Consider the following 72,089-nt stretch of genomic DNA (forward strand, 5'->3'; position numbering starts at 1 on the left):
ACACTATATAAAGGTGGAAATTTACATTGGAAACATTTAGTTTAGCTGTTAATGAAGTTTCGTTTTTTTAGTGCTGAAAATTCATTGTCTGCTGGCGCTGTACACTTTTTCTAAGTGTTGCAATATCTCATGAAGGAAATACTGGACAATCAAATTAATGACTTTCCAGGCTTCAGGATGCCTTTCTACACTATATAAAGGTGGAAATTTACATTGGAAACGTTTGGTTTAGCTGTTATAAAAGTTTGTTTTTTTAGTGCTGTAAATGCATTTTCAGCTCGCGCTGTACACATTTGCTATGAGAGGCATTATCTCATAAGGGAAATATTGGACAATCAAATTAATGACTGCCCAGGCTTCAGGATGTCTTTTTACACTATATAAAGGTGGAAATTTACATTGGAAACGTTTGGTTTAGCTGTTATAAAAGTTTGGTTTTTTAGTGCTGTAAATGCATTTTCAGCTCGCGCTGTACACATTTGCTATGAGAGGCATTATCTCATAAGGGAAATATTGGACAATCAAATTAATGGCTGCCCGGGCTTCAGGATGTCTTTTTACACTATATAAAGGTGGAAATTTACATTGGAAACGTTTAGTTTAGCTGTTAATGAAGTTTCGTTTTTTTAGTGCTGAAAATTCATTGTCTGCTGGCGCTGTACACTTTTTCTAAATGTTGCAATATCTCATGAAGGAAATACTGGACAATCAAATTAATGACTTTCCAGGCTTCAGGATGCCTTTCTACACTATATAAAGGTGGAAATTTACATTGGAAACGTTTGGTTTAGCTGTTATAAAAGTTTGGTTTTTTAGTGCTGTAAATGCATTTTCAGCTCGCGCTGTACACATTTGCTATGAGAGGCATTATCTCATAAGGGAAATATTGGACAATCAAATTAATGACTGCCCAGGCTTCAGGATGTCTTTTTACACTATATAAAGGAGGAAATTTACATTGGAAACGTTTGGTTTAGGTGTTATAAAAGTTTGGTTTTTTAGTGCTGAAAATGCATTTTCAGCTCGCGCTGTACACATTTGCAATGAGAGGCATTATCTCATAAGGGAAATATTGGACAATCAAATTAATGACTGCCCAGGCTTCAGGATGTCTTTTAGCACTATATAAAGGTGGAAATTTACATTGGAAACGTTTGGTTTAGCTGTTATAAAAGTTTGTTTTTTTAGTGCTGTAAATGCATTTTCAGCTCGCACTGTACACATTTGCTATGAGAGGCATTATCTCATAAGGGAAATATTGGACAATCAAATTAATGACTGCCCAGGCTTCAGGATGTCTTTTTACACTATATAAAGGTGGAAATTTACATTGGAAACGTTTACTTTAGCTGTTAATGAAGTTTCGTTTATTTAGTGCTGAAAATTCATTGTCTGCTGGCGCTGTACACTTTTTCTAAGTGTTGCAATATCTCATGAAGGAAATACTGGACAATCAAATTAATGACTTTCCAGGCTTCAGGATGCCTTTCTACACTATATAAAGGTGGAAATTTACATTGGAAACGTTTGGTTTAGCTGTTATAAAAGTTTGTTTTTTTAGTGCTGTAAATGCATTTTCAGCTCGCACTGTACACATTTGCTATGTGAGGCATTATCTCATAAGGGAAATACTGGACAATCAAATTAATGACTTCCCAGGCTTCAGGATGCCTTTTTACACTCTATAAATGTGGAAATTTACATTGGAAACGTTTGGTTTAGCTGTTAATGAAGTTTCGTTTTTTTTAGTGCTGAAAATTCATTGTCTGCTGGCGCTGTACACTTTTTCTAAGTGTTGCAATATCTCATGAAGGAAATACTGGACAATCAAATTAATGACTTTCCAGGCTTCAGGATGCCTTTCTACACTATATAAAGGTGGAAATTTACATTGGAAACGTTTGGTTTAGCTGTTATAAAAGTTTGGTTTTTTAGTGCTGTAAATGCATTTTCAGCTCGCGCTGTACACATTTGCTATGAGAGGCATTATCTCATAAGGGAAATATTGGACAATCAAATTAATGACTGCCCAGGCTTCAGGATGTCTTTTTACACTATATAAAGGTGGAAATTTACATTGGAAACGTTTGGTTTAGCTGTTATAAAAGTTTGTTTTTTTAGTGCTGTAAATGCATTTTCAGCTCGCACTGTACACATTTGCTATGAGAGGCATTATCTCATAAGGGAAATATTGGACAATCAAATTAATGACTGCCCAGGCTTCAGGATGTCTTTTTACACTATATAAAGGTGGAAATTTACATTGGAAACGTTTACTTTAGCTGTTAATGAAGTTTCGTTTATTTAGTGCTGAAAATTCATTGTCTGCTGGCGCTGTACACTTTTTCTAAGTGTTGCAATATCTCATGAAGGAAATACTGGACAATCAAATTAATGACTTTCCAGGCTTCAGGATGCCTTTCTACACTATATAAAGGTGGAAATTTACATTGGAAACGTTTGGTTTAGCTGTTATAAAAGTTTGTTTTTTTAGTGCTGTAAATGCATTTTCAGCTCGCACTGTACACATTTGCTATGTGAGGCATTATCTCATAAGGGAAATACTGGACAATCAAATTAATGACTTCCCAGGCTTCAGGATGCCTTTTTACACTCTATAAATGTGGAAATTTACATTGGAAACGTTTGGTTTAGCTGTTAATGAAGTTTCGTTTTTTTAGTGCTGAAAATTCATTGTCTGCTGGCGCTGTACACTTTTTCTAAGTGTTGCAATATCTCATGAAGGAAATACTGGACAATCAAATTAATGACTTTCCAGGCTTCAGGATGCCTTTCTACACTATATAAAGGTGGAAATTTACATTGGAAACGTTTGGTTTAGCTGTTATAAAAGTTTGGTTTTTTAGTGCTGTAAATGCATTTTCAGCTCGCGCTGTACACATTTGCTATGAGAGGCATTATCTCATAAGGGAAATATTGGACAATCAAATTAATGACTGCCCAGGCTTCAGGATGTCTTTTTACACTATATAAAGGTGGAAATTTACATTGGAAACGTTTGGTTTAGCTGTTATAAAAGTTTGTTTTTTTAGTGCTGTAAATGCATTTTCAGCTCGCACTGTACACATTTGCTATGAGAGGCATTATCTCATAAGGGAAATATTGGACAATCAAATTAATGACTGCCCAGGCTTCAGGATGTCTTTTTACACTATATAAAGGTGGAAATTTACATTGGAAACGTTTGGTTTAGCTGTTATAAAAGTTTGTTTTTTTAGTGCTGTAAATGCATTTTCAGCTCGCACTGTACACATTTGCTATGAGAGGCATTATCTCATAAGGGAAATATTGGACAATCAAATTAATGACTGCCCAGGCTTCAGGATGTCTTTTTACACTATATAAAGGTGGAAATTTACATTTGAAACGTTTGGTTTAGCTGTTATAAAAGTTTGGTTTTTTAGTGCTGAAAATGCATTTTCAGCTCGCGCTGTACACATTTGCTATGAGAGGCATTATCTCATAAGGGAAATATTGGACAATCAAATTAATGACTGCCCAGGCTTCAGGATGTCTTTTTACACTATATAAAGGTGGAAATTTACATTGGAAACGTTTGGTTTAGCTGTTATAAAAGTTTGGTTTTTTAGTGCTGTAAATGCATTTTCAGCTCGCGCTGTACACATTTGCTATGAGAGGCATTATCTCATAAGGGAAATACTGGACAATCAAATTAATGACTTCCCAGGCTTCAGGATGCCTTTTTACACTATATAAAGGTGGAAATTTACATTGGAAACGTTTGGTTTAGCTGTTATAAAAGTTTGGTTTTTTTAGTGCTGAAAATTCATTGTCTGCTGGCGCTGTACACTTTTTCTAAGTGTTGCAATATCTCATGAAGGAAATACTGGACAATCAAATTAGTGACTTTCCAGGCTCCAGGATGCCTTTCTACACTATATAAAGGTGGAAATTTACATTGGAAACGTTTGGTTTAGCTGTTATAAAAGTTTGGTTTTTTAGTGCTGTAAATGCATTTTCAGCTCGCGCTGTACACATTTGCTATGTGAGGCATTATCTCATAAGGGAAATACTGGACAATCATATTAATGACTGCCCAGGCTTCAGGATGTCTTTTTACACTATATAAAGGTGGAAATTTACATTGGAAACGTTTAGTTTAGCTGTTAATGAAGTATCGTTTTTTTAGTGCTGAAAATTCATTGTCTACTGGCGCTGTACACTTTTTCTAAGTGTTGCAATATCTCATGAAGGAAATACTGGACAATCAAATTAATGACTTTCCAGGCTTCAGGATGCCTTTCTACACTATATAAAGGTGGAAATTTACATTGGAAACGTTTGGTTTAGCTGTTATAAAAGTTTGGTTTTTTAGTGCTGTAAATGCATTTTCAGCTCGCGCTGTACACATTTGCTATGAGAGGCATTATCTCATAAGGGAAATATTGGACAATCAAATTAATGACTGCCCAGGCTTCAGGATGTCTTTTTACACTATATAAAGGTGGAAATTTACATTGGAAACGTTTGGTTTAGCTGTTATAAAAGTTTGGTTTTTTAGTGCTGAAAATGCATTTTCAGCTCGCACTGTACACATTTGCTATGTGAGGCATTATCTCATAAGGGAAATACTGGACAATCAAATTAATGACTTCCCAGGCTTCAGGATGCATTTTTACACTCTATAAATGTGGAAATTTACATTGGAAACGTTTGGTTTAGCTGTTATAAAAGTTTGTTTTTTTAGTGCTGTAAATGCATTTTCAGCTCGCGCTGTACACATTTGCTATGTGAGGCATTATCTCATAAGGGAAATACTGGACAATCAAATTAATGACTGCCCAGGCTTCAGGATGTCTTTTTACACTATATAAAGGTGGAAATTTACATTGGAAACGTTTGGTTTAGCTGTTATAAAAGTTTGGTTTTTTAGTGCTGAAAATGCATTTTCAGCTCGCACTGTACACATTTGCTATGTGAGGCATTATCTCATAAGGGAAATACTGGACAATCAAATTAATGACTTCCCAGGCTTCAGGATGCCTTTTTACACTCTATAAATGTGGAAATTTACATTGGAAACGTTTGGTTTAGCTGTTAATGAAGTTTCGTTTTTTTAGTGCTGAAAATTCATTGTCTGCTGGCGCTGTACACTTTTTCTAAGTGTTGCAATATCTCATGAAGGAAATACTGGACAATCAAATTAATGACTTTCCAGGCTTCATGATGCCTTTCTACACTATATAAAGGTGGAAATTTACATTGGAAACGTTTGGTTTAGCTGTTATAAAAGTTTGTTTTTTTAGTGCTGTAAATGCATTTTCAGCTCGCGCTGTACACATTTGCTATGAGAGGCATTATCTCATAAGGGAAATATTGGACAATCAAATTAATGACTGCCCAGGCTTCAGGATGTCTTTTTACACTATATAAAGGTGGAAATTTACATTGGAAACGTTTAGTTTAGCTGTTAATGAAGTTTCGTTTTTTTAGTGCTGGAAATTCATTGTCTGCTGGCGCTGTACACTTTTTCTAAGTGTTGCAATATCTCATGAAGGAAATACTGGACAATCAAATTAATGACTTTCCAGGCTTCAGGATGCCTTTCTACACTATATAAAGGTGGAAATTTACATTGGAAACGTTTGGTTTAGCTGTTATAAAAGTTTGGTTTTTTAGTGCTGTAAATGCATTTTCAGCTCGCGCTGTACACATTTGCTATGAGAGGCATTATCTCATAAGGGAAATATTGGACAATCAAATTAATGACTGCCCAGGCTTCAGGATGTCTTTTTACACTATATAAAGGTGGAAATTTACATTGGAAACGTTTAGTTTAGCTGTTAATGAAGTTTCGGTTTTTTAGTGCTGAAAATTCATTGTCTGCTGGCGCTGTACACTTTTTCTAAGTGTTGCAATATCTCATGAAGGAAATACTGGACAATCAAATTAATCACTTTCCAGGCTTCAGGATGCCTTTCTACACTATATAAAGGTGGAAATTTACATTGGAAACGTTTGGTTTAGCTGTTATAAAAGTTTGGTTTTTTAGTGCTGTAAATGCATTTTCAGCTCGCGCTGTACACATTTGCTATGTGAGGCATTATATCATAAGGGAAATACTGGACAATCAAATTAATGACTTCCCAGGCTTCAGGATGCCTTTTTACACTCTATAAATGTGGAAATTTACATTGGAAACGTTTGGTTTAGCTGTTAATGAAGTTTCGTTTTTTTAGTGCTGAAAAAACATTGTCTGCTGGCGCTGTACACTTTTTCTAAGTGTTGCAATATCTCATGAAGGAAATACTGGACAATCAAATTAATGACTTTCCAGGCTTCAGGATGCCTTTCTACACTATATAAAGGTAGAAATTTACATTGGAAACGTTTGGTTTAGCTGTTAAAAAAAAGTTTGGTTTTTTAGTGCTGTAAATGCATTTTCAGCTCGCGCTGTACACATTTGCTATGAGAGGCATTATCTCATAAGGGAAATATTGGACAATCAAATTAATGACTGCCCAGGCTTCAGGATGTCTTTTTACACTCTATAAAGGTGGAAATTTACATTGGAAACGTTTGGTTTAGCTGTTATAAAAGTTTGGTTTTTTAGTGCTGTAAATGCATTTTCAGCTCGCGCTGTACACATTTGCTATGAGAGGCATTATCTCATAAGGGAAATATTGGACAATCAAATTAATGGCTGCCCAGGCTTCAGGATGTCTTTTTACACTATATAAAGGTGGAAATTTACATTGGAAACGTTTAGTTTAGCTGTTAATGAAGTTTCGGTTTTTTAGTGCTGAAAATTCATTGTCTGCTGGCGCTGTACACTTTTTCTAAGTGTTGCAATATCTCATGAAGGAAATACTGGACAATCAAATTAAAGACTTTCCAGGCTTCAGGATGCCTTTTTACACTATATAAAGGTGGAAATTTACATTGGAAACGTTTGGTTTAGCTGTTATAAAAGTTTGGTTTTTTAGTGCTGTAAATGCATTTTCAGCTCGCGCTGTACACATTTGCTATGAGAGGCATTATCTCATAAGGGAAATATTGGACAATCAAATTAATGACTGCCCAGGCTTCAGGATGTCTTTTTACACTATATAAAGGTGGAAATTTACATTGGAAACATTTAGTTTAGCTGTTAATGAAGTTTCGTTTTTTTAGTGCTGAAAATTCATTGTCTGCTGGCGCTGTACACTTTTTCTAAGTGTTGCAATATCTCATGAAGGAAATACTGGACAATCAAATTAATGACTTTCCAGGCTTCAGGATGCCTTTCTACACTATATAAAGGTGGAAATTTACATTGGAAACGTTTGGTTTAGCTGTTATAAAAGTTTGGTTTTTTAGTGCTGTAAATGCATTTTCAGCTCGCGCTGTACACATTTGCTATGAGAGGCATTATCTCATAAGGGAAATATTGGACAATCAAATTAATGACTGCCCAGGCTTCAGGATGTCTTTTTACACTATATAAAGGTGGAAATTTACATTGGAAACGTTTGGTTTAGCTGTTATAAAAGTTTGGTTTTTTAGTGCTGTAAATGCATTTTCAGCTCGCGCTGTACACATTTGCTATGAGAGGCATTATCTCATAAGGGAAATATTGGACAATCAAATTAATGGCTGCCCGGGCTTCAGGATGTCTTTTTACACTATATAAAGGTGGAAATTTACATTGGAAACGTTTAGTTTAGCTGTTAATGAAGTTTCGTTTTTTTAGTGCTGAAAATTCATTGTCTGCTGGCGCTGTACACTTTTTCTAAATGTTGCAATATCTCATGAAGGAAATACTGGACAATCAAATTAATGACTTTCCAGGCTTCAGGATGCCTTTCTACACTATATAAAGGTGGAAATTTACATTGGAAACGTTTGGTTTAGCTGTTATAAAAGTTTGGTTTTTTAGTGCTGTAAATGCATTTTCAGCTCGCGCTGTACACATTTGCTATGAGAGGCATTATCTCATAAGGGAAATATTGGACAATCAAATTAATGACTGCCCAGGCTTCAGGATGTCTTTTTACACTATATAAAGGTGGAAATTTACATTGGAAACGTTTGGTTTAGCTGTTATAAAAGTTTGTTTTTTTAGTGCTGTAAATGCATTTTCAGCTCGCACTGTACACATTTGCTATGAGAGGCATTATCTCATAAGGGAAATATTGGACAATCAAATTAATGACTGCCCAGGCTTCAGGATGTCTTTTTACACTATATAAAGGTGGAAATTTACATTGGAAACGTTTACTTTAGCTGTTAATGAAGTTTCGTTTATTTAGTGCTGAAAATTCATTGTCTGCTGGCGCTGTACACTTTTTCTAAGTGTTGCAATATCTCATGAAGGAAATACTGGACAATCAAATTAATGACTTTCCAGGCTTCAGGATGCCTTTCTACACTATATAAAGGTGGAAATTTACATTGGAAACGTTTGGTTTAGCTGTTATAAAAGTTTGTTTTTTTAGTGCTGTAAATGCATTTTCAGCTCGCACTGTACACATTTGCTATGTGAGGCATTATCTCATAAGGGAAATACTGGACAATCAAATTAATGACTTCCCAGGCTTCAGGATGCCTTTTTACACTCTATAAATGTGGAAATTTACATTGGAAACGTTTGGTTTAGCTGTTAATGAAGTTTCGTTTTTTTAGTGCTGAAAATTCATTGTCTGCTGGCGCTGTACACTTTTTCTAAGTGTTGCAATATCTCATGAAGGAAATACTGGACAATCAAATTAATGACTTTCCAGGCTTCAGGATGCCTTTCTACACTATATAAAGGTGGAAATTTATATTGGAAACGTTTGGTTTAGCTGTTATAAAAGTTTGGTTTTTTAGTGCTGTAAATGCATTTTCAGCTCGCGCTGTACACATTTGCTATGAGAGGCATTATCTCATAAGGGAAATATTGGACAATCAAATTAATGACTGCCCAGGCTTCAGGATGTCTTTTTACACTATATAAAGGTGGAAATTTACATTGGAAACGTTTGGTTTAGCTGTTATAAAAGTTTGTTTTTTTAGTGCTGTAAATGCATTTTCAGCTCGCACTGTACACATTTGCTATGAGAGGCATTATCTCATAAGGGAAATATTGGACAATCAAATTAATGACTGCCCAGGCTTCAGGATGTCTTTTTACACTATATAAAGGTGGAAATTTACATTGGAAACGTTTACTTTAGCTGTTAATGAAGTTTCGTTTATTTAGTGCTGAAAATTCATTGTCTGCTGGCGCTGTACACTTTTTCTAAGTGTTGCAATATCTCATGAAGGAAATACTGGACAATCAAATTAATGACTTTCCAGGCTTCAGGATGCCTTTCTACACTATATAAAGGTGGAAATTTACATTGGAAACGTTTTGTTTAGCTGTTATAAAAGTTTGTTTTTTTAGTGCTGTAAATGCATTTTCAGCTCGCACTGTACACATTTGCTATGTGAGGCATTATCTCATAAGGGAAATACTGGACAATCAAATTAATGACTTCCCAGGCTTCAGGATGCCTTTTTACACTCTATAAATGTGGAAATTTACATTGGAAACGTTTGGTTTAGCTGTTAATGAAGTTTCGTTTTTTTAGTGCTGAAAATTCATTGTCTGCTGGCGCTGTACACTTTTTCTAAGTGTTGCAATATCTCATGAAGGAAATACTGGACAATCAAATTAATGACTTTCCAGGCTTCAGGATGCCTTTCTACACTATATAAAGGTGGAAATTTACATTGGAAACGTTTGGTTTAGCTGTTATAAAAGTTTGGTTTTTTAGTGCTGTAAATGCATTTTCAGCTCGCGCTGTACACATTTGCTATGAGAGGCATTATCTCATAAGGGAAATATTGGACAATCAAATTAATGACTGCCCAGGCTTCAGGATGTCTTTTTACACTATATAAAGGTGGAAATTTACATTGGAAACGTTTGGTTTAGCTGTTATAAAAGTTTGTTTTTTTAGTGCTGTAAATGCATTTTCAGCTCGCACTGTACACATTTGCTATGAGAGGCATTATCTCATAAGGGAAATATTGGACAATCAAATTAATGACTGCCCAGGCTTCAGGATGTCTTTTTACACTATATAAGGGTGGAAATTTACATTGGAAACGTTTAGTTTAGCTGTTAATGAAGTTTCGTTTTTTTAGTGCTGAAAATTCATTGTCTGCTGGCGCTGTACACATTTGCTATGTGAGGCATTATCTCATAAGGGAAATACTGGACAATCAAATTAATGACTGCCCAGGCTTCAGGATGTCTTTTTACACTATATAAAGGTGGAAATTTACATTGGAAACGTTTGGTTTAGCTGTTATAAAAGTTTGGTTTTTTAGTGCTGAAAATGCATTTTCAGCTCGCACTGTACACATTTGCTATGTGAGGCATTATCTCATAAGGGAAATACTGGACAATCAAATTAATGACTGCCCAGGCTTCAGGATGCCTTTTTACACTCTATAAATGTGGAAATTTACATTGGAAACGTTTGGTTTAGCTGTTAATGAAGTTTCGTTTTTTTAGTGCTGAAAATTCATTGTCTGCTGGCGCTGTACACTTTTTCTAAGTGTTGCAATATCTCATGAAGGAAATACTGGACAATCAAATTAATGACTTTCCAGGCTTCAGGATGCCTTTCTACACTATATAAAGGTGGAAATTTACAATTGAAACGTTTGGTTTAGCTGTTATAAAAGTTTGGTTTTTTAGTGCTGTAAATGCATTTTCAGCTCGCGCTGTACACATTTGCTATGAGAGGCATTATCTCATAAGGGAAATATTGGACAATCAAATTAATGACTGCCCAGGCTTCAGGATGTCTTTTTACACTATATAAAGGTGGAAATTTACATTGGAAACGTTTGGTTTAGCTGTTATAAAAGTTTGTTTTTTTAGTGCTGTAAATGCATTTTCAGCTCGCACTGTACACATTTGCTATGAGAGGCATTATCTCATAAGGGAAATATTGGACAATCAAATTAATGACTGCCCAGGCTTCAGGATGTCTTTTTACACTATATAAGGGTGGAAATTTACATTGGAAACGTTTAGTTTAGCTGTTAATGAAGTTTCGTTTTTTTAGTGCTGAAAATTCATTGTCTGCTGGCGCTGTACACATTTGCTATGTGAGGCATTATCTCATAAGGGAAATACTGGACAATCAAATTAATGACTGCCCAGGCTTCAGGATGTCTTTTTACACTATATAAAGGTGGAAATTTACATTGGAAACGTTTGGTTTAGCTGTTATAAAAGTTTGGTTTTTTAGTGCTGAAAATGCATTTTCAGCTCGCACTGTACACATTTGCTATGTGAGGCATTATCTCATAAGGGAAATACTGGACAATCAAATTAATGACTGCCCAGGCTTCAGGATGCCTTTTTACACTCTATAAATGTGGAAATTTACATTGGAAACGTTTGGTTTAGCTGTTAATGAAGTTTCGTTTTTTTAGTGCTGAAAATTCATTGTCTGCTGGCGCTGTACACTTTTTCTAAGTGTTGCAATATCTCATGAAGGAAATACTGGACAATCAAATTAATGACTTTCCAGGCTTCAGGATGCCTTTCTACACTATATAAAGGTGGAAATTTACAATTGAAACGTTTGGTTTAGCTGTTATAAAAGTTTGGTTTTTTAGTGCTGTAAATGCATTTTCAGCTCGCGCTGTACACATTTGCTATGAGAGGCATTATCTCATAAGGGAAATATTGGACAATCAAATTAATGACTGCCCAGGCTTCAGGATGTCTTTTTACACTATATAAAGGTGGAAATTTACATTGGAAACGTTTGGTTTAGCTGTTATAAAAGTTTGGTTTTTTAGTGCTGAAAATGCATTTTCAGCTCGCACTGTACACATTTGCTATGTGAGGCATTATCTCATAAGGGAAATACTGGACAATCAAATTAATGACTTCCCAGGCTTCAGGATGCCTTTTTACACTCTATAAATGTGGAAATTTACATTGGAAACGTTTGGTTTAGCTGTTAATGAAGTTTCGTTTTTTTAGTGCTGAAAATTCATTGTCTGCTGGCGCTGTACACTTTTTCTAAGTGTTGCAATATCTCATGAAGGAAATACTGGACAATCAAATTAATGACTTTCCAGGCTTCAGGATGCCTTTCTACACTATATAAAGGTGGAAATTTACATTGGAAACGTTTGGTTTAGCTGTTAATGAAGTTTCGTTTTTTTTAGTGCTGAAAATTCATTGTCTGCTGGCGCTGTACACTTTTTCTAAGTGTTGCAATATCTCATGAAGGAAATACTGGACAATCAAATTAATGACTTTCCAGGCTTCAGGATGCCTTTCTACACTATATAAAGGTGGAAATTTACATTGGAAACGTTTGGTTTAGCTGTTATAAAAGTTTGGTTTTTTAGTGCTGTAAATGCATTTTCAGCTCGCGCTGTACACATTTGCTATGAGAGGCATTATCTCATAAGGGAAATATTGGACAATCAAATTAATGACTGCCCAGGCTTCAGGATGTCTTTTTACACTATATAAAGGTGGACATTTACATTGGAAACGTTTAGTTCAGCTGTTAATGAAGTTTCGTTTTTTTAGTGCTGAAAATTCATTGTCTGCTGGCGCTGTACACTTTTTCTAAGTGTTGCAATATCTCATGAAGGAAATACTGGACAATCAAATTAATGACTTTCCAGGCTTCAGGATGCCTTTCTACACTATATAAAGGTGGAAATTTACATTGGAAACGTTTGGTTTAGCTGTTATAAAAGTTTGGGTTTTTAGTGCTGTAAATGCATTTTCAGCTCGCGCTGTACACATTTGCTATGAGAGGCATTATCTCATAAGGGAAATATTGGACAATCAAATTAATGACTGCCCAGGCTTCAGGATGTCTTTTTACACTATATAAAGGTTGAAATTTACATTGGAAACGTTTGGTTTAGCTGTTATAAAAGTTTGGTTTTTTAGTGCTGTAAATGCATTTTCAGCTCGCGCTGTACACATTTGCTATGAGAGGCATTATCTCATAAGGGAAATATTGGACAATCAAATTAATGACTGCCCAGGCTTCAGGATGTCTTTTTACACTATATAAAGGTGGAAATTTACATTGGAAACGTTTAGTTTAGCTGTTAATGAAGTTTCGTTTTTTTAGTGCTGGAAATTCATTGTCTGCTGGCGCTGTACACTTTTTCTAAGTGTTGCAATATCTCATGAAGGAAATACTGGACAATCAAATTAAAGACTTTCCAGGCTTCAGGATGCCTTTTTACACTATATAAAGGTGGAAATTTACATTGGAAACGTTTGGTTTAGCTGTTATAAAAGTTTGGTTTTTTAGTGCTGTAAATGCATTTTCAGCTCGCGCTGTACACATTTGCTATGAGAGGCATTATCTCATAAGGGAAATATTGGACAATCAAATTAATGACTGCCCAGGCTTCAGGATGTCTTTTTACACTATATAAAGGTGGGAATTTACATTGGAAACATTTAGTTTAGCTGTTAATGAAGTTTCGTTTTTTTAGTGCTGAAAATTCATTGTCTGCTGGCGCTGTACACTTTTTCTAAGTGTTGCAATATCTCATGAAGGAAATACTGGACAATCAAATTAATGACTTTCCAGGCTTCAGGATGCCTTTCTACACTATATAAAGGTGGAAATTTACATTGGAAACGTTTGGTTTAGCTGTTATAAAAGTTTGTTTTTTTAGTGCTGTAAATGCATTTTCAGCTCGCGCTGTACACATTTGCTATGAGAGGCATTATCTCATAAGGGAAATATTGGACAATCAAATTAATGACTGCCCAGGCTTCAGGATGTCTTTTTACACTATATAAAGGTGGAAATTTACATTGGAAACGTTTGGTTTAGCTGTTATAAAAGTTTGGTTTTTTAGTGCTGTAAATGCATTTTCAGCTCGCGCTGTACACATTTGCTATGAGAGGCATTATCTCATAAGGGAAATATTGGACAATCAAATTAATGACTGCCCAGGCTTCAGGATGTCTTTTTACACTATATAAAGGTGGAAATTTACATTGGAAACGTTTGGTTTAGCTGTTATAAAAGTTTGGTTTTTTAGTGCTGAAAATGCATTTTCAGCTCGCACTGTACACATTTGCTATGTGAGGCATTATCTCATAAGGGAAATACTGGACAATCAAATTAATGACTTCCCAGGCTTCAGGATGCATTTTTACACTCTATAAATGTGGAAATTTACATTGGAAACGTTTGGTTTAGCTGTTATAAAAGTTTGTTTTTTTTAGTGCTGTAAATGCATTTTCAGCTCGCGCTGTACACATTTGCTATGTGAGGCATTATCTCATAAGGGAAATACTGGACAATCAAATTAATGACTGCCCAGGCTTCAGGATGTCTTTTTACACTATATAAAGGTGGAAATTTACATTGGAAACGTTTGGTTTAGCTGTTATAAAAGTTTGGTTTTTTAGTGCTGAAAATGCATTTTCAGCTCGCACTGTACACATTTGCTATGTGAGGCATTATCTCATAAGGGAAATACTGGACAATCAAATTAATGACTTCCCAGGCTTCAGGATGCCTTTTTACACTCTATAAATGTGGAAATTTACATTGGAAACGTTTGGTTTAGCTGTTAATGAAGTTTCGTTTTTTTAGTGCTGAAAATTCATTGTCTGCTGGCGCTGTACACTTTTTCTAAGTGTTGCAATATCTCATGAAGGAAATACTGGACAATCAAATTAATGACTTTCCAGGCTTCAGGATGCCTTTCTACACTATATAAAGGTGGAAATTTACATTGGAAACGTTTGGTTTAGCTGTTATAAAAGTTTGGTTTTTTAGTGCTGTAAATGCATTTTCAGCTCGCGCTGTACACATTTGCTATGAGAGGCATTATCTCATAAGGGAAATATTGGACAATCAAATTAATGACTGCCCAGGCTTCAGGATGTCTTTTTACACTATATAAAGGTGGAAATTTACATTGGAAACGTTTAGTTTAGCTGTTAATGAAGTTTCGTTTTTTTAGTGCTGGAAATTCATTGTCTGCTGGCGCTGTACACTTTTTCTAAGTGTTGCAATATCTCATGAAGGAAATACTGGACAATCAAATTAAAGACTTTCCAGGCTTCAGGATGCCTTTTTACACTATATAAAGGTGGAAATTTACATTGGAAACGTTTGGTTTAGCTGTTATAAAAGTTTGGTTTTTTAGTGCTGTAAATGCATTTTCAGCTCGCGCTGTACACATTTGCTATGAGAGGCATTATCTCATAAGGGAAATATTGGACAATCAAATTAATGACTGCCCAGGCTTCAGGATGTCTTTTTACACTATATAAAGGTGGAAATTTACATTGGAAACATTTAGTTTAGCTGTTAATGAAGTTTCGTTTTTTTAGTGCTGAAAATTCATTGTCTGCTGGCGCTGTACACTTTTTCTAAGTGTTGCAATATCTCATGAAGGAAATACTGGACAATCAAATTAATGACTTTCCAGGCTTCAGGATGCCTTTCTACACTATATAAAGGTGGAAATTTACATTGGAAACGTTTGGTTTAGCTGTTATAAAAGTTTGTTTTTTTAGTGCTGTAAATGCATTTTCAGCTCGCGCTGTACACATTTGCTATGAGAGGCATTATCTCATAAGGGAAATATTGGACAATCAAATTAATGACTGCCCAGGCTTCAGGATGTCTTTTTACACTATATAAAGGTGGAAATTTACATTGGAAACGTTTGGTTTAGCTGTTATAAAAGTTTGGTTTTTTAGTGCTGTAAATGCATTTTCAGCTCGCGCTGTACACATTTGCTATGAGAGGCATTATCTCATAAGGGAAATATTGGACAATCAAATTAATGGCTGCCCGGGCTTCAGGATGTCTTTTTACACTATATAAAGGTGGAAATTTACATTGGAAACGTTTAGTTTAGCTGTTAATGAAGTTTCGTTTTTTTAGTGCTGAAAATTCATTGTCTGCTGGCGCTGTACACTTTTTCTAAATGTTGCAATATCTCATGAAGGAAATACTGGACAATCAAATTAATGACTTTCCAGGCTTCAGGATGCCTTTCTACACTATATAAAGGTGGAAATTTACATTGGAAACGTTTGGTTTAGCTGTTATAAAAGTTTGGTTTTTTAGTGCTGTAAATGCATTTTCAGCTCGCGCTGTACACATTTGCTATGAGAGGCATTATCTCATAAGGGAAATATTGGACAATCAAATTAATGACTGCCCAGGCTTCAGGATGTCTTTTTACACTATATAAAGGAGGACATTTACATTGGAAACGTTTGGTTTAGGTGTTATAAAAGTTTGGTTTTTTAGTGCTGAAAATGCATTTTCAGCTCGCGCTGTACACATTTGCAATGAGAGGCATTATCTCATAAGGGAAATACTGGACAATCAAATTAATGACTTCCCAGGCTTCAGGATGCCTTTTTACACTCTATAAATGTGGAAATTTACATTGGAAACGTTTGGTTTAGCTGTTAATGAAGTTTCGTTTTTTTTAGTGCTGAAAATTCATTGTCTGCTGGCGCTGTACACTTTTTCTCAGTGTTGCAATATCTCATGAAGGAAATACTGGACAATCAAATTAATGACTTTCCAGGCTTCAGGATGCCTTTCTACACTATATAAAGGTGGAAATTTACATTGGAAACGTTTGGTTTAGCTGTTATAAAAGTTTGTTTTTTTAGTGCTGTAAATGCATTTTCAGCTCGCGCTGTACACATTTGCTATGAGAGGCATTATCTCATAAGGGAAATATTGGACAATCAAATTAATGACTGCCCAGGCTTCAGGATGTCTTTTTACACTATATAAAGGTGGAAATTTACATTGGAAACGTTTGGTTTAGCTGTTATAAAAGTTTGTTTTTTTAGTGCTGTAAATGCATTTTCAGCTCGCACTGTACACATTTGCTATGAGAGGCATTATCTCATAAGGGAAATATTGGACAATCAAATTAATGACTGCCCAGGCTTCAGGATGTCTTTTTACACTATATAAAGGTGGAAATTTACATTGGAAACGTTTACTTTAGCTGTTAATGAAGTTTCGTTTATTTAGTGCTGAAAATTCATTGTCTGCTGGCGCTGTACACTTTTTCTAAGTGTTGCAATATCTCATGAAGGAAATACTGGACAATCAAATTAATGACTTTCCAGGCTTCAGGATGCCTTTCTACACTATATAAAGGTGGAAATTTACATTGGAAACGTTTGGTTTAGCTGTTATAAAAGTTTGTTTTTTTAGTGCTGTAAATGCATTTTCAGCTCGCACTGTACACATTTGCTATGTGAGGCATTATCTCATAAGGGAAATATTGGACAATCAAATTAATGACTGCCCAGGCTTCAGGATGTCTTTTTACACTATATAAAGGTGGAAATTTACATTGGAAACGTTTGGTTTAGCTGTTATAAAAGTTTGGTTTTTTAGTGCTGTAAATGCATTTTCAGCTCGCGCTGTACACATTTGCTATGAGAGGCATTATCTCATAAGGGAAATATTGGACAATCAAATTAATGGCTGCCCGGGCTTCAGGATGTCTTTTTACACTATATAAAGGTGGAAATTTACATTGGAAACGTTTAGTTTAGCTGTTAATGAAGTTTCGTTTTTTTAGTGCTGAAAATTCATTGTCTGCTGGCGCTGTACACTTTTTCTAAATGTTGCAATATCTCATGAAGGAAATACTGGACAATCAAATTAATGACTTTCCAGGCTTCAGGATGCCTTTCTACACTATATAAAGGTGGAAATTTACATTGGAAACGTTTGGTTTAGCTGTTATAAAAGTTTGGTTTTTTAGTGCTGTAAATGCATTTTCAGCTCGCGCTGTACACATTTGCTATGAGAGGCATTATCTCATAAGGGAAATATTGGACAATCAAATTAATGACTGCCCAGGCTTCAGGATGTCTTTTTACACTATATAAAGGAGGAAATTTACATTGGAAACGTTTGGTTTAGGTGTTATAAAAGTTTGGTTTTTTAGTGCTGAAAATGCATTTTCAGCTCGCGCTGTACACATTTGCAATGAGAGGCATTATCTCATAAGGGAAATACTGGACAATCAAATTAATGACTTCCCAGGCTTCAGGATGCCTTTTTACACTCTATAAATGTGGAAATTTACATTGGAAACGTTTGGTTTAGCTGTTAATGAAGTTTCGTTTTTTTTAGTGCTGAAAATTCATTGTCTGCTGGCGCTGTACACTTTTTCTCAGTGTTGCAATATCTCATGAAGGAAATACTGGACAATCAAATTAATGACTTTCCAGGCTTCAGGATGCCTTTCTACACTATATAAAGGTGGAAATTTACATTGGAAACGTTTGGTTTAGCTGTTATAAAAGTTTGTTTTTTTAGTGCTGTAAATGCATTTTCAGCTCGCGCTGTACACATTTGCTATGAGAGGCATTATCTCATAAGGGAAATATTGGACAATCAAATTAATGACTGCCCAGGCTTCAGGATGTCTTTTTACACTATATAAAGGTGGAAATTTACATTGGAAACGTTTGGTTTAGCTGTTATAAAAGTTTGTTTTTTTAGTGCTGTAAATGCATTTTCAGCTCGCACTGTACACATTTGCTATGAGAGGCATTATCTCATAAGGGAAATATTGGACAATCAAATTAATGACTGCCCAGGCTTCAGGATGTCTTTTTACACTATATAAAGGTGGAAATTTACATTGGAAACGTTTACTTTAGCTGTTAATGAAGTTTCGTTTATTTAGTGCTGAAAATTCATTGTCTGCTGGCGCTGTACACTTTTTCTAAGTGTTGCAATATCTCATGAAGGAAATACTGGACAATCAAATTAATGACTTTCCAGGCTTCAGGATGCCTTTCTACACTATATAAAGGTGGAAATTTACATTGGAAACGTTTGGTTTAGCTGTTATAAAAGTTTGTTTTTTTAGTGCTGTAAATGCATTTTCAGCTCGCACTGTACACATTTGCTATGTGAGGCATTATCTCATAAGGGAAATACTGGACAATCAAATTAATGACTTCCCAGGCTTCAGGATGCCTTTTTACACTCTATAAATGTGGAAATTTACATTGGAAACGTTTGGTTTAGCTGTTAATGAAGTTTCGTTTTTTTTAGTGCTGAAAATTCATTGTCTGCTGGCGCTGTACACTTTTTCTAAGTGTTGCAATATCTCATGAAGGAAATACTGGACAATCAAATTAATGACTTTCCAGGCTTCAGGATGCCTTTCTACACTATATAAAGGTGGAAATTTACATTGGAAACGTTTGGTTTAGCTGTTATAAAAGTTTGGTTTTTTAGTGCTGTAAATGCATTTTCAGCTCGCGCTGTACACATTTGCTATGAGAGGCATTATCTCATAAGGGAAATATTGGACAATCAAATTAATGACTGCCCAGGCTTCAGGATGTCTTTTTACACTATATAAAGGTGGAAATTTACATTGGAAACGTTTGGTTTAGCTGTTATAAAAGTTTGTTTTTTTAGTGCTGTAAATGCATTTTCAGCTCGCACTGTACACATTTGCTATGAGAGGCATTATCTCATAAGGGAAATATTGGACAATCAAATTAATGACTGCCCAGGCTTCAGGATGTCTTTTTACACTATATAAAGGTGGAAATTTACATTGGAAACGTTTACTTTAGCTGTTAATGAAGTTTCGTTTATTTAGTGCTGAAAATTCATTGTCTGCTGGCGCTGTACACTTTTTCTAAGTGTTGCAATATCTCATGAAGGAAATACTGGACAATCAAATTAATGACTTTCCAGGTTTCAGGATGCCTTTCTACACTATATAAAGGTGGAAATTTACATTGGAAACGTTTGGTTTAGCTGTTATAAAAGTTTGTTTTTTTAGTGCTGTAAATGCATTTTCAGCTCGCACTGTACACATTTGCTATGTGAGGCATTATCTCATAAGGGAAATACTGGACAATCAAATTAATGACTTCCCAGGCTTCAGGATGCCTTTTTACACTCTATAAATGTGGAAATTTACATTGGAAACGTTTGGTTTAGCTGTTAATGAAGTTTCGTTTTTTTAGTGCTGAAAATTCATTGTCTGCTGGCGCTGTACACTTTTTCTAAGTGTTGCAATATCTCATGAAGGAAGTACTGGACAATCAAATTAATGACTTTCCAGGCTTCAGGATGCCTTTCTACACTATATAAAGGTGGAAATTTACATTGGAAACGTTTGGTTTAGCTGTTATAAAAGTTTGGTTTTTTAGTGCTGTAAATGCATTTTCAGCTCGCGCTGTACACATTTGCTATGAGAGGCATTATCTCATAAGGGAAATATTGGACAATCAAATTAATGACTGCCCAGGCTTCAGGATGTCTTTTTACACTATATAAAGGTGGAAATTTACATTGGAAACGTTTGGTTTAGCTGTTATAAAAGTTTGTTTTTTTAGTGCTGTAAATGCATTTTCAGCTCGCACTGTACACATTTGCTATGAGAGGCATTATCTCATAAGGGAAATATTGGACAATCAAATTAATGACTGCCCAGGCTTCAGGATGTCTTTTTACACTATATAAAGGTGGAAATTTACATTGGAAACGTTTGGTTTAGCTGTTATAAAAGTTTGTTTTTTTAGTGCTGTAAATGCATTTTCAGCTCGCACTGTACACATTTGCTATGAGAGGCATTATCTCATAAGGGAAATATTGGACAATCAAATTAATGACTGCCCAGGCTTCAGGATGTCTTTTTACACTATATAAAGGTGGAAATTTACATTTGAAACGTTTGGTTTAGCTGTTATAAAAGTTTGGTTTTTTAGTGCTGAAAATGCATTTTCAGCTCGCGCTGTACACATTTGCTATGAGAGGCATTATCTCATAAGGGAAATATTGGACAATCAAATTAATGACTGCCCAGGCTTCAGGATGTCTTTTTACACTATATAAAGGTGGAAATTTACATTGGAAACGTTTGGTTTAGCTGTTATAAAAGTTTGGTTTTTTAGTGCTGTAAATGCATTTTCAGCTCGCGCTGTACACATTTGCTATGAGAGGCATTATCTCATAAGGGAAATATTGGACAATCAAATTAATGACTGCCCAGGCTTCAGGATGTCTTTTTACACTATATAAAGGTGGAAATTTACATTGGAAACGTTTGGTTTAGGTGTTATATAAGTTTGTTTTTTTAGTGCTGAAAATGCATTTTCAGCTCGCACTGTACACATTTGCTATGTGAGGCATTATCTCATAAGGGAAATACTGGACAATCAAATTAATGACTTCCCAGGCTTCAGGATGCCTTTTTACACTATATAAAGGTGGAAATTTACATTGGAAACGTTTGGTTTAGCTGTTATAAAAGTTTGGTTTTTTTAGTGCTGAAAATTCATTGTCTGCTGGCGCTGTACACTTTTTCTAAGTGTTGCAATATCTCATGAAGGAAATACTGGACAATCAAATTAATGACTTTCCAGGCTCCAGGATGCCTTTCTACACTATATAAAGGTGGAAATTTACATTGGAAACGTTTGGTTTAGCTGTTATAAAAGTTTGGTTTTTTAGTGCTGTAAATGCATTTTCAGCTCGCGCTGTACACATTTGCTATGAGAGGCATTATCTCATAAGGGAAATATTGGACAATCATATTAATGACTGCCCAGGCTTCAGGATGTCTTTTTACACTATTTAAAGGTGGAAATTTACATTGGAAACGTTTAGTTGAGCTGTTAATGAAGTATCGTTTTTTTAGTGCTGAAAATTCATTGTCTACTGGCGCTGTACACTTTTTCTAAGTGTTGCAATATCTCATGAAGGAAATACTGGACAATCAAATTAATGACTTTCCAGGCTTCAGGATGCCTTTCTACACTATATAAAGGTGGAAATTTACATTGGAAACGTTTGGTTTAGCTGTTATAAAAGTTTGGTTTTTTAGTGCTGTAAATGCATTTTCAGCTCGCGCTGTACACATTTGCTATGAGAGGCATTATCTCATAAGGGAAATATTGGACAATCAAATTAATGACTGCCCAGGCTTCAGGATGTCTTTTTACACTATATAAAGGTGGAAATTTACATTGGAAACGTTTGGTTTAGCTGTTATAAAAGTTTGGTTTTTTAGTGCTGAAAATGTATTTTCAGCTCGCACTGTACACATTTGCTATGTGAGGCATTATCTCATAAGGGAAATACTGGACAATCAAATTAATGACTTCCCAGGCTTCAGGATGCATTTTTACACTCTATAAATGTGGAAATTTACATTGGAAACGTTTGGTTTAGCTGTTATAAAAGTTTGTTTTTTTAGTGCTGTAAATGCATTTTCAGCTCGCGCTGTACACATTTGCTATGTGAGGCATTATCTCATAAGGGAAATACTGGACAATCAAATTAATGACTGCCCAGGCTTCAGGATGTCTTTTTACACTATATAAAGGTGGAAATTTACATTGGAAACGTTTGGTTTAGCTGTTATAAAAGTTTGGTTTTTTAGTGCTGAAAATGCATTTTCAGCTCGCACTGTACACATTTGCTATGTGAGGCATTATCTCATAAGGGAAATACTGGACAATCAAATTAATGACTTCCCAGGCTTCAGGATGCCTTTTTACACTCTATAAATGTGGAAATTTACATTGGAAACGTTTGGTTTAGCTGTTAATGAAGTTTCGTTTTTTTAGTGCTGAAAATTCATTGTCTGCTGGCGCTGTACACTTTTTCTAAGTGTTGCAATATCTCATGAAGGAAATACTGGACAATCAAATTAATGACTTTCCAGGCTTCAGGATGCCTTTCTACACTATATAAAGGTGGAAATTTACAATGGAAACGTTTGGTTTAGCTGTTATAAAAGTTTGGTTTTTTAGTGCTGTAAATGCATTTTCAGCTCGCGCTGTACACATTTGCTATGAGAGGCATTATCTCATAAGGGAAATATTGGACAATCAAATTAATGACTGCCCAGGCTTCAGGATGTCTTTTTACACTATATAAAGGTGGAAATTTACATTGGAAACGTTTAGTTTAGCTGTTAATGAAGTTTCGTTTTTTTAGTGCTGGAAATTCATTGTCTGCTGGCGCTGTACACTTTTTCTAAGTGTTGCAATATCTCATGAAGGAAATACTGGACAATCAAATTAATGACTTTCCAGGCTTCAGGATGCCTTTCTACACTATATAAAGGTGGAAATTTACATTGGAAACGTTTGGTTTAGCTGTTATAAAAGTTTGGTTTTTTAGTGCTGTAAATGCATTTTCAGCTCGCGCTGTACACATTTGCTATGTAAGGCATTATCTCATAAGGGAAATATTGGACAATCAAATTAATGACTGCCCAGGCTTCAGGATGTCTTTTTACACTATATAAAGGTGGAAATTTACATTGGAAACGTTTAGTTTAGCTGTTAATGAAGTTTCGGTTTTTTAGTGCTGAAAATTCATTGTCTGCTGGCGCTGTACACTTTTTCTAAGTGTTGCAATATCTCATGAAGGAAATACTGGACAATCAAATTAATCACTTTCCAGGCTTCAGGATGCCTTTCTACACTATATAAAGGTGGAAATTTACATTGGAAACGTTTGGTTTAGCTGTTATAAAAGTTTGGTTTTTTAGTGCTGTAAATGCATTTTCAGCTCGCGCTGTACACATTTGCTATGTGAGGCATTATATCATAAGGGAAATACTGGACAATCAAATTAATGACTTCCCAGGCTTCAGGATGCCTTTTTACACTCTATAAATGTGGAAATTTACATTGGAAACGTTTGGTTTTGCTGTTAATGAAGTTTCGTTTTTTTAGTGCTGAAAAAACATTGTCTGCTGGCGCTGTACACTTTTTCTAAGTGTTGCAATATCTCATGAAGGAAATACTGGACAATCAAATTAATGACTTTCCAGGCTTCAGGATGCCTTTCTACACTATATAAAGGTAGAAATTTACATTGGAAACGTTTGGTTTAGCTGTTATAAAAGTTTGGTTTTTTAGTGCTGTAAATGCATTTTCAGCTCGCGCTGTACACATTTGCTATGAGAGGCATTATCTCATAAGGGAAATATTGGACAATCAAATTAATGACTGCCCAGGCTTCAGGATGTCTTTTTACACTCTATAAAGGTGGAAATTTACATTGGAAACGTTTGGTTTAGCTGTTATAAAAGTTTGGTTTTTTAGTGCTGTAAATGCATTTTCAGCTCGCGCTGTACACATTTGCTATGAGAGGCATTATCTCATAAGGGAAATATTGGACAATCAAATTAATGGCTGCCCAGGCTTCAGGATGTCTTTTTACACTATATAAAGGTGGAAATTTACATTGGAAACGTTTAGTTTAGCTGTTAATGAAGTTTCGGTTTTTTAGTGCTGAAAATTCATTGTCTGCTGGCGCTGTACACTTTTTCTAAGTGTTGCAATATCTCATGAAGGAAATACTGGACAATCAAATTAAAGACTTTCCAGGCTTCAGGATGCCTTTTTACACTATATAAAGGTGGAAATTTACATTGGAAACGTTTGGTTTAGCTGTTATAAAAGTTTGGTTTTTTAGTGCTGTAAATGCATTTTCAGCTCGCGCTGTACACATTTGCTATGAGAGGCATTATCTCATAAGGGAAATATTGGACAATCAAATTAATGACTGCCCAGGCTTCAGGATGTCTTTTTACACTATATAAAGGTGGAAATTTACATTGGAAACATTTAGTTTAGCTGTTAATGAAGTTTCGTTTTTTTAGTGCTGAAAATTCATTGTCTGCTGGCGCTGTACACTTTTTCTAAGTGTTGCAATATCTCATGAAGGAAATACTGGACAATCAAATTAATGACTTTCCAGGCTTCAGGATGCCTTTCTACACTATATAAAGGTGGAAATTTACATTGGAAACGTTTGGTTTAGCTGTTATAAAAGTTTGGTTTTTTAGTGCTGTAAATGCATTTTCAGCTCGCGCTGTACACATTTGCTATGAGAGGCATTATCTCATAAGGGAAATATTGGACAATCAAATTAATGACTGCCCAGGCTTCAGGATGTCTTTTTACACTATATAAAGGTGGAAATTTACATTGGAAACGTTTGGTTTAGCTGTTATAAAAGTTTGGTTTTTTAGTGCTGTAAATGCATTTTCAGCTCGCGCTGTACACATTTGCTATGAGAGGCATTATCTCATAAGGGAAATATTGGACAATCAAATTAATGGCTGCCCGGGCTTCAGGATGTCTTTTTACACTATATAAAGGTGGAAATTTACATTGGAAACGTTTAGTTGAGCTGTTAATGAAGTATCGTTTTTTTAGTGCTGAAAATTCATTGTCTACTGGCGCTGTACACTTTTTCTAAGTGTTGCAATATCTCATGAAGGAAATACTGGACAATCAAATTAATGACTTTCCAGGCTTCAGGATGCCTTTCTACACTATATAAAGGTGGAAATTTACATTGGAAACGTTTGGTTTAGCTGTTATAAAAGTTTGGTTTTTTAGTGCTGTAAATGCATTTTCAGCTCGCGCTGTACACATTTGCTATGAGAGGCATTATCTCATAAGGGAAATATTGGACAATCAAATTAATGACTGCCCAGGCTTCAGGATGTCTTTTTACACTATATAAAGGTGGAAATTTACATTGGAAACGTTTGGTTTAGCTGTTATAAAAGTTTGGTTTTTTAGTGCTGAAAATGTATTTTCAGCTCGCACTGTACACATTTGCTATGTGAGGCATTATCTCATAAGGGAAATACTGGACAATCAAATTAATGACTTCCCAGGCTTCAGGATGCATTTTTACACTCTATAAATGTGGAAATTTACATTGGAAACGTTTGGTTTAGCTGTTATAAAAGTTTGTTTTTTTAGTGCTGTAAATGCATTTTCAGCTCGCGCTGTACACATTTGCTATGTGAGGCATTATCTCATAAGGGAAATACTGGACAATCAAATTAATGACTGCCCAGGCTTCAGGATGTCTTTTTACACTATATAAAGGTGGAAATTTACATTGGAAACGTTTGGTTTAGCTGTTATAAAAGTTTGGTTTTTTAGTGCTGAAAATGCATTTTCAGCTCGCACTGTACACATTTGCTATGTGAGGCATTATCTCATAAGGGAAATACTGGACAATCAAATTAATGACTTCCCAGGCTTCAGGATGCCTTTTTACACTCTATAAATGTGGAAATTTACATTGGAAACGTTTGGTTTAGCTGTTAATGAAGTTTCGTTTTTTTAGTGCTGAAAATTCATTGTCTGCTGGCGCTGTACACTTTTTCTAAGTGTTGCAATATCTCATGAAGGAAATACTGGACAATCAAATTAATGACTTTCCAGGCTTCAGGATGCCTTTCTACACTATATAAAGGTGGAAATTTACAATGGAAACGTTTGGTTTAGCTGTTATAAAAGTTTGGTTTTTTAGTGCTGTAAATGCATTTTCAGCTCGCGCTGTACACATTTGCTATGAGAGGCATTATCTCATAAGGGAAATATTGGACAATCAAATTAATGACTGCCCAGGCTTCAGGATGTCTTTTTACACTATATAAAGGTGGAAATTTACATTGGAAACGTTTAGTTTAGCTGTTAATGAAGTTTCGTTTTTTTAGTGCTGGAAATTCATTGTCTGCTGGCGCTGTACACTTTTTCTAAGTGTTGCAATATCTCATGAAGGAAATACTGGACAATCAAATTAATGACTTTCCAGGCTTCAGGATGCCTTTCTACACTATATAAAGGTGGAAATTTACATTGGAAACGTTTGGTTTAGCTGTTATAAAAGTTTGGTTTTTTAGTGCTGTAAATGCATTTTCAGCTCGCGCTGTACACATTTGCTATGTAAGGCATTATCTCATAAGGGAAATATTGGACAATCAAATTAATGACTGCCCAGGCTTCAGGATGTCTTTTTACACTATATAAAGGTGGAAATTTACATTGGAAACGTTTAGTTTAGCTGTTAATGAAGTTTCGGTTTTTTAGTGCTGAAAATTCATTGTCTGCTGGCGCTGTACACTTTTTCTAAGTGTTGCAATATCTCATGAAGGAAATACTGGACAATCAAATTAATCACTTTCCAGGCTTCAGGATGCCTTTCTACACTATATAAAGGTGGAAATTTACATTGGAAACGTTTGGTTTAGCTGTTATAAAAGTTTGGTTTTTTAGTGCTGTAAATGCATTTTCAGCTCGCGCTGTACACATTTGCTATGTGAGGCATTATATCATAAGGGAAATACTGGACAATCAAATTAATGACTTCCCAGGCTTCAGGATGCCTTTTTACACTCTATAAATGTGGAAATTTACATTGGAAACGTTTGGTTTTGCTGTTAATGAAGTTTCGTTTTTTTAGTGCTGAAAAAACATTGTCTGCTGGCGCTGTACACTTTTTCTAAGTGTTGCAATATCTCATGAAGGAAATACTGGACAATCAAATTAATGACTTTCCAGGCTTCAGGATGCCTTTCTACACTATATAAAGGTAGAAATTTACATTGGAAACGTTTGGTTTAGCTGTTATAAAAGTTTGGTTTTTTAGTGCTGTAAATGCATTTTCAGCTCGCGCTGTACACATTTGCTATGAGAGGCATTATCTCATAAGGGAAATATTGGACAATCAAATTAATGACTGCCCAGGCTTCAGGATGTCTTTTTACACTCTATAAAGGTGGAAATTTACATTGGAAACGTTTGGTTTAGCTGTTATAAAAGTTTGGTTTTTTAGTGCTGTAAATGCATTTTCAGCTCGCGCTGTACACATTTGCTATGAGAGGCATTATCTCATAAGGGAAATATTGGACAATCAAATTAATGGCTGCCCAGGCTTCAGGATGTCTTTTTACACTATATAAAGGTGGAAATTTACATTGGAAACGTTTAGTTTAGCTGTTAATGAAGTTTCGGTTTTTTAGTGCTGAAAATTCATTGTCTGCTGGCGCTGTACACTTTTTCTAAGTGTTGCAATATCTCATGAAGGAAATACTGGACAATCAAATTAAAGACTTTCCAGGCTTCAGGATGCCTTTTTACACTATATAAAGGTGGAAATTTACATTGGAAACGTTTGGTTTAGCTGTTATAAAAGTTTGGTTTTTTAGTGCTGTAAATGCATTTTCAGCTCGCGCTGTACACATTTGCTATGAGAGGCATTATCTCATAAGGGAAATATTGGACAATCAAATTAATGACTGCCCAGGCTTCAGGATGTCTTTTTACACTATATAAAGGTGGAAATTTACATTGGAAACATTTAGTTTAGCTGTTAATGAAGTTTCGTTTTTTTAGTGCTGAAAATTCATTGTCTGCTGGCGCTGTACACTTTTTCTAAGTGTTGCAATATCTCATGAAGGAAATACTGGACAATCAAATTAATGACTTTCCAGGCTTCAGGATGCCTTTCTACACTATATAAAGGTGGAAATTTACATTGGAAACGTTTGGTTTAGCTGTTATAAAAGTTTGGTTTTTTAGTGCTGTAAATGCATTTTCAGCTCTCGCTGTACACATTTGCTATGAGAGGCATTATCTCATAAGGGAAATATTGGACAATCAAATTAATGACTGCCCAGGCTTCAGGATGTCTTTTTACACTATATAAAGGTGGAAATTTACATTGGAAACGTTTGGTTTAGCTGTTATAAAAGTTTGGTTTTTTAGTGCTGTAAATGCATTTTCAGCTCGCGCTGTACACATTTGCTATGAGAGGCATTATCTCATAAGGGAAATATTGGACAATCAAATTAATGGCTGCCCGGGCTTCAGGATGTCTTTTTACACTATATAAAGGTGGAAATTTACATTGGAAAAGTTTAGTTTAGCTGTTAATGAAGTTTCGTTTTTTTAGTGCTGAAAATTCATTGTCTGCTGGCGCTGTACACTTTTTCTAAATGTTGCAATATCTCATGAAGGAAATACTGGACAATCAAATTAATGACTTTCCAGGCTTCAGGATGCCTTTCTACACTATATAAAGGTGGAAATTTACATTGGAAACGTTTGGTTTAGCTGTTATAAAAGTTTGGTTTTTTAGTGCTGTAAATGCATTTTCAGCTCGCGCTGTACACATTTGCTATGAGAGGCATTATCTCATAAGGGAAATATTGGGCAATCAAATTAATGACTGCCCAGGCTTCAGGATGTCTTTTTACACTATATAAAGGAGGAAATTTACATTGGAAACGTTTGGTTTAGGTGTTATAAAAGTTTGGTTTTTTAGTGCTGAAAATGCATTTTCAGCTCGCGCTGTACACATTTGCAATGAGAGGCATTATCTCATAAGGGAAATACTGGACAATCAAATTAATGACTTCCCAGGCTTCAGGATGCCTTTTTACACTCTATAAATGTGGAAATTTACATTGGAAACGTTTGGTTTAGCTGTTAATGAAGTTTCGTTTTTTTTAGTGTTGAAAATTCGTTGTCTGCTGGCGCTGTACACTTTTTCTAAGTGTTGCAATATCTCATGAAGGAAATACTGGACAATCAAATTAATGACTTTCCAGGCTTCAGGATGCCTTTCTACACTATATAAAGGTGGAAATTTACATTGGAAACGTTTGGTTTAGCTGTTATAAAAGTTTGGTTTTTTAGTGCTGTAAATGCATTTTCAGCTCGCGCTGTACACATTTGCTATGAGAGGCATTATCTCATAAGGGAAATATTGGACAATCAAATTAATGACTGCCCAGGCTTCAGGATGTCTTTTTACACTATATAAAGGTGGAAATTTACATTGGAAACGTTTGGTTTAGCTGTTATAAAAGTTTGTTTTTTTAGTGCTGTAAATGCATTTTCAGCTCGCACTGTACACATTTGCTATGAGAGGCATTATCTCATAAGGGAAATATTGGACAATCAAATTAATGACTGCCCAGGCTTCAGGATGTCTTTTTACACTATATAAAGGTGGAAATTTACATTGGAAACGTTTACTTTAGCTGTTAATGAAGTTTCGTTTATTTAGTGCTGAAAATTCATTGTCTGCTGGCGCTGTACACTTTTTCTAAGTGTTGCAATATCTCATGAAGGAAATACTGGACAATCAAATTAATGACTTTCCAGGCTTCAGGATGCCTTTCTACACTATATAAAGGTGGAAATTTACATTGGAAACGTTTGGTTTAGCTGTTATAAAAGTTTGTTTTTTTAGTGCTGTAAATGCATTTTCAGCTCGCACTGTACACATTTGCTATGTGAGGCATTATCTCATAAGGGAAATACTGGACAATCAAATTAATGACTTCCCAGGCTTCAGGATGCCTTTTTACACTCTATAAATGTGGAAATTTACATTGGAAACGTTTGGTTTAGCTGTTAATGAAGTTTCGTTTTTTTAGTGCTGAAAATTCATTGTCTGCTGGCGCTGTACACTTTTTCTAAGTGTTGCAATATCTCATGAAGGAAATACTGGACAATCAAATTAATGACTTTCCAGGCTTCAGGATGCCTTTCTACACTATATAAAGGTGGAAATTTACATTGGAAACGTTTGGTTTAGCTGTTATAAAAGTTTGTTTTTTTAGTGCTGTAAATGCATTTTCAGCTCGCGCTGTACACATTTGCAATGAGAGGCATTATCTCATAAGGGAAATACTGGACAATCAAATTAATGACTTCCCAGGCTTCAGGATGCCTTTTTACACTCTATAAATGTGGAAATTTACATTGGAAACGTTTGGTTTAGCTGTTAATGAAGTTTCGTTTTTTTTAGTGTTGAAAATTCGTTGTCTGCTGGCGCTGTACACTTTTTCTAAGTGTTGCAATATCTCATGAAGGAAATACTGGACAATCAAATTAATGACTTTCCAGGCTTCAGGATGCCTTTCTACACTATATAAAGGTGGAAATTTACATTGGAAACGTTTGGTTTAGCTGTTATAAAAGTTTGGTTTTTTAGTGCTGTAAATGCATTTTCAGCTCGCGCTGTACACATTTGCTATGAGAGGCATTATCTCATAAGGGAAATATTGGACAATCAAATTAATGACTGCCCAGGCTTCAGGATGTCTTTTTACACTATATAAAGGTGGAAATTTACATTGGAAACGTTTGGTTTAGCTGTTATAAAAGTTTGTTTTTTTAGTGCTGTAAATGCATTTTCAGCTCGCACTGTACACATTTGCTATGAGAGGCATTATCTCATAAGGGAAATATTGGACAATCAAATTAATGACTGCCCAGGCTTCAGGATGTCTTTTTACACTATATAAAGGTGGAAATTTACATTGGAAACGTTTACTTTAGCTGTTAATGAAGTTTCGTTTATTTAGTGCTGAAAATTCATTGTCTGCTGGCGCTGTACACTTTTTCTAAGTGTTGCAATATCTCATGAAGGAAATACTGGACAATCAAATTAATGACTTTCCAGGCTTCAGGATGCCTTTCTACACTATATAAAGGTGGAAATTTACATTGGAAACGTTTGGTTTAGCTGTTATAAAAGTTTGTTTTTTTAGTGCTGTAAATGCATTTTCAGCTCGCACTGTACACATTTGCTATGTGAGGCATTATCTCATAAGGGAAATACTGGACAATCAAATTAATGACTTCCCAGGCTTCAGGATGCCTTTTTACACTCTATAAATGTGGAAATTTACATTGGAAACGTTTGGTTTAGCTGTTAATGAAGTTTCGTTTTTTTAGTGCTGAAAATTCATTGTCTGCTGGCGCTGTACACTTTTTCTAAGTGTTGCAATATCTCATGAAGGAAATACTGGACAATCAAATTAATGACTTTCCAGGCTTCAGGATGCCTTTCTACACTATATAAAGGTGGAAATTTATATTGGAAACGTTTGGTTTAGCTGTTATAAAAGTTTGGTTTTTTAGTGCTGTAAATGCATTTTCAGCTCGCGCTGTACACATTTGCTATGAGAGGCATTATCTCATAAGGGAAATATTGGACAATCAAATTAATGACTGCCCAGGCTTCAGGATGTCTTTTTACACTATATAAAGGTGGAAATTTACATTGGAAACGTTTGGTTTAGCTGTTATAAAAGTTTGTTTTTTTAGTGCTGTAAATGCATTTTCAGCTCGCACTGTACACATTTGCTATGAGAGGCATTATCTCATAAGGGAAATATTGGACAATCAAATTAATGACTGCCCAGGCTTCAGGATGTCTTTTTACACTATATAAAGGTGGAAATTTACATTGGAAACGTTTACTTTAGCTGTTAATGAAGTTTCGTTTATTTAGTGCTGAAAATTCATTGTCTGCTGGCGCTGTACACTTTTTCTAAGTGTTGCAATATCTCATGAAGGAAATACTGGACAATCAAATTAATGACTTTCCAGGCTTCAGGATGCCTTTCTACACTATATAAAGGTGGAAATTTACATTGGAAACGTTTGGTTTAGGTGTTATAAAAGTTTGTTTTTTTAGTGCTGTAAATGCATTTTCAGCTCGCGCTGTACACATTTGCTATGAGAGGCATTATCTCATAAGGGAAATATTGGACAATCAAATTAATGACTGCCCAGGCTTCAGGATGTCTTTTTACACTATATAAAGGTGGAAATTTACATTGGAAACGTTTGGTTTAGCTGTTATAAAAGTTTGTTTTTTTAGTGCTGTAAATGCATTTTCAGCTCGCACTGTACACATTTGCTATGAGAGGCATTATCTCATAAGGGAAATATTGGACAATCAAATTAATGACTGCCCAGGCTTCAGGATGTCTTTTTACACTATATAAAGGTGGAAATTTACATTGGAAACGTTTACTTTAGCTGTTAATGAAGTTTCGTTTATTTAGTGCTGAAAATTCATTGTCTGCTGGCGCTGTACACTTTTTCTAAGTGTTGCAATATCTCATGAAGGAAATACTGGACAATCAAATTAATGACTTTCCAGGCTTCAGGATGCCTTTCTACACTATATAAAGGTGGAAATTTACATTGGAAACGTTTGGTTTAGCTGTTATAAAAGTTTGTTTTTTTAGTGCTGTAAATGCATTTTCAGCTCGCACTGTACACATTTGCTATGTGAGGCATTATCTCATAAGGGAAATACTGGACAATCAAATTAATGACTTCCCAGGCTTCAGGATGCCTTTTTACACTCTATAAATGTGGAAATTTACATTGGAAACGTTTGGTTTAGCTGTTAATGAAGTTTCGTTTTTTTTAGTGCTGAAAATTCATTGTCTGCTGGCGCTGTACACTTTTTCTAAGTGTTGCAATATCTCATGAAGGAAATACTGGACAATCAAATTAATGACTTTCCAGGCTTCAGGATGCCTTTCTACACTATATAAAGGTGGAAATTTACATTGGAAACGTTTGGTTTAGCTGTTATAAAAGTTTGTTTTTTTAGTGCTGTAAATGCATTTTCAGCTCGCGCTGTACACATTTGCTATGAGAGGCATTATCTCATAAGGGAAATATTGGACAATCAAATTAATGACTGCCCAGGCTTCAGGATGTCTTTTTACACTATATAAAGGTGGAAATTTACATTGGAAACGTTTGGTTTAGCTGTTATAAAAGTTTGTTTTTTTAGTGCTGTAAATGCATTTTCAGCTCGCACTGTACACATTTGCTATGAGAGGCATTATCTCATAAGGGAAATATTGGACAATCAAATTAATGACTGCCCAGGCTTCAGGATGTCTTTTTACACTATATAAAGGTGGAAATTTACATTGGAAACGTTTACTTTAGCTGTTAATGAAGTTTCGTTTATTTAGTGCTGAAAATTCATTGTCTGCTGGCGCTGTACACTTTTTCTAAGTGTTGCAATATCTCATGAAGGAAATACTGGACAATCAAATTAATGACTTTCCAGGCTTCAGGATGCCTTTCTACACTATATAAAGGTGGAAATTTACATTGGAAACGTTTGGTTTAGCTGTTATAAAAGTTTGTTTTTTTAGTGCTGTAAATGCATTTTCAGCTCGCACTGTACACATTTGCTATGTGAGGCATTATCTCATAAGGGAAATACTGGACAATCAAATTAATGACTTCCCAGGCTTCAGGATGCCTTTTTACACTCTATAAATGTGGAAATTTACATTGGAAACGTTTGGTTTAGCTGTTAATGAAGTTTCGTTTTTTTTAGTGCTGAAAATTCATTGTCTGCTGGCGCTGTACACTTTTTCTAAGTGTTGCAATATCTCATGAAGGAAATACTGGACAATCAAATTAATGACTTTCCAGGCTTCAGGATGCCTTTCTACACTATATAAAGGTGGAAATTTACATTGGAAACGTTTGGTTTAGCTGTTATAAAAGTTTGGTTTTTTAGTGCTGTAAATGCATTTTCAGCTCGCGCTGTACACATTTGCTATGAGAGGCATTATCTCATAAGGGAAATATTGGACAATCAAATTAATGACTGCCCAGGCTTCAGGATGTCTTTTTACACTATATAAAGGTGGAAATTTACATTGGAAACGTTTGGTTTAGCTGTTATAAAAGTTTGTTTTTTTAGTGCTGTAAATGCATTTTCAGCTCGCACTGTACACATTTGCTATGAGAGGCATTATCTCATAAGGGAAATATTGGACAATCAAATTAATGACTGCCCAGGCTTCAGGATGTCTTTTTACACTATATAAAGGTGGAAATTTACATTGGAAACGTTTACTTTAGCTGTTAATGAAGTTTCGTTTATTTAGTGCTGAAAATTCATTGTCTGCTGGCGCTGTACACTTTTTCTAAGTGTTGCAATATCTCATGAAGGAAATACTGGACAATCAAATTAATGACTTTCCAGGCTTCAGGATGCCTTTCTACACTATATAAAGGTGGAAATTTACATTGGAAACGTTTGGTTTAGCTGTTATAAAAGTTTGTTTTTTTAGTGCTGTAAATGCATTTTCAGCTCGCACTGTACACATTTGCTATGTGAGGCATTATCTCATAAGGGAAATACTGGACAATCAAATTAATGACTTCCCAGGCTTCAGGATGCCTTTTTACACTATATAAAGGTGGAAATTTACATTGGAAACGTTTGGTTTAGCTGTTAATGAAGTTTCGTTTTTTTAGTGCTGAAAATTCATTGTCTGCTGGCGCTGTACACTTTTTCTAAGTGTTGCAATATCTCATGAAGGAAATACTGGACAATCAAATTAATGACTTTCCAGGCTTCAGGATGCCTTTCTACACTATATAAAGGTGGAAATTTACATTGGAAACGTTTGGTTTAGCTGTTATAAAAGTTTGGTTTTTTAGTGCTGTAAATGCATTTTCAGCTCGCGCTGTACACATTTGCTATGAGAGGCATTATCTCATAAGGGAAATATTGGACAATCAAATTAATGACTGCCCAGGCTTCAGGATGTCTTTTTACACTATATAAAGGTGGAAATTTACATTGGAAACGTTTGGTTTAGCTGTTATAAAAGTTTGTTTTTTTAGTGCTGTAAATGCATTTTCAGCTCGCACTGTACACATTTGCTATGAGAGGCATTATCTCATAAGGGAAATATTGGACAATCAAATTAATGACTGCCCAGGCTTCAGGATGTCTTTTTACACTATATAAAGGTGGAAATTTACATTGGAAACGTTTGGTTTAGCTGTTATAAAAGTTTGTTTTTTTAGTGCTGTAAATGCATTTTCAGCTCGCACTGTACACATTTGCTATGAGAGGCATTATCTCATAAGGGAAATATTGGACAATCAAATTAATGACTGCCCAGGCTTCAGGATGTCTTTTTACACTATATAAAGGTGGAAATTTACATTTGAAACGTTTGGTTTAGCTGTTATAAAAGTTTGGTTTTTTAGTGCTGAAAATGCATTTTCAGCTCGCGCTGTACACATTTGCTATGAGAGGCATTATCTCATAAGGGAAATATTGGACAATCAAATTAAAGACTGCCCAGGCTTCAGGATGTCTTTTTACACTATATAAAGGTGGAAATTTACATTGGAAACGTTTGGTTTAGCTGTTATAAAAGTTTGGTTTTTTAGTGCTGTAAATGCATTTTCAGCTCGCGCTGTACACATTTGCTATGAGAGGCATTATCTCATAAGGGAAATATTGGACAGTCAAATTAATGACTGCCCAGGCTTCAGGATGTCTTTTTACACTATATAAAGGTGGAAATTTACATTGGAAACGTTTGGTTTAGGTGTTATATAAGTTTGTTTTTTTAGTGCTGAAAATGCATTTTCAGCTCGCACTGTACACATTTGCTATGTGAGGCATTATCTCATAAGGGAAATACTGGACAATCAAATTAATGACTTCCCAGGCTTCAGGATGCCTTTTTACACTATATAAAGGTGGAAATTTACATTGGAAACGTTTGGTTTAGCTGTTATAAAAGTTTGGTTTTTTTAGTGCTGAAAATTCATTGTCTGCTGGCGCTGTACACTTTTTCTAAGTGTTGCAATATCTCATGAAGGAAATACTGGACAATCAAATTAATGACTTTCCAGGCTCCAGGATGCCTTTCTACACTATATAAAGGTGGAAATTTACATTGGAAACGTTTGGTTTAGCTGTTATAAAAGTTTGGTTTTTTAGTGCTGTAAATGCATTTTCAGCTCGCGCTGTACACATTTGCTATGAGAGGCATTATCTCATAAGGGAAATATTGGACAATCATATTAATGACTGCCCAGGCTTCAGGATGTCTTTTTACACTATATAAAGGTGGAAATTTACATTGGAAACGTTTAGTTGAGCTGTTAATGAAGTATCGTTTTTTTAGTGCTGAAAATTCATTGTCTACTGGCGCTGTACACTTTTTCTAAGTGTTGCAATATCTCATGAAGGAAATACTGGACAATCAAATTAATGACTTTCCAGGCTTCAGGATGCCTTTCTACACTAGATAAAGGTGGAAATTTACATTGGAAACGTTTGGTTTAGCTGTTATAAAAGTTTGTTTTTTTAGTGCTGTAAATGCATTTTCAGCTCGCACTGTACACATTTGCTATGAGAGGCATTATCTCATAAGGGAAATATTGGACAATCAAATTAATGACTGCCCAGGCTTCAGGATGTCTTTTTACACTATATAAAGGTGGAAATTTACATTGGAAACGTTTGGTTTAGCTGTTATAAAAGTTTGTTTTTTTAGTGCTGTAAATGCATTTTCAGCTCGCACTGTACACATTTGCTATGAGAGGCATTATCTCATAAGGGAAATATTGGACAATCAAATTAATGACTGCCCAGGCTTCAGGATGTCTTTTTACACTATATAAAGGTGGAAATTTACATTGGAAACGTTTGGTTTAGCTGTTATAAAAGTTTGTTTTTTTAGTGCTGTAAATGCATTTTCAGCTCGCACTGTACACATTTGCTATGAGAGGCATTATCTCATAAGGGAAATATTGGACAATCAAATTAATGACTGCCCAGGCTTCAGGATGTCTTTTTACACTATATAAAGGTGGAAATTTACATTTGAAACGTTTGGTTTAGCTGTTATAAAAGTTTGGTTTTTTAGTGCTGAAAATGCATTTTCAGCTCGCGCTGTACACATTTGCTATGAGAGGCATTATCTCATAAGGGAAATATTGGACAATCAAATTAATGACTGCCCAGGCTTCAGGATGTCTTTTTACACTATATAAAGGTGGAAATTTACATTGGAAACGTTTGGTTTAGCTGTTATAAAAGTTTGGTTTTTTAGTGCTGTAAATGCATTTTCAGCTCGCGCTGTACACATTTGCTATGAGAGGCATTATCTCATAAGGGAAATATTGGACAATCAAATTAATGACTGCCCAGGCTTCAGGATGTCTTTTTACACTATATAAAGGTGGAAATTTACATTGGAAACGTTTGGTTTAGGTGTTATATAAGTTTGTTTTTTTAGTGCTGAAAATGCATTTTCAGCTCGCACTGTACACATTTGCTATGTGAGGCATTATCTCATAAGGGAAATACTGGACAATCAAATTAATGACTTCCCAGGCTTCAGGATGCCTTTTTACACTATATAAAGGTGGAAATTTACATTGGAAACGTTTGGTTTAGCTGTTATAAAAGTTTGGTTTTTTTAGTGCTGAAAATTCATTGTCTGCTGGCGCTGTACACTTTTTCTAAGTGTTGCAATATCTCATGAAGGAAATACTGGACAATCAAATTAATGACTTTCCAGGCTCCAGGATGCCTTTCTACACTATATAAAGGTGGAAATTTACATTGGAAACGTTTGGTTTAGCTGTTATAAAAGTTTGTTTTTTTAGTGCTGTAAATGCATTTTCAGCTCGCGCTGTACACATTTGCTATGAGAGGCATTATCTCATAAGGGAAATATTGGACAATCATATTAATGACTGCCCAGGCTTCAGGATGTCTTTTTACACTATTTAAAGGTGGAAATTTACATTGGAAACGTTTAGTTGAGCTGTTAATGAAGTATCGTTTTTTTAGTGCTGAAAATTCATTGTCTACTGGCGCTGTACACTTTTTCTAAGTGTTGCAATATCTCATGAAGGAAATACTGGACAATCAAATTAATGACTTTCCAGGCTTCAGGATGCCTTTCTACACTATATAAAGGTGGAAATTTACATTGGAAACGTTTGGTTTAGCTGTTATAAAAGTTTGGTTTTTTAGTGCTGTAAATGCATTTTCAGCTCGCGCTGTACACATTTGCTATGAGAGGCATTATCTCATAAGGGAAATATTGGACAATCAAATTAATGACTGCCCAGGCTTCAGGATGTCTTTTTACACTATATAAAGGTGGAAATTTACATTGGAAACGTTTGGTTTAGCTGTTATAAAAGTTTGGTTTTTTAGTGCTGAAAATGCATTTTCAGCTCGCACTGTACACATTTGCTATGTGAGGCATTATCTCATAAGGGAAATACTGGACAATCAAATTAATGACTTCCCAGGCTTCAGGATGCATTTTTACACTCTATAAATGTGGAAATTTACATTGGAAACGTTTGGTTTAGCTGTTATAAAAGTTTGTTTTTTTAGTGCTGTAAATGCATTTTCAGCTCGCGCTGTACACATTTGCTATGTGAGGCATTATCTCATAAGGGAAATACTGGACAATCAAATTAATGACTGCCCAGGCTTCAGGATGTCTTTTTACACTATATAAAGGTGGAAATTTACATTGGAAACGTTTGGTTTAGCTGTTATAAAAGTTTGGTTTTTTAGTGCTGAAAATGCATTTTCAGCTCGCACTGTACACATTTGCTATGTGAGGCATTATCTCATAAGGGAAATACTGGACAATCAAATTAATGACTTCCCAGGCTTCAGGATGCCTTTTTACACTCTATAAATGTGGAAATTTACATTGGAAACGTTTGGTTTAGCTGTTAATGAAGTTTCGTTTTTTTAGTGCTGAAAATTCATTGTCTGCTGGCGCTGTACACTTTTTCTAAGTGTTGCAATATCTCATGAAGGAAATACTGGACAATCAAATTAATGACTTTCCAGGCTTCAGGATGCCTTTCTACACTATATAAAGGTGGAAATTTACAATGGAAACGTTTGGTTTAGCTGTTATAAAAGTTTGGTTTTTTAGTGCTGTAAATGCATTTTCAGCTCGCGCTGTACACATTTGCTATGAGAGGCATTATCTCATAAGGGAAATATTGGACAATCAAATTAATGACTGCCCAGGCTTCAGGATGTCTTTTTACACTATATAAAGGTGGAAATTTACATTGGAAACGTTTAGTTTAGCTGTTAATGAAGTTTCGTTTTTTTAGTGCTGGAAATTCATTGTCTGCTGGCGCTGTACACTTTTTCTAAGTGTTGCAATATCTCATGAAGGAAATACTGGACAATCAAATTAATGACTTTCCAGGCTTCAGGATGCCTTTCTACACTATATAAAGGTGGAAATTTACATTGGAAACGTTTGGTTTAGCTGTTATAAAAGTTTGGTTTTTTAGTGCTGTAAATGCATTTTCAGCTCGCGCTGTACACATTTGCTATGAAAGGCATTATCTCATAAGGGAAATATTGGACAATCAAATTAATGACTGCCCAGGCTTCAGGATGTCTTTTTACACTATATAAAGGTGGAAATTTACATTGGAAACGTTTAGTTTAGCTGTTAATGAAGTTTCGGTTTTTTAGTGCTGAAAATTCATTGTCTGCTGGCGCTGTACACTTTTTCTAAGTGTTGCAATATCTCATGAAGGAAATACTGGACAATCAAATTAATCACTTTCCAGGCTTCAGGATGCCTTTCTACACTATATAAAGGTGGAAATTTACATTGGAAACGTTTGGTTTAGCTGTTATAAAAGTTTGGTTTTTTAGTGCTGTAAATGCATTTTCAGCTCGCGCTGTACACATTTGCTATGTGAGGCATTATATCATAAGGGAAATACTGGACAATCAAATTAATGACTTCCCAGGCTTCAGGATGCCTTTTTACACTCTATAAATGTGGAAATTTACATTTGAAACGTTTGGTTTAGCTGTTATAAAAGTTTGGTTTTTTAGTGCTGAAAATGCATTTTCAGCTCGCGCTGTACACATTTGCTATGAGAGGCATTATCTCATAAGGGAAATATTGGACAATCAAATTAATGACTGCCCAGGCTTCAGGATGTCTTTTTACACTATATAAAGGTGGAAATTTACATTTGAAACGTTTGGTTTAGCTGTTATAAAAGTTTGGTTTTTTAGTGCTGAAAATGCATTTTCAGCTCGCGCTGTACACATTTGCTATGAGAGGCATTATCTCATAAGGGAAATATTGGACAATCAAATTAATGACTGCCCAGGCTTCAGGATGTCTTTTTACACTATATAAAGGTGGAAATTTACATTGGAAACGTTTGGTTTAGCTGTTATAAAAGTTTGGTTTTTTAGTGCTGTAAATGCATTTTCAGCTCGCGCTGTACACATTTGCTATGAGAGGCATTATCTCATAAGGGAAATATTGGACAATCAAATTAATGACTGCCCAGGCTTCAGGATGTCTTTTTACACTATATAAAGGTGGAAATTTACATTGGAAACGTTTGGTTTAGGTGTTATATAAGTTTGTTTTTTTAGTGCTGAAAATGCATTTTCAGCTCGCACTGTACACATTTGCTATGTGAGGCATTATCTCATAAGGGAAATACTGGACAATCAAATTAATGACTTCCCAGGCTTCAGGATGCCTTTTTACACTATATAAAGGTGGAAATTTACATTGGAAACGTTTGGTTTAGCTGTTATAAAAGTTTGGTTTTTTTAGTGCTGAAAATTCATTGTCTGCTGGCGCTGTACACTTTTTCTAAGTGTTGCAATATCTCATGAAGGAAATACTGGACAATCAAATTAATGACTTTCCAGGCTCCAGGATGCCTTTCTACACTATATAAAGGTGGAAATTTACATTGGAAACGTTTGGTTTAGCTGTTATAAAAGTTTGTTTTTTTAGTGCTGTAAATGCATTTTCAGCTCGCGCTGTACACATTTGCTATGAGAGGCATTATCTCATAAGGGAAATATTGGACAATCATATTAATGACTGCCCAGGCTTCAGGATGTCTTTTTACACTATTTAAAGGTGGAAATTTACATTGGAAACGTTTAGTTGAGCTGTTAATGAAGTATCGTTTTTTTAGTGCTGAAAATTCATTGTCTACTGGCGCTGTACACTTTTTCTAAGTGTTGCAATATCTCATGAAGGAAATACTGGACAATCAAATTAATGACTTTCCAGGCTTCAGGATGCCTTTCTACACTATATAAAGGTGGAAATTTACATTGGAAACGTTTGGTTTAGCTGTTATAAAAGTTTGGTTTTTTAGTGCTGTAAATGCATTTTCAGCTCGCGCTGTACACATTTGCTATGAGAGGCATTATCTCATAAGGGAAATATTGGACAATCAAATTAATGACTGCCCAGGCTTCAGGATGTCTTTTTACACTATATAAAGGTGGAAATTTACATTGGAAACGTTTGGTTTAGCTGTTATAAAAGTTTGGTTTTTTAGTGCTGAAAATGCATTTTCAGCTCGCACTGTACACATTTGCTATGTGAGGCATTATCTCATAAGGGAAATACTGGACAATCAAATTAATGACTTCCCAGGCTTCAGGATGCATTTTTACACTCTATAAATGTGGAAATTTACATTGGAAACGTTTGGTTTAGCTGTTATAAAAGTTTGTTTTTTTAGTGCTGTAAATGCATTTTCAGCTCGCGCTGTACACATTTGCTATGTGAGGCATTATCTCATAAGGGAAATACTGGACAATCAAATTAATGACTGCCCAGGCTTCAGGATGTCTTTTTACACTATATAAAGGTGGAAATTTACATTGGAAACGTTTGGTTTAGCTGTTATAAAAGTTTGGTTTTTTAGTGCTGAAAATGCATTTTCAGCTCGCACTGTACACATTTGCTATGTGAGGCATTATCTCATAAGGGAAATACTGGACAATCAAATTAATGACTTCCCAGGCTTCAGGATGCCTTTTTACACTCTATAAATGTGGAAATTTACATTGGAAACGTTTGGTTTAGCTGTTAATGAAGTTTCGTTTTTTTAGTGCTGAAAATTCATTGTCTGCTGGCGCTGTACACTTTTTCTAAGTGTTGCAATATCTCATGAAGGAAATACTGGACAATCAAATTAATGACTTTCCAGGCTTCAGGATGCCTTTCTACACTATATAAAGGTGGAAATTTACAATGGAAACGTTTGGTTTAGCTGTTATAAAAGTTTGGTTTTTTAGTGCTGTAAATGCATTTTCAGCTCGCGCTGTACACATTTGCTATGAGAGGCATTATCTCATAAGGGAAATATTGGACAATCAAATTAATGACTGCCCAGGCTTCAGGATGTCTTTTTACACTATATAAAGGTGGAAATTTACATTGGAAACGTTTAGTTTAGCTGTTAATGAAGTTTCGTTTTTTTAGTGCTGGAAATTCATTGTCTGCTGGCGCTGTACACTTTTTCTAAGTGTTGCAATATCTCATGAAGGAAATACTGGACAATCAAATTAATGACTTTCCAGGCTTCAGGATGCCTTTCTACACTATATAAAGGTGGAAATTTACATTGGAAACGTTTGGTTTAGCTGTTATAAAAGTTTGGTTTTTTAGTGCTGTAAATGCATTTTCAGCTCGCGCTGTACACATTTGCTATGAAAGGCATTATCTCATAAGGGAAATATTGGACAATCAAATTAATGACTGCCCAGGCTTCAGGATGTCTTTTTACACTATATAAAGGTGGAAATTTACATTGGAAACGTTTAGTTTAGCTGTTAATGAAGTTTCGGTTTTTTAGTGCTGAAAATTCATTGTCTGCTGGCGCTGTACACTTTTTCTAAGTGTTGCAATATCTCATGAAGGAAATACTGGACAATCAAATTAATCACTTTCCAGGCTTCAGGATGCCTTTCTACACTATATAAAGGTGGAAATTTACATTGGAAACGTTTGGTTTAGCTGTTATAAAAGTTTGGTTTTTTAGTGCTGTAAATGCATTTTCAGCTCGCGCTGTACACATTTGCTATGTGAGGCATTATATCATAAGGGAAATACTGGACAATCAAATTAATGACTTCCCAGGCTTCAGGATGCCTTTTTACACTCTATAAATGTGGAAATTTACATTGGAAACGTTTGGTTTAGCTGTTAATGAAGTTTCGTTTTTTTAGTGCTGAAAAAACATTGTCTGCTGGCGCTGTACACTTTTTCTAAGTGTTGCAATATCTCATGAAGGAAATACTGGACAATCAAATTAATGACTTTCCAGGCTTCAGGATGCCTTTCTACACTATATAAAGGTAGAAATTTACATTGGAAACGTTTGGTTTAGCTGTTATAAAAGTTTGGTTTTTTAGTGCTGTAAATGCATTTTCAGCTCGCGCTGTACACATTTGCTATGAGAGGCATTATCTCATAAGGGAAATATTGGACAATCAAATTAATGACTGCCCAGGCTTCAGGATGTCTTTTTACACTCTATAAAGGTGGAAATTTACATTGGAAACGTTTGGTTTAGCTGTTATAAAAGTTTGGTTTTTTAGTGCTGTAAATGCATTTTCAGCTCGCGCTGTACACATTTGCTATGAGAGGCATTATCTCATAAGGGAAATATTGGACAATCAAATTAATGGCTGCCCAGGCTTCAGAATGTCTTTTTACACTATATAAAGGTGGAAATTTACATTGGAAACGTTTAGTTTAGCTGTTAATGAAGTTTCGGTTTTTTAGTGCTGAAAATTCATTGTCTGCTGGCGCTGTACACTTTTTCTAAGTGTTGCAATATCTCATGAAGGAAATACTGGACAATCAAATTAAAGACTTTCCAGGCTTCAGGATGCCTTTTTACACTATATAAAGGTGGAAATTTACATTGGAAACGTTTGGTTTAGCTGTTATAAAAGTTTGGTTTTTTAGTGCTGTAAATGCATTTTCAGCTCGCGCTGTACACATTTGCTATGAGAGGCATTATCTCATAAGGGAAATATTGGACAATCAAATTAATGACTGCCCAGGCTTCAGGATGTCTTTTTACACTATATAAAGGTGGAAATTTACATTGGAAACATTTAGTTTAGCTGTTAATGAAGTTTCGTTTTTTTAGTGCTGAAAATTCATTGTCTGCTGGCGCTGTACACTTTTTCTAAGTGTTGCAATATCTCATGAAGGAAATACTGGACAATCAAATTAATGACTTTCCAGGCTTCAGGATGCCTTTCTACACTATATAAAGGTGGAAATTTACATTGGAAACGTTTGGTTTAGCTGTTATAAAAGTTTGGTTTTTTAGTGCTGTAAATGCATTTTCAGCTCGCGCTGTACACATTTGCTATGAGAGGCATTATCTCATAAGGGAAATATTGGACAATCAAATTAATGACTGCCCAGGCTTCAGGATGTCTTTTTACACTATATAAAGGTGGAAATTTACATTGGAAACGTTTGGTTTAGCTGTTATAAAAGTTTGGTTTTTTAGTGCTGTAAATGCATTTTCAGCTCGCGCTGTACACATTTGCTATGAGAGGCATTATCTCATAAGGGAAATATTGGACAATCAAATTAATGGCTGCCCGGGCTTCAGGATGTCTTTTTACACTATATAAAGGTGGAAATTTACATTGGAAACGTTTAGTTTAGCTGTTAATGAAGTTTCGTTTTTTTAGTGCTGAAAATTCATTGTCTGCTGGCGCTGTACACTTTTTCTAAATGTTGCAATATCTCATGAAGGAAATACTGGACAATCAAATTAATGACTTTCCAGGCTTCAGGATGCCTTTCTACACTATATAAAGGTGGAAATTTACATTGGAAACGTTTGGTTTAGCTGTTATAAAAGTTTGGTTTTTTTAGTGCTGTAAATGCATTTTCAGCTCGCGCTGTACACATTTGCTATGAGAGGCATTATCTCATAAGGGAAATATTGGACAATCAAATTAATGACTGCCCAGGCTTCAGGATGTCTTTTTACACTATATAAAGGAGGAAATTTACATTGGAAACGTTTGGTTTAGGTGTTATAAAAGTTTGGTTTTTTAGTGCTGAAAATGCATTTTCAGCTCGCGCTGTACACATTTGCAATGAGAGGCATTATCTCATAAGGGAAATACTGGACAATCAAATTAATGACTTCCCAGGCTTCAGGATGCCTTTATACACTCTATAAATGTGGAAATTTACATTGGAAACGTTTGGTTTAGCTGTTAATGAAGTTTCGTTTTTTTTAGTGTTGAAAATCCGTTGTCTGCTGGCGCTGTACACTTTTTCTAAGTGTTGCAATATCTCATGAAGGAAATACTGGACAATCAAATTAATGACTTTCCAGGCTTCAGGATGCCTTTCTACACTATATAAAGGTGGAAATTTACATTGGAAACGTTTGGTTTAGCTGTTATAAAAGTTTGGTTTTTTAGTGCTGTAAATGCATTTTCAGCTCGCGCTGTACACATTTGCTATGAGAGGCATTATCTCATAAGGGAAATATTGGACAATCAAATTAATGACTGCCCAGGCTTCAGGATGTCTTTTTACACTATATAAAGGTGGAAATTTACATTGGAAACGTTTGGTTTAGCTGTTATAAAAGTTTGTTTTTTTAGTGCTGTAAATGCATTTTCAGCTCGCACTGTACACATTTGCTATGAGAGGCATTATCTCATAAGGGAAATATTGGACAATCAAATTAATGACTGCCCAGGCTTCAGGATGTCTTTTTACACTATATAAAGGTGGAAATTTACATTGGAAACGTTTACTTTAGCTGTTAATGAAGTTTCGTTTATTTAGTGCTGAAAATTCATTGTCTGCTGGCGCTGTACACTTTTTCTAAGTGTTGCAATATCTCATGAAGGAAATACTGGACAATCAAATTAATGACTTTCCAGGCTTCAGGATGCCTTTCTACACTATATAAAGGTGGAAATTTACATTGGAAACGTTTGGTTTAGCTGTTATAAAAGTTTGTTTTTTTAGTGCTGTAAATGCATTTTCAGCTCGCACTGTACACATTTGCTATGTGAGGCATTATCTCATAAGGGAAATACTGGACAATCAAATTAATGACTTCCCAGGCTTCAGGATGCCTTTTTACACTCTATAAATGTGGAAATTTACATTGGAAACGTTTGGTTTAGCTGTTAATGAAGTTTCGTTTTTTTAGTGCTGAAAATTCATTGTCTGCTGGCGCTGTACACTTTTTCTAAGTGTTGCAATATCTCATGAAGGAAATACTGGACAATCAAATTAATGACTTTCCAGGCTTCAGGATGCCTTTCTACACTATATAAAGGTGGAAATTTATATTGGAAACGTTTGGTTTAGCTGTTATAAAAGTTTGGTTTTTTAGTGCTGTAAATGCATTTTCAGCTCGCGCTGTACACATTTGCTATGAGAGGCATTATCTCATAAGGGAAATATTGGACAATCAAATTAATGACTGCCCAGGCTTCAGGATGTCTTTTTACACTATATAAAGGTGGAAATTTACATTGGAAACGTTTGGTTTAGCTGTTATAAAAGTTTGTTTTTTTAGTGCTGTAAATGCATTTTCAGCTCGCACTGTACACATTTGCTATGAGAGGCATTATCTCATAAGGGAAATATTGGACAATCAAATTAATGACTGCCCAGGCTTCAGGATGTCTTTTTACACTATATAAAGGTGGAAATTTACATTGGAAACGTTTACTTTAGCTGTTAATGAAGTTTCGTTTATTTAGTGCTGAAAATTCATTGTCTGCTGGCGCTGTACACTTTTTCTAAGTGTTGCAATATCTCATGAAGGAAATACTGGACAATCAAATTAATGACTTTCCAGGCTTCAGGATGCCTTTCTACACTATATAAAGGTGGAAATTTACATTGGAAACGTTTGGTTTAGCTGTTATAAAAGTTTGTTTTTTTAGTGCTGTAAATGCATTTTCAGCTCGCACTGTACACATTTGCTATGTGAGGCATTATCTCATAAGGGAAATACTGGACAATCAAATTAATGACTTCCCAGGCTTCAGGATGCCTTTTTACACTCTATGAATGTGGAAATTTACATTGGAAACGTTTGGTTTAGCTGTTAATGAAGTTTCGTTTTTTTAGTGCTGAAAATTCATTGTCTGCTGGCGCTGTACACTTTTTCTAAGTGTTGCAATATCTCATGAAGGAAATACTGGACAATCAAATTAATGACTTTCCAGGCTTCAGGATGCCTTTCTACACTATATAAAGGTGGAAATTTACATTGGAAACGTTTGGTTTAGCTGTTATAAAAGTTTGTTTTTTTAGTGCTGTAAATGCATTTTCAGCTCGCGCTGTACACATTTGCTATGAGAGGCATTATCTCATAAGGGAAATATTGGACAATCAAATTAATGACTGCCCAGGCTTCAGGATGTCTTTTTACACTATATAAAGGTGGAAATTTACATTGGAAACGTTTGGTTTAGCTGTTATAAAAGTTTGTTTTTTTAGTGCTGTAAATGCATTTTCAGCTCGCACTGTACACATTTGCTATGAGAGGCATTATCTCATAAGGGAAATATTGGACAATCAAATTAATGACTGCCCAGGCTTCAGGATGTCTTTTTACACTATATAAAGGTGGAAATTTACATTGGAAACGTTTGGTTTAGCTGTTATAAAAGTTTGGTTTTTTTAGTGCTGAAATGCATTTTCAGCTCGCACTGTCCACATTTGCTATGTGAGGCATTATCTCATAAGGGAAATACTGGACAATCAAATTAATGACTGCCCAGGCTTCAGGATGTCTTTTTACACTATATAAAGGTGGAAATTTACATTGGAAACGTTTGGTTTAGCTGTTATAAAAGTTTGTTTTTTTAGTGCTGTAAATGCATTTTCAGCTCGCACTGTACACATTTGCTATGAGAGGCATTATCTCATAAGGGAAATATTGGACAATCAAATTAATGACTGCCCAGGCTTCAGGATGTCTTTTTACACTATATAAAGGTGGAAATTTACATTGGAAACGTTTACTTTAGCTGTTAATGAAGTTTCGTTTATTTAGTGCTGAAAATTCATTGTCTGCTGGCGCTGTACACTTTTTCTAAGTGTTGCAATATCTCATGAAGGAAATACTGGACAATCAAATTAATGACTTTCCAGGCTTCAGGATGCCTTTCTACACTATATAAAGGTGGAAATTTACATTGGAAACGTTTGGTTTAGCTGTTATAAAAGTTTGTTTTTTTAGTGCTGTAAATGCATTTTCAGCTCGCACTGTACACATTTGCTATGTGAGGCATTATCTCATAAGGGAAATACTGGACAATCAAATTAATGACTTCCCAGGCTTCAGGATGCCTTTTTACACTCTATGAATGTGGAAATTTACATTGGAAACGTTTGGTTTAGCTGTTAATGAAGTTTCGTTTTTTTAGTGCTGAAAATTCATTGTCTGCTGGCGCTGTACACTTTTTCTAAGTGTTGCAATATCTCATGAAGGAAATACTGGACAATCAAATTAATGACTTTCCAGGCTTCAGGATGCCTTTCTACACTATATAAAGGTGGAAATTTACATTGGAAACGTTTGGTTTAGCTGTTATAAAAGTTTGTTTTTTTAGTGCTGTAAATGCATTTTCAGCTCGCGCTGTACACATTTGCTATGAGAGGCATTATCTCATAAGGGAAATATTGGACAATCAAATTAATGACTGCCCAGGCTTCAGGATGTCTTTTTACACTATATAAAGGTGGAAATTTACATTGGAAACGTTTGGTTTAGCTGTTATAAAAGTTTGTTTTTTTAGTGCTGTAAATGCATTTTCAGCTCGCACTGTACACATTTGCTATGAGAGGCATTATCTCATAAGGGAAATATTGGACAATCAAATTAATGACTGCCCAGGCTTCAGGATGTCTTTTTACACTATATAAAGGTGGAAATTTACATTGGAAACGTTTGGTTTAGCTGTTATAAAAGTTTGGTTTTTTTAGTGCTGAAATGCATTTTCAGCTCGCACTGTCCACATTTGCTATGTGAGGCATTATCTCATAAGGGAAATACTGGACAATCAAATTAATGACTGCCCAGGCTTCAGGATGTCTTTTTACACTATATAAAGGTGGAAATTTACATTGGAAACGTTTGGTTTAGCTGTTATAAAAGTTTGTTTTTTTAGTGCTGTAAATGCATTTTCAGCTCGCGCTGTACACATTTGCTATGAGAGGCATTATCTCATAAGGGAAATATTGGACAATCAAATTAATGACTGCCCAGGCTTCAGGATGTCTTTTTACACTATATAAAGGTGGAAATTTACATTGGAAACGTTTACTTTAGCTGTTAATGAAGTTTCGTTTATTTAGTGCTGAAAATTCATTGTCTGACACTCTATAAATGTGGAAATTTACATTGGAAACGTTTGGTTTAGCTGTTAATGAAGTTTCGTTTTTTTAGTGCTGAAAATTCATTGTCTGCTGGCGCTGTACACTTTTTCTAAGTGTTGCAATATCTCATGAAGGAAATACTGGACAATCAAATTAATGACTTTCCAGGCTTCAGGATGCCTTTCTACACTATATAAAGGTGGAAATTTACATTGGAAACGTTTGGTTTAGCTGTTATAAAAGTTTGGTTTTTTAGTGCTGAAAATGCATTTTCAGCTCGCGCTGTACACATTTGCTATGAGAGGCATTATCTCATAAGGGAAATATTGGACAATCAAATTAATGACTGCCCAGGCTTCAGGATGTCTTTTTACACTATATAAGGGTGGAAATTTACATTGGAAACGTTTAGTTTAGCTGTTAATGAAGTTTCGTTTTTTTAGTGCTGAAAATTCATTGTCTGCTGGCGCTGTACACTTTTTCTAAGTGTTGCAATATCTCATGAAGGAAATACTGGACAATCAAATTAATGACTTTCCAGGCTTCAGGATGCCTTCTACACTATATAAAGGTGGAAATGTACATTGGAAACGTTTGGTTTAGCTGTTATAAAAGTTTGGTTTTTTAGTGCTGTAAATGCATTTTCAGCTCGCGCTGTACACATTTGCTATGAGAGGCATTATCTCAGAAGGGAAATATTGGACAATCAAATTAATGACTGCCCAGGCTTCAGGATGTCTTTTTACACTATATAAAGGTGGAAATTTACATTGGAAACGTTTGGTTTAGCTGTTATAAAAGTTTGGTTTTTTTAGTGCTGAAAATGCATTTTCAGCTCGCACTGTACACATTTGCTGTGTGAGGCATTATCTCATAAGGGAAATACTGGACAATCAAATTAATGACTGCCCAGGCTTCAGGATGTCTTTTTACACTATATAAAGGTGGAAATTTACATTGGAAACGTTTGGTTTAGCTGTTATAAAAGTTTGTTTTTTTAGTGCTGAAAATGCATTTTCAGCTCGCACTGTACACATTTGCTATGTGAGGCATTATCTCATAAGGGAAATACTGGACAATCAAATTAATGACTTCCCAGGCTTCAGGATGCCTTTTTACACTCTATAAATGTGGAAATTTACATTGGAAACGTTTGGTTTAGCTGTTAATGAAGTTTCGTTTTTTTAGTGCTGAAAATTCATTGTCTGCTGGCGCTGTACACTTTTTCTAAGTGTTGCAATATCTCATGAAGGAAATACTGGACAATCAAATTAATGACTTTCCAGGCTTCAGGATGCCTTTCTACACTATATAAAGGTGGAAATTTACATTGGAAACGTTTGGTTTAGCTGTTATAAAAGTTTGGTTTTTTAGTGCTGTAAATGCATTTTCAGCTCGCGCTGTACACATTTGCTATGAGAGGCATTATCTCATAAGGGAAATATTGGACAATCAAATTAATGACTGCCCAGGCTTCAGGATGTCTTTTTACACTATATAAGGGTGGAAATTTACATTGGAAACGTTTAGTTTAGCTGTTAATGAAGTTTCGTTTTTTTAGTGCTGAAAATTCATTGTCTGCTGGCGCTGTACACTTTTTCTAAGTGTTGCAATATCTCATGAAGGAAATACTGGACAATCAAATTAATGACTTTCCAGGCTTCAGGATGCCTTTCTACACTATATAAAGGTGGAAATGTACATTGGAAACGTTTGGTTTAGCTGTTATAAAAGTTTGGTTTTTTAGTGCTGTAAATGCATTTTCAGCTCGCGCTGTACACATTTGCTATGAGAGGCATTATCTCAGAAGGGAAATATTGGACAATCAAATTAATGACTGCCCAGGCTTCAGGATGTCTTTTTACACTATATAAAGGTGGAAATTTACATTGGAAACGTTTGGTTTAGCTGTTATAAAAGTTTGTTTTTTTTAGTGCTGAAAATGCATTTTCAGCTCGCACTGTACACATTTGCTGTGTGAGGCATTATCTCATAAGGGAAATACTGGACAATCAAATTAATGACTGCCCAGGCTTCAGGATGTCTTTTTACACTATATAAAGGTGGAAATTTACATTGGAAACGTTTGGTTTAGCTGTTATAAAAGTTTGGTTTTTTAGTGCTGAAAATGCATTTTCAGCTCGCACTGTACACATTTGCTATGTGAGGCATTATCTCATAAGGGAAATACTGGACAATCAAATTAATGACTTCCCAGGCTTCAGGATGCCTTTTTACACTCTATGAATGTGGAAATTTACATTGGAAACGTTTGGTTTAGCTGTTAATGAAGTTTCGTTTTTTTAGTGCTGAAAATTCATTGTCTGCTGGCGCTGTACACTTTTTCTAAGTGTTGCAATATCTCATGAAGGAAATACTGGACAATCAAATTAATGACTTTCCAGGCTTCAGGATGCCTTTCTACACTATATAAAGGTGGAAATTTACATTGGAAACGTTTGGTTTAGCTGTTATAAAAGTTTGGTTTTTTAGTGCTGTAAATGCATTTTCAGCTCGCGCTGTACACATTTGCTATGAGAGGCATTATCTCATAAGGGAAATATTGGACAATCAAATTAATGACTGCCCAGGCTTCAGGATGTCTTTTTACACTATATAAGGGTGGAAATTTACATTGGAAACGTTTAGTTTAGCTGTTAATGAAGTTTCGTTTTTTTAGTGCTGAAAATTCATTGTCTGCTGGCGCTGTACACTTTTTCTAAGTGTTGCAATATCTCATGAAGGAAATACTGGACAATCAAATTAATGACTTTCCAGGCTTCAGGATGCCTTTCTACACTATATAAAGGTGGAAATGTACATTGGAAACGTTTGGTTTAGCTGTTATAAAAGTTTGGTTTTTTAGTGCTGTAAATGCATTTTCAGCTCGCGCTGTACACATTTGCTATGAGAGGCATTATCTCAGAAGGGAAATATTGGACAATCAAATTAATGACTGCCCAGGCTTCAGGATGTCTTTTTACACTCTATAAAGGTGGAAATTTACATTGGAAACGTTTGGTTTAGCTGTTATAAAAGTTTGGTTTTTTTAGTGCTGAAAATGCATTTTCAGCTCGCACTGTACACATTTGCTGTGTGAGGCATTATCTCATAAGGGAAATACTGGACAATCAAATTAATGACTGCCCAGGCTTCAGGATGTCTTTTTACACTATATAAAGGTGGAAATTTACATTGGAAACGTTTGGTTTAGCTGTTATAAAAGTTTGGTTTTTTAGTGCTGAAAATGCATTTTCAGCTCGCACTGTACACATTTGCTATGTGAGGCATTATCTCATAAGGGAAATACTGGACAATCAAATTAATGACTTCCCAGGCTTCAGGATGCCTTTTTACACTCTATAAATGTGGAAATTTACATTGGAAACGTTTGGTTTAGCTGTTAATGAAGTTTCGTTTTTTTAGTGCTGAAAATTCATTGTCTGCTGGCGCTGTACACTTTTTCTAAGTGTTGCAATATCTCATGAAGGAAATACTGGACAATCAAATTAATGACTTTCCAGGCTTCAGGATGCCTTTCTACACTATATAAAGGTGGAAATGTACATTGGAAACGTTTGGTTTAGCTGTTATAAAAGTTTGGTTTTTTAGTGCTGTAAATGCATTTTCAGCTCGCGCTGTACACATTTGCTATGAGAGGCATTATCTCATAAGGGAAATATTAGACAATCAAATTAATGACTGCCCAGGCTTCAGGATGTCTTTTTACACTATATAAGGGTGGAAATTTACATCGGAAACGTTTAGTTTAGCTGTTAATGAAGTTTCGTTTTTTTAGTGCTGAAAATTCATTGTCTGCTGGCGCTGTACACTTTTTCTAAGTGTTGCAATATCTCATGAAGGAAATACTGGACAATCAAATTAATGACTTTCCAGGCTTCAGGATGCCTTTCTACACTATATAAAGGTGGAAATGTACATTGGAAACGTTTGGTTTAGCTGTTATAAAAGTTTGGTTTTTTAGTGCTGTAAATGCATTTTCAGCTCGCGCTGTACACATTTGCTATGAGAGGCATTATCTCAAAAGGGAAATATTGGACAATCAAATTAATGACTGCCCAGGCTTCAGGATGTCTTTTTACACTATAAAAAGGTGGAAATTTACATTGGAAACGTTTGGTTTAGCTGTTATAAAAGTTTGGTTTTTTAGTGCTGAAAATGCATTTTCAGCTCGCACTGTACACATTTGCTATGTGAGGCATTAATCTCATAAGGGAAATACTGGACAATCAAATTAATGACTTCCCAGGCTTCAGGATGCCTTTTTACACTCTATAAATGTGGAAATTTACATTGGAAACGTTTGGTTTAGCTGTTAATGAAGTTTCGTTTTTTTAGTGCTGAAAATTCATTGTCTGCTGGCGCTGTACACTTTTTCTAAGTGTTGCAATATCTCATGAAGGAAATACTGGACAATCAAATTAATGACTTTCCAGGCTTCAGGATGCCTTTCTACACTATATAAAGGTGGAAATTTACATTGGAAACGTTTGGTTTAGCTGTTATAAAAGTTTGGTTTTTTAGTGCTGTAAATGCATTTTCAGCTCGCGCTGTACACATTTGCTATGAGAGGCATTATCTCATAAGGGAAATATTGGACAATCAAATTAATGACTGCCCAGGCTTCAGGATGTCTTTTTACACTATATAAAGGTGGAAATTTACATTGGAAACGTTTAGTTTAGCTGTTAATGAAGTTTCGTTTTTTTTAGTGCTGAAAATTCATTGTCTGCTGGCGCTGTACACTTTTTCTAAGTGTTGCAATATCTCATGAAGGAAATACTGGACAATCAAATTAATGACTTTCCAGGCTTCAGGATGCCTTTCTACACTATATAAAGGTGGAAATTTACATTGGAAACGTTTGGTTTAGCTGTTATAAAAGTTTGGTTTTTTAGTGCTGTAAATGCATTTTCAGCTCGCGCTGTACACATTTGCTATGAGAGGCATTATCTCATAAGGGAAATATTGGACAATCAAATTAATGACTGCCCAGGCTTCAGGATGTCTTTTTACACTATATAAAGGTGGAAATTTACATTGGAAACGTTTGGTTTAGCTGTTATAAAAGTTTGGTTTTTTAGTGCTGTAAATGCATTTTCAGCTCGCGCTGTACACATTTGCTACGAGAGGCATTATCTCATAAGGGAAATATTGGACAATCAAATTAATGGCTGCCCAGGCTTCAGGATGTCTTTTTACTCTATATAAAGTTGGAAATTTACATTGGAAACGTTTAGTTTAGCTGTTAATGAAGTTTCGTTTTTTTAGTGCTGAAAATTCATTGTCTGCTGGCGCTGTACACTTTTTCTAAGTGTTGCAATATCTCATGAAGGAAATACTGGACAATCAAATCAATGACTTTCCAGGCTTCAGGATGCCTTTCTACACTATATAAAGGTGGAAATGTACATTGGAAACGTTTGGTTTAGCTGTTATAAAAGTTTGTTTTTTTAGTGCTGAAAATGCATTTTCAGCTCGCGCTGTACACATTTGCTATGAGAGGCATTGTCTCATAAGGGAAATATTGGACAATCAAATTAATGACTGCCTAGGCTTCGGGATGTCTTTTTACACTATATAAAGGTGGAAATTTACATTGGAAACGTTTGGTTTAGCTGTTATAAAAGTTTGGTTTTTTTAGTGCTGAAAATGCATTTTCAGCTCGCACTGTACACATTTGTTATGTGAGGCATTATCTCATAAGGGAAATACTGGACAATCAAATTAATGACTGCCCAGGCTTCAGGATGTCTTTTTACACTATATAAAGGTGGAAATTTACATTGGAAACGTTTGGTTTAGCTGTTATAAAAGTTTGTTTTTTTAGTGCTGAAAATGCATTTTCAGCTCGCACTGTACACATTTGCTATGTGAGGCATTATCTCATAAGGGAAATACTGGACAATCAAATTAATGACTTCCCAGGCTTCAGGATGCCTTTTTACACTCTATAAATGTGGAAATTTACATTGGAAACGTTTGGTTTAGCTGTTAATGAAGTTTCGTTTTTTTAGTGCTGAAAATTCATTGTCTGCTGGCGCTGTACACTTTTTCTAAGTGTTGCAATATCTCATGAAGGAAATACTGGACAATCAAATTAATGACTTTCCAGGCTTCAGGATGCCTTTCTACACTATATAAAGGTGGAAATTTACATTGGAAACGTTTGGTTTAGCTGTTATAAAAGTTTGGTTTTTTAGTGCTGTAAATGCATTTTCAGCTCGCGCTGTACACATTTGCTATGAGAGGCATTATCTCATAAGGGAAATATTGGACAATCAAATTAATGACTGCCCAGGCTTCAGGATGTATTTTTACACTATATAAGGGTGGAAATTTACATTGGAAACGTTTAGTTTAGCTGTTAATGAAGTTTCGTTTTTTTAGTGCTGAAAATTCATTGTCTGCTGGCGCTGTACACTTTTTCTAAGTGTTGCAATATCTCATGAAGGAAATACTGGACAATCAAATTAATGACTTTCCAGGCTTCAGGATGCCTTTCTACACTATATAAAGGTGGAAATGTACATTGGAAACGTTTGGTTTAGCTGTTATAAAAGTTTGGTTTTTTAGTGCTGTAAATGCATTTTCAGCTCGCGCTGTACACATTTGCTATGAGAGGCATTATCTCAGAAGGGAAATATTGGACAATCAAATTAATGACTGCCCAGGCTTCAGGATGTCTTTTTACACTATATAAAGGTGGAAATTTACATTGGAAACGTTTGGTTTAGCTGTTATAAAAGTTTGGTTTTTTTAGTGCTGAAAATGCATTTTCAGCTCGCACTGTACACATTTGCTGTGTGAGGCATTATCTCATAAGGGAAATACTGGACAATCAAATTAATGACTGCCCAGGCTTCAGGATGTCTTTTTACACTATATAAAGGTGGAAATTTACATTGGAAACGTTTGGTTTAGCTGTTATAAAAGTTTGGTTTTTTAGTGCTGAAAATGCATTTTCAGCTCGCACTGTACACATTTGCTATGTGAGGCATTATCTCATAAGGGAAATACTGGACAATCAAATTAATGACTTCCCAGGCTTCAGGATGCCTTTTTACACTCTATAAATGTGGAAATTTACATTGGAAACGTTTGGTTTAGCTGTTAATGAAGTTTCGTTTTTTTAGTGCTGAAAATTCATTGTCTGCTGGCGCTGTACACTTTTTCTAAGTGTTGCAATATCTCATGAAGGAAATACTGGACAATCAAATTAATGACTTTCCAGGCTTCAGGATGCCTTTCTACACTATATAAAGGTGGAAATTTACATTGGAAACGTTTGGTTTAGCTGTTATAAAAGTTTGGTTTTTTAGTGCTGTAAATGCATTTTCAGCTCGCGCTGTACACATTTGCTATGAGAAGCATTATCTCATAAGGGAAATATTGGACAATCAAATTAATGACTGCCCAGGCTTCAGGATGTCTTTTTACACTATATAAGGGTGGAAATTTACATTGGAAACGTTTAGTTTAGCTGTTAATGAAGTTTCGTTTTTTTAGTGCTGAAAATTCATTGTCTGCTGGCGCTGTACACTTTTTCTAAGTGTTGCAATATCTCATGAAGGAAATACTGGACAATCAAATTAATGACTTTCCAGGCTTCAGGATGCCTTTCTACACTATATAAAGGTGGAAATTTACATTGGAAACGTTTAGTTTAGCTGTTAATGAAGTTTCGTTTTTTTAGTGCTGAAAATTCATTGTCTGCTGGCGCTGTACATTTTTTCTATGTGTTGCAATATCTCATGAAGGAAATACTGGACAATCAAATTAATTACTTTCCAGGCTTCAGGATGCCTTTCTACACTATATAAAGGTGGAAATGTACATTGGAAACGTTTGGTTTAGCTGTTATAAAAGTTTGGTTTTTTAGTGCTGTAAATGCATTTTCAGCTCGCGCTGTACACATTTGCTATGAGAGGCATTATCTCAGAAGGGAAATATTGGACAATCAAATTAATGACTGCCCAGGCTTCAGGATGTCTTTTTACACTATATAAAGGTGGAGATTTACATTGGAAACGTTTGGTTTAGCTGTTATAAAAGTTTGGTTTTTTTAGTGCTGAAAATGCATTTTCAGCTCGCACTGTACACATTTGCTGTGTGAGGCATTATCTCATAAGGGAAATACTGGACAATCAAATTAATGACTGCCCAGGCTTCAGGATGTCTTTTTACACTATATAAAGGTGGAAATTTACATTGGAAACGTTTGGTTTAGCTGTTATAAAAGTTTGGTTTTTTTAGTGCTGAAAATGCATTTTCAGCTCGCACTGTCCACATTTGCTATGTGAGGCATTATCTCATAAGGGAAATACTGGACAATCAAATTAATGACTGCCCAGGCTTCAGGATGTCGTTTTACACTATATAAAGGTGGAAATTTACATTGGAAACGTTTGGTTTAGCTGTTATAAAAGTTTGTTTTTTTAGTGCTGTAAATGCATTTTCAGCTCGCGCTGTACACATTTGCTATGAGAGGCATTATCTCATAAGGGAAATATTGGACAATCAAATTAATGACTGCCCAGGCTTCAGGATGTCTTTTTACACTATATAAAGGTGGAAATATACATTGGAAACGTTTAGTTTAGCTGTTAATGAAGTTTCGTTTTTTTAGTGCTGAAAATTCATTGTCTGCTGGCGCTGTACACTTTTTCTAAGTGTTGCAATATCTCATGAAGGAAATACTGGACAATCAAATTAATGACTTTCCAGGCTTCAGGATGCCTTTCTACACTATATAAAGGTGGAAATGTACATTGGAAACGTTTGGTTTAGCTGTTATAAAAGTTTGGTTTTTTAGTGCTGTAAATGCATTTTCAGCTCGCGCTGTACACATTTGCTATGAGAGGCATTATCTCATAAGGGAAATATTAGACAATCAAATTAATGACTGCCCAGGCTTCAGGATGTCTTTTTACACTATATAAGGGTGGAAATTTACATCGGAAACGTTTAGTTTAGCTGTTAATGAAGTTTCGTTTTTTTAGTGCTGAAAATTCATTGTCTGCTGGCGCTGTACACTTTTTCTAAGTGTTGCAATATCTCATGAAGGAAATACTGGACAATCAAATTAATGACTTTCCAGGCTTCAGGATGCCTTTCTACACTATATAAAGGTGGAAATGTACATTGGAAACGTTTGGTTTAGCTGTTATAAAAGTTTGGTTTTTTAGTGCTGTAAATGCATTTTCAGCTCGCGCTGTACACATTTGCTATGAGAGGCATTATCTCAAAAGGGAAATATTGGACAATCAAATTAATGACTGCCCAGGCTTCAGGATGTCTTTTTACACTATATAAAGGTGGAAATTTACATTGGAAACGTTTGGTTTAGCTGTTATAAAAGTTTGGTTTTTTAGTGCTGAAAATGCATTTTCAGCTCGCACTGTACACATTTGCTATGTGAGGCATTATCTCATAAGGGAAATACTGGACAATCAAATTAATGACTTCCCAGGCTTCAGGATGCCTTTTTACACTCTATAAATGTGGAAATTTACATTGGAAACGTTTGGTTTAGCTGTTAATGAAGTTTCGTTTTTTTAGTGCTGAAAATTCATTGTCTGCTGGCGCTGTACACTTTTTCTAAGTGTTGCAATATCTCATGAAGGAAATTCTGGACAATCAAATTAATGACTTTCCAGGCTTCAGGATGCCTTTCTACACTATATAAAGGTGGAAATTTACATTGGAAACGTTTGGTTTAGCTGTTATAAAAGTTTGGTTTTTTAGTGCTGTAAATGCATTTTCAGCTCGCGCTGTACACATTTGCTATGAGAGGCATTATCTCATAAGGGAAATATTGGACAATCAAATTAATGACTGCCCAGGCTTCAGGATGTCTTTTTACACTATATAAAGGTGGAAATTTACATTGGAAACGTTTAGTTTAGCTGTTAATGAAGTTTCGTTTTTTTTAGTGCTGAAAATTCATTGTCTGCTGGCGCTGTACACTTTTTCTAAGTGTTGCAATATCTCATGAAGGAAATACTGGACAATCAAATTAATGACTTTCCAGGCTTCAGGATGCCTTTCTACACTATATAAAGGTGGAAATTTACTTTGGAAACGTTTGGTTTAGCTGTTATAAAAGTTTGGTTTTTTAGTGCTGTAAATGCATTTTCAGCTCGCGCTGTACACATTTGCTATGAGAGGCATTATCTCATAAGGGAAATATTGGACAATCAAATTAATGACTGCCCAGGCTTCAGGATGTCTTTTTACACTATATAAAGGTGGAAATTTACATTGGAAACGTTTGGTTTAGCTGTTATAAAAGTTTGGTTTTTTAGTGCTGTAAATGCATTTTCAGCTCGCGCTGTACACATTTGCTATGAGAGGCATTATCTCATAAGGGAAATATTGGACAATCAAATTAATGGCTGCCCAGGCTTCAGGATGTCTTTTTACTCTATATAAAGTTGGAAATTTACATTGGAAACGTTTAGTTTAGCTGTTAATGAAGTTTCGTTTTTTTAGTGCTGAAAATTCATTGTCTGCTGGCGCTGTACACTTTTTCTAAGTGTTGCAATATCTCATGAAGGAAATACTGGACAATCAAATCAATGACTTTCCAGGCTTCAGGATGCCTTTCTACACTATATAAAGGTGGAAATGTACATTGGAAACGTTTGGTTTAGCTGTTATAAAAGTTTGTTTTTTTAGTGCTGAAAATGCATTTTCAGCTCGCGCTGTACACATTTGCTATGAGAGGCATTGTCTCATAAGGGAAATATTGGACAATCAAATTAATGACTGCCTAGGCTTCAGGATGTCTTTTTACACTATATAAAGGTGGAAATTTACATTGGAAACGTTTGGTTTAGCTGTTATAAAAGTTTGGTTTTTTTAGTGCTGAAAATGCATTTTCAGCTCGCACTGTACACATTTGCTATGTGAGGCATTATCTCATAAGGGAAATACTGGACAATCAAATTAATGACTGCCCAGGCTTCAGGATGTCTTTTTACACTATATAAAGGTGGAAATTTACATTGGAAACGTTTGGTTTAGCTGTTATAAAAGTTTGTTTTTTTAGTGCTGAAAATGCATTTTCAGCTCGCACTGTACACATTTGCTATGTGAGGCATTATCTCATAAGGGAAATACTGGACAATCAAATTAATGACTTCCCAGGCTTCAGGATGCCTTTTTACACTCTATAAATGTGGAAATTTACATTGGAAACGTTTGGTTTAGCTGTTAATGAAGTTTCGTTTTTTTAGTGCTGAAAATTCATTGTCTGCTGGCGCTGTACACTTTTTCTAAGTGTTGCAATATCTCATGAAGGAAATACTGGACAATCAAATTAATTACTTTCCAGGCTTCAGGATGCCTTTCTACACTATATAAAGGTGGAAATGTACATTGGAAACGTTTGGTTTAGCTGTTATAAAAGTTTGGTTTTTTAGTGCTGTAAATGCATTTTCAGCTCGCGCTGTACACATTTGCTATGAGAGGCATTATCTCAGAAGGGAAATATTGGACAATCAAATTAATGACTGCCCAGGCTTCAGGATGTCTTTTTACACTATATAAAGGTGGAGATTTACATTGGAAACGTTTGGTTTAGCTGTTATAAAAGTTTGGTTTTTTTAGTGCTGAAAATGCATTTTCAGCTCGCACTGTACACATTTGCTGTGTGAGGCATTATCTCATAAGGGAAATACTGGACAATCAAATTAATGACTGCCCAGGCTTCAGGATGTCTTTTTACACTATATAAAGGTGGAAATTTACATTGGAAACGTTTGGTTTAGCTGTTATAAAAGTTTGGTTTTTTTAGTGCTGAAAATGCATTTTCAGCTCGCACTGTCCACATTTGCTATGTGAGGCATTATCTCATAAGGGAAATACTGGACAATCAAATTAATGACTGCCCAGGCTTCAGGATGTCGTTTTACACTATATAAAGGTGGAAATTTACATTGGAAACGTTTGGTTTAGCTGTTATAAAAGTTTGTTTTTTTAGTGCTGTAAATGCATTTTCAGCTCGCGCTGTACACATTTGCTATGAGAGGCATTATCTCATAAGGGAAATATTGGACAATCAAATTAATGACTGCCCAGGCTTCAGGATGTCTTTTTACACTATATAAAGGTGGAAATATACATTGGAAACGTTTAGTTTAGCTGTTAATGAAGTTTCGTTTTTTTAGTGCTGAAAATTCATTGTCTGCTGGCGCTGTACACTTTTTCTAAGTGTTGCAATATCTCATGAAGGAAATACTGGACAATCAAATTAATGACTTTCCAGGCTTCAGGATGCCTTTCTACACTATATAAAGGTGGAAATGTACATTGGAAACGTTTGGTTTAGCTGTTATAAAAGTTTGGTTTTTTAGTGCTGTAAATGCATTTTCAGCTCGCGCTGTACACATTTGCTATGAGAGGCATTATCTCATAAGGGAAATATTAGACAATCAAATTAATGACTGCCCAGGCTTCAGGATGTCTTTTTACACTATATAAGGGTGGAAATTTACATCGGAAACGTTTAGTTTAGCTGTTAATGAAGTTTCGTTTTTTTAGTGCTGAAAATTCATTGTCTGCTGGCGCTGTACACTTTTTCTAAGTGTTGCAATATCTCATGAAGGAAATACTGGACAATCAAATTAATGACTTTCCAGGCTTCAGGATGCCTTTCTACACTATATAAAGGTGGAAATGTACATTGGAAACGTTTGGTTTAGCTGTTATAAAAGTTTGGTTTTTTAGTGCTGTAAATGCATTTTCAGCTCGCGCTGTACACATTTGCTATGAGAGGCATTATCTCAAAAGGGAAATATTGGACAATCAAATTAATGACTGCCCAGGCTTCAGGATGTCTTTTTACACTATATAAAGGTGGAAATTTACATTGGAAACGTTTGGTTTAGCTGTTATAAAAGTTTGGTTTTTTAGTGCTGAAAATGCATTTTCAGCTCGCACTGTACACATTTGCTATGTGAGGCATTATCTCATAAGGGAAATACTGGACAATCAAATTAATGACTTCCCAGGCTTCAGGATGCCTTTTTACACTCTATAAATGTGGAAATTTACATTGGAAACGTTTGGTTTAGCTGTTAATGAAGTTTCGTTTTTTTAGTGCTGAAAATTCATTGTCTGCTGGCGCTGTACACTTTTTCTAAGTGTTGCAATATCTCATGAAGGAAATACTGGACAATCAAATTAATGACTTTCCAGGCTTCAGGATGCCTTTCTACACTATATAAAGGTGGAAATTTACATTGGAAACGTTTGGTTTAGCTGTTATAAAAGTTTGGTTTTTTAGTGCTGTAAATGCATTTTCAGCTCGCGCTGTACACATTTGCTATGAGAGGCATTATCTCATAAGGGAAATATTGGACAATCAAATTAATGACTGCCCAGGCTTCAGGATGTCTTTTTACACTATATAAAGGTGGAAATTTACATTGGAAACGTTTAGTTTAGCTGTTAATGAAGTTTCGTTTTTTTTAGTGCTGAAAATTCATTGTCTGCTGGCGCTGTACACTTTTTCTAAGTGTTGCAATATCTCATGAAGGAAATACTGGACAATCAAATTAATGACTTTCCAGGCTTCAGGATGCCTTTCTACACTATATAAAGGTGGAAATTTACTTTGTTAACGTTTGGTTTAGCTGTTATAAAAGTTTGGTTTTTTAGTGCTGTAAATGCATTTTCAGCTCGCGCTGTACACATTTGCTATGAGAGGCATTATCTCATAAGGGAAATATTGGACAATCAAATTAATGACTGCCCAGGCTTCAGGATGTCTTTTTACACTATATAAAGGTGGAAATTTACATTGGAAACGTTTGGTTTAGCTGTTATAAAAGTTTGGTTTTTTAGTGCTGTAAATGCATTTTCAGCTCGCGCTGTACACATTTGCTATGAGAGGCATTATCTCATAAGGGAAATATTGGACAATCAAATTAATGGCTGCCCAGGCTTCAGGATGTCTTTTTACTCTATATAAAGTTGGAAATTTACATTGGAAACGTTTAGTTTAGCTGTTAATGAAGTTTCGTTTTTTTAGTGCTGAAAATTCATTGTCTGCTGGCGCTGTACACTTTTTCTAAGTGTTGCAATATCTCATGAAGGAAATACTGGACAATCAAATCAATGACTTTCCAGGCTTCAGGATGCCTTTCTACACTATATAAAGGTGGAAATGTACATTGGAAACGTTTGGTTTAGCTGTTATAAAAGTTTGTTTTTTTAGTGCTGAAAATGCATTTTCAGCTCGCGCTGTACACATTTGCTATGAGAGGCATTGTCTCATAAGGGAAATATTGGACAATCAAATTAATGACTGCCTAGGCTTCAGGATGTCTTTTTACACTATATAAAGGTGGAAATTTACATTGGAAACGTTTGGTTTAGCTGTTATAAAAGTTTGGTTTTTTTAGTGCTGAAAATGCATTTTCAGCTCGCACTGTACACATTTGCTATGTGAGGCATTATCTCATAAGGGAAATACTGGACAATCAAATTAATGACTGCCCAGGCTTCAGGATGTCTTTTTACACTATATAAAGGTGGAAATTTACATTGGAAACGTTTGGTTTAGCTGTTATAAAAGTTTGTTTTTTTAGTGCTGAAAATGCATTTTCAGCTCGCACTGTACACATTTGCTATGTGAGGCATTATCTCATAAGGGAAATACTGGACAATCAAATTAATGACTTCCCAGGCTTCAGGATGCCTTTTTACACTCTATAAATGTGGAAATTTACATTGGAAACGTTTGGTTAAGCTGTTAATGAAGTTTCGTTTTTTTAGTGCTGAAAATTCATTGTCTGCTGGCGCTGTACACTTTTTCTAAGTGTTGCAATATCTCATGAAGGAAATACTGGACAATCAAATTAATGACTTTCCAGGCTTCAGGATGCCTTTCTACACTATATAAAGGTGGAAATTTACATTGGAAACGTTTGGTTTAGCTGTTATAAAAGTTTGGTTTTTTAGTGCTGTAAATGCATTTTCAGCTCGCGCTGTACACATTTGCTATGAGAGGCATTATCTCATAAGGGAAATATTGGACAATCAAATTAATGACTGCCCAGGCTTCAGGATGTCTTTTTACACTATATAAAGGTGGAAATTTACATTGGAAACGTTTGGTTTAGCTGTTATAAAAGTTTGGTTTTTTTAGTGCTGAAAATGCATTTTCAGCTCGCACTGTACACATTTGCTATGTGAGGCATTATCTCATAAGGGAAATACTGGACAATCAAATTAATGACTGCCCAGGCTTCAGGATGTCTTTTTACACTATCTAAAGGTGGAAATTTACATTGGAAACGTTTGGTTTAGCTGTTATAAAAGTTTGGTTTTTTAGTGCTGAAAATGCATTTTCAGCTCGCACTGTACACATTTGCTATGTGAGGCATTATCTCATAAGGGAAATACTGGACAATCAAATTAATGACTTCCCAGGCTTCAGGATGCCTTTTTACACTCTATAAATGTGGAAATTTATATTGGAAACGTTTGGTTTAGCTGTTAATGAAGTTTCGTTTTTTTAGTGCTGAAAATTCATTGTCTGCTGGCGCTGTACACTTTTTCTAAGTGTTGCAATATCTCATGAAGGAAATACTGGACAATCAAATTAATGACTTTCCAGGCTTCAGGATGCCTTTCTACACTATATAAAGGTGGAAATTTACATTTGAAACGTTTGGTTTAGCTGTTATAAAAGTTTGGTTTTTTAGTGCTGTAAATGCATTTTCAGCTCGCGCTGTACACATTTGCTATGAGAGGCATTATCTCATAAGGGAAATATTGGACAATCAAATTAATGACTGCCCAGGCTTCAGGATGTCTTTTTACACTATATAAAGGTGGAAATATACATTGGAAACGTTTAGTTTAGCTGTTAATGAAGTTTCGTTTTTTTAGTGCTGAAAATTCATTGTCTGCTGGCGCTGTACACTTTTTCTAAGTGTTGCAATATCTCATGAAGGAAATACTGGACAATCAAATTAATGACTTTCCAGGCTTCAGGATGCCTTTCTACACTATATAAAGGTGGAAATTTACATTGGAAACGTTTGGTTTAGCTGTTATAAAAGTTTGTTTTTTTAGTGCTGTAAATGCATTTTCAGCTCGCGCTGTACACATTTGCTATGAGAGGCATTATCTCATAAGGGAAATATTGGACAATCAAATTAATGACTGCCCAGGCTTCAGGATGTCTTTTTACACTATATAAAGGTGGAAATTTACATTGGAAACGTTTGGTTTAGCTGTTATAAAAGTTTGGTTTTTTTAGTGCTGAAATGCATTTTCAGCTCGCACTGTCCACATTTGCTATGTGAGGCATTATCTCATAAGGGAAATACTGGACAATCAAATTAATGACTGCCCAGGCTTCAGGATGTCTTTTTACACTATATAAAGGTGGAAATTTACATTGGAAACGTTTGGTTTAGCTGTTATAAAAGTTTGTTTTTTTAGTGCTGTAAATGCATTTTCAGCTCGCGCTGTACACATTTGCTATGAGAGGCATTATCTCATAAGGGAAATATTGGACAATCAAATTAATGACTGCCCAGGCTTCAGGATGTCTTTTTACACTATATAAAGGTGGAAATTTACATTGGAAACGTTTACTTTAGCTGTTAATGAAGTTTCGTTTATTTAGTGCTGAAAATTCATTGTCTGACACTCTATAAATGTGGAAATTTACATTGGAAACGTTTGGTTTAGCTGTTAATGAAGTTTCGTTTTTTTAGTGCTGAAAATTCATTGTCTGCTGGCGCTGTACACTTTTTCTAAGTGTTGCAATATCTCATGAAGGAAATACTGGACAATCAAATTAATGACTTTCCAGGCTTCAGGATGCCTTTCTACACTATATAAAGGTGGAAATTTACATTGGAAACGTTTGGTTTAGCTGTTATAAAAGTTTGGTTTTTTAGTGCTGAAAATGCATTTTCAGCTCGCGCTGTACACATTTGCTATGAGAGGCATTATCTCATAAGGGAAATATTGGACAATCAAATTAATGACTGCCCAGGCTTCAGGATGTCTTTTTACACTATATAAGGGTGGAAATTTACATTGGAAACGTTTAGTTTAGCTGTTAATGAAGTTTCGTTTTTTTAGTGCTGAAAATTCATTGTCTGCTGGCGCTGTACACTTTTTCTAAGTGTTGCAATATCTCATGAAGGAAATACTGGACAATCAAATTAATGACTTTCCAGGCTTCAGGATGCCTTCTACACTATATAAAGGTGGAAATGTACATTGGAAACGTTTGGTTTAGCTGTTATAAAAGTTTGGTTTTTTAGTGCTGTAAATGCATTTTCAGCTCGCGCTGTACACATTTGCTATGAGAGGCATTATCTCAGAAGGGAAATATTGGACAATCAAATTAATGACTGCCCAGGCTTCAGGATGTCTTTTTACACTATATAAAGGTGGAAATTTACATTGGAAACGTTTGGTTTAGCTGTTATAAAAGTTTGGTTTTTTTAGTGCTGAAAATGCATTTTCAGCTCGCACTGTACACATTTGCTGTGTGAGGCATTATCTCATAAGGGAAATACTGGACAATCAAATTAATGACTGCCCAGGCTTCAGGATGTCTTTTTACACTATATAAAGGTGGAAATTTACATTGGAAACGTTTGGTTTAGCTGTTATAAAAGTTTGTTTTTTTAGTGCTGAAAATGCATTTTCAGCTCGCACTGTACACATTTGCTATGTGAGGCATTATCTCATAAGGGAAATACTGGACAATCAAATTAATGACTTCCCAGGCTTCAGGATGCCTTTTTACACTCTATAAATGTGGAAATTTACATTGGAAACGTTTGGTTTAGCTGTTAATGAAGTTTCGTTTTTTTAGTGCTGAAAATTCATTGTCTGCTGGCGCTGTACACTTTTTCTAAGTGTTGCAATATCTCATGAAGGAAATACTGGACAATCAAATTAATGACTTTCCAGGCTTCAGGATGCCTTTCTACACTATATAAAGGTGGAAATTTACATTGGAAACGTTTGGTTTAGCTGTTATAAAAGTTTGGTTTTTTAGTGCTGTAAATGCATTTTCAGCTCGCGCTGTACACATTTGCTATGAGAGGCATTATCTCATAAGGGAAATATTGGACAATCAAATTAATGACTGCCCAGGCTTCAGGATGTCTTTTTACACTATATAAGGGTGGAAATTTACATTGGAAACGTTTAGTTTAGCTGTTAATGAAGTTTCGTTTTTTTAGTGCTGAAAATTCATTGTCTGCTGGCGCTGTACACTTTTTCTAAGTGTTGCAATATCTCATGAAGGAAATACTGGACAATCAAATTAATGACTTTCCAGGCTTCAGGATGCCTTTCTACACTATATAAAGGTGGAAATGTACATTGGAAACGTTTGGTTTAGCTGTTATAAAAGTTTGGTTTTTTAGTGCTGTAAATGCATTTTCAGCTCGCGCTGTACACATTTGCTATGAGAGGCATTATCTCAGAAGGGAAATATTGGACAATCAAATTAATGACTGCCCAGGCTTCAGGATGTCTTTTTACACTATATAACGGTGGAAATTTACATTGGAAACGTTTGGTTTAGCTGTTATAAAAGTTTGTTTTTTTTAGTGCTGAAAATGCATTTTCAGCTCGCACTGTACACATTTGCTGTGTGAGGCATTATCTCATAAGGGAAATACTGGACAATCAAATTAATGACTGCCCAGGCTTCAGGATGTCTTTTTACACTATATAAAGGTGGAAATTTACATTGGAAACGTTTGGTTTAGCTGTTATAAAAGTTTGGTTTTTTAGTGCTGAAAATGCATTTTCAGCTCGCACTGTACACATTTGCTATGTGAGGCATTATCTCATAAGGGAAATACTGGACAATCAAATTAATGACTTCCCAGGCTTCAGGATGCCTTTTTACACTCTATGAATGTGGAAATTTACATTGGAAACGTTTGGTTTAGCTGTTAATGAAGTTTCGTTTTTTTAGTGCTGAAAATTCATTGTCTGCTGGCGCTGTACACTTTTTCTAAGTGTTGCAATATCTCATGAAGGAAATACTGGACAATCAAATTAATGACTTTCCAGGCTTCAGGATGCCTTTCTACACTATATAAAGGTGGAAATTTACATTGGAAACGTTTGGTTTAGCTGTTATAAAAGTTTGGTTTTTTAGTGCTGTAAATGCATTTTCAGCTCGCGCTGTACACATTTGCTATGAGAGGCATTATCTCATAAGGGAAATATTGGACAATCAAATTAATGACTGCCCAGGCTTCAGGATGTCTTTTTACACTATATAAGGGTGGAAATTTACATTGGAAACGTTTAGTTTAGCTGTTAATGAAGTTTCGTTTTTTTAGTGCTGAAAATTCATTGTCTGCTGGCGCTGTACACTTTTTCTAAGTGTTGCAATATCTCATGAAGGAAATACTGGACAATCAAATTAATGACTTTCCAGGCTTCAGGATGCCTTTCTACACTATATAAAGGTGGAAATGTACATTGGAAACGTTTGGTTTAGCTGTTATAAAAGTTTGGTTTTTTAGTGCTGTAAATGCATTTTCAGCTCGCGCTGTACACATTTGCTATGAGAGGCATTATCTCAGAAGGGAAATATTGGACAATCAAATTAATGACTGCCCAGGCTTCAGGATGTCTTTTTACACTCTATAAAGGTGGAAATTTACATTGGAAACGTTTGGTTTAGCTGTTATAAAAGTTTGGTTTTTTTAGTGCTGAAAATGCATTTTCAGCTCGCACTGTACACATTTGCTGTGTGAGGCATTATCTCATAAGGGAAATACTGGACAATCAAATTAATGACTGCCCAGGCTTCAGGATGTCTTTTTACACTATATAAAGGTGGAAATTTACATTGGAAACGTTTGGTTTAGCTGTTATAAAAGTTTGGTTTTTTAGTGCTGAAAATGCATTTTCAGCTCGCACTGTACACATTTGCTATGTGAGGCATTATCTCATAAGGGAAATACTGGACAATCAAATTAATGACTTCCCAGGCTTCAGGATGCCTTTTTACACTCTATAAATGTGGAAATTTACATTGGAAACGTTTGGTTTAGCTGTTAATGAAGTTTCGTTTTTTTAGTGCTGAAAATTCATTGTCTGCTGGCGCTGTACACTTTTTCTAAGTGTTGCAATATCTCATGAAGGAAATACTGGACAATCAAATTAATGACTTTCCAGGCTTCAGGATGCCTTTCTACACTATATAAAGGTGGAAATGTACATTGGAAACGTTTGGTTTAGCTGTTATAAAAGTTTGGTTTTTTAGTGCTGTAAATGCATTTTCAGCTCGCGCTGTACACATTTGCTATGAGAGGCATTATCTCATAAGGGAAATATTAGACAATCAAATTAATGACTGCCCAGGCTTCAGGATGTCTTTTTACACTATATAAGGGTGGAAATTTACATCGGAAACGTTTAGTTTAGCTGTTAATGAAGTTTCGTTTTTTTAGTGCTGAAAATTCATTGTCTGCTGGCGCTGTACACTTTTTCTAAGTGTTGCAATATCTCATGAAGGAAATACTGGACAATCAAATTAATGACTTTCCAGGCTTCAGGATGCCTTTCTACACTATATAAAGGTGGAAATGTACATTGGAAACGTTTGGTTTAGCTGTTATAAAAGTTTGGTTTTTTAGTGCTGTAAATGCATTTTCAGCTCGCGCTGTACACATTTGCTATGAGAGGCATTATCTCAAAAGGGAAATATTGGACAATCAAATTAATGACTGCCCAGGCTTCAGGATGTCTTTTTACACTATAAAAAGGTGGAAATTTACATTGGAAACGTTTGGTTTAGCTGTTATAAAAGTTTGGTTTTTTAGTGCTGAAAATGCATTTTCAGCTCGCACTGTACACATTTGCTATGTGAGGCATTAATCTCATAAGGGAAATACTGGACAATCAAATTAATGACTTCCCAGGCTTCAGGATGCCTTTTTACACTCTATAAATGTGGAAATTTACATTGGAAACGTTTGGTTTAGCTGTTAATGAAGTTTCGTTTTTTTAGTGCTGAAAATTCATTGTCTGCTGGCGCTGTACACTTTTTCTAAGTGTTGCAATATCTCATGAAGGAAATACTGGACAATCAAATTAATGACTTTCCAGGCTTCAGGATGCCTTTCTACACTATATAAAGGTGGAAATTTACATTGGAAACGTTTGGTTTAGCTGTTATAAAAGTTTGGTTTTTTAGTGCTGTAAATGCATTTTCAGCTCGCGCTGTACACATTTGCTATGAGAGGCATTATCTCATAAGGGAAATATTGGACAATCAAATTAATGACTGCCCAGGCTTCAGGATGTCTTTTTACACTATATAAAGGTGGAAATTTACATTGGAAACGTTTAGTTTAGCTGTTAATGAAGTTTCGTTTTTTTTAGTGCTGAAAATTCATTGTCTGCTGGCGCTGTACACTTTTTCTAAGTGTTGCAATATCTCATGAAGGAAATACTGGACAATCAAATTAATGACTTTCCAGGCTTCAGGATGCCTTTCTACACTATATAAAGGTGGAAATTTACATTGGAAACGTTTGGTTTAGCTGTTATAAAAGTTTGGTTTTTTAGTGCTGTAAATGCATTTTCAGCTCGCGCTGTACACATTTGCTATGAGAGGCATTATCTCATAAGGGAAATATTGGACAATCAAATTAATGACTGCCCAGGCTTCAGGATGTCTTTTTACACTATATAAAGGTGGAAATTTACATTGGAAACGTTTGGTTTAGCTGTTATAAAAGTTTGGTTTTTTAGTGCTGTAAATGCATTTTCAGCTCGCGCTGTACACATTTGCTACGAGAGGCATTATCTCATAAGGGAAATATTGGACAATCAAATTAATGGCTGCCCAGGCTTCAGGATGTCTTTTTACTCTATATAAAGTTGGAAATTTACATTGGAAACGTTTAGTTTAGCTGTTAATGAAGTTTCGTTTTTTTAGTGCTGAAAATTCATTGTCTGCTGGCGCTGTACACTTTTTCTAAGTGTTGCAATATCTCATGAAGGAAATACTGGACAATCAAATCAATGACTTTCCAGGCTTCAGGATGCCTTTCTACACTATATAAAGGTGGAAATGTACATTGGAAACGTTTGGTTTAGCTGTTATAAAAGTTTGTTTTTTTAGTGCTGAAAATGCATTTTCAGCTCGCGCTGTACACATTTGCTATGAGAGGCATTGTCTCATAAGGGAAATATTGGACAATCAAATTAATGACTGCCTAGGCTTCGGGATGTCTTTTTACACTATATAAAGGTGGAAATTTACATTGGAAACGTTTGGTTTAGCTGTTATAAAAGTTTGGTTTTTTTAGTGCTGAAAATGCATTTTCAGCTCGCACTGTACACATTTGCTATGTGAGGCATTATCTCAT

Source organism: Idiotropiscis lumnitzeri, unplaced genomic scaffold, assembly GCF_059441095.1.
Source record: "Idiotropiscis lumnitzeri isolate Australia: NSW breed Sydney's pygmy pipehorse unplaced genomic scaffold, RoL_Ilum_1.0 HiC_scaffold_27, whole genome shotgun sequence".
NCBI classification, from domain to species: Eukaryota; Metazoa; Chordata; class Actinopteri; order Syngnathiformes; family Syngnathidae; genus Idiotropiscis; species Idiotropiscis lumnitzeri.